Source organism: Tuber melanosporum (genome assembly GCF_000151645.1).
Source record: "Tuber melanosporum whole genome shotgun sequence assembly, scaffold_2, strain Mel28".
Taxonomy (NCBI): domain Eukaryota; kingdom Fungi; phylum Ascomycota; class Pezizomycetes; order Pezizales; family Tuberaceae; genus Tuber; species Tuber melanosporum.
This window is the reverse complement of record NW_003298863.1, coordinates 1850222-1919314: the sequence shown is the minus strand read 5'-3', so window position 1 is coordinate 1919314 and position 69093 is coordinate 1850222. Positions and strand designations below refer to the sequence as shown.

Below are 69093 nucleotides of genomic sequence, written 5' to 3'. Positions count from 1 at the left end.
GCGAACTGTATCTTTTTCTCGTAGATGGATGATAAAGCCAATATTTTCAGAAGTTTCAGTTCGTGTAGGATATGTGGTTGGACAATTAATATCCTGGCTGTGTCATGGCATAGGAGGAGGTAGGCAAATAGGTAGGGAGCCTTAGTATTGTATGTTGACAAAATTAACCACGATTCAACAATCGGTGGTAATCCACCCCTTTTTATCACTCTACACTCTTAATAGTACCTAAAAAAATTGCTCTAAGTCAACCAAGAAGAAACCATTCTGCTCAATTCTTTTTTTCAATAAACTATGCCTCCTATTCTTTGCAGTCATGCTAAAAAACCTATTCCCTTCACACATCTCTCTGGGTTCACCAGGGGGAGGATTCTCGAATTACACAAGCCTTAGATGAGATCTCTGCAAATTTCCCACTACCTTAATATTCTCTACACTACTGTCAGAGATACAAATGCAAAGGGAGATCAAGAGAACAAGGAGAATAAGGGTGGAGGAAGACATCCTAAACTACCAAGTCACAGGATAATACTCTAGTAGAGGAAGCTCTTAATAATCTCCATACTACCTATGCTGATATTGCTGAGCAAGTTGCTCCCAATGTTTCTAGTAGAACAGTAAGGAGAATACTTGAAAAAAAGGATCTTAGAAAATGAATGGCATAAGAGAGAGTTTATTTGGATAAGGATCTAGCTCAAGAGAGATTGGAATGAATATTAGCTTATAGGTATTGGATAAAGGAGATGTGGAGAAGGAAGGCAATGTGGGGGGAGGTGAGGTAGCTGTGGAAAAGGGAGGAGGAAAGAGAAGAAAATGGGTTTTCAGATACCCATATGAGAAATAAAATAAGGATTGTATTGAACTTAACGCTAGGAAAGGAGAGAGAGGGATTAGCCAGATGATCACTAGTTGTTTTTATAGTCAAACTCATGGTCTTTTTTTGCTTGTTTTTCCTGATCTTTCTTCTGCTAGGAGTGGAGTTACTGAGAAGTCAATTATTGATGTTTATGATCATTATGACTTTCTAGGAATATGGGAGAATATCAGAGAAAAGGCTAGAGAAGAAGAGGTATTTTTTATCATTGACAATGCTAAGACTCACTTGCCTTTTAGGAGATGGCTCAGAGGGCAGGGAATTACACTGATGGAAATTCCTGCCTATTTACCAAATCTCAATCTAATTGAAAATATTTAGTCTCTGGTGAAAGGTAAGTTTGCCAAGCACTACCCTGAGCTATATCTTATAAAGGATGATGTCAATATAGTTAAGAAGGCAATAGTAGAGGCCATCACTCATTGTTGGAAACTTCTTGATCCAAAGGTTTTTGATACTTTAGCTGAATCAATGGTGGATAGAATAGAGGTAATTATTAAGGCTGATGGATGGTATACCAAATATTAATTTCTACTATATATTTATATATTGTAATTTTTTTTGGTTTTCATGATAGTAGATTGGTGGGTGAGTGTAGTTGTCATTACCAAAAATGTTCCTCAGTTGAATCATAGTTAATTTTGTCCACATACAATAACGATGAGATCTAACAATATACTCTTAGGCAGAGACAACTTGATAGACTTCATAGTTATCTAGATCAATCAAGATTTGCTTTTATAGACGGAGATTGTCTAAGAAGCCTCAGATCACACTTGTTTTATTTATGACAACTGAGAGCAAAGTAAAGTAGGTAAAGTAGAGTAGAATCATAGAAACAATATTATATTGTTAAGGTCTCTCCTAGTTCTTAAGTCAAGCTGAGTTAGCCTCTATTGTCTTCATCGTTAATGAAATGATCAGTTTCATCTACAGGTTGTATCTGTGGAGGTAGTCGTCATTGTAACCTTCTTAAGTCAGCTAACTTCAAACCTCTATAACTCTATATTCAATGAATAGATTTCTTCCAGAGAACTTCCTACTAATTCGCAGGAAGCTATTCTACCGGATTGATAGATAATTCCTCATTCAGCAACCCTTAGTTGCTTTGGATATCAGGGTGTCAATTGGGTTCTAGTAATGGGAACTATTCCTACAACTACAATGTAAGCGTAAACCTAGTTGTAACACTCAGTAAAGTCCATTGACTTCTGTGGTAGTATTCGTCAGAGTTCTAGACTCTTCTAGTTATTATAGAATGGATGCGAATGTAATAGTTTCTTATTGAGATCCTTTATTATTCAATACTATATCTTTGTGCGAAAATGTCCCATTACCTATAGTTTATGCCCCTGATACCACATCCTTGAAGCCTAGTAACTCTCTTAGCTATTGACAGATTTACTCAGTTCTACTTCCCAGACCTAGTCAAAGGTTCCTTCTCATATATCCTGCGAACTAGACCCAGTGGGATAAACACCAGCGGCGTATACAGTATTATTCTGACACCTTCAACTCTGGGGCTATATAGTCACAGGACACAACCAAGATTGACATATGTGATGACATGTGGGCCAAATAAAGGGGCTAGAGGGGGGTGTTGAGAATCAGAGATTTCGATTCCAGGTGGGATTACTCTACTTAGGGTGGTTCCTAAGTATCTGATCCCAGTATTCCTAGCAATATCTCTAGATAGGAACTAATAAAGGGGCAGAGGGAAGAGTCGGTAGCCCACAATGGTTGACCAAGATGTTGTCAAACTATATGGGAGGAAAATAAGGGCAATACAGCGTGGCTTCTCAGAAGGTCCTTTTTTTTTCTTTTCTTTTTCATGAATTCATTGTTAATATACAAGAACTTGCATGCTAAACTAGCTATAGTGTAAACAAAACCTTAGTCTCTAAGTAAACTCAACAAAAAAAACCAAACTAATATCTCCTATTGTCGCGAACAACCCTTAACGCAAGATGCTTAAAGTAAAAATTAATTAAAATACTTAAACTAGTATGGAAAACATATACCAACTGAGTGTAGCCTTTCCAACAACTCAAAGAAACATCTTACACAAGAGAAGAGTTGGAGAGCAGAGCAGTGGTAACTAGGTGGGAGGAGGAATCACTGTCCCAGTATGCAGGCGTGTCAGTAGAGAAGCTTGTTGAAGTATCAGAGATGTTGGCAGACAAGCTGCGAAGCAAAACTGGTATTGACTAAAGTGGTTCATCTTTGCTGAGGCTCCTGACCCCCTGGAGATGGCAGTCTCTGGCCTCTTTGTAGAATGAGCATGTCACGATAGTATGGTGGAAAGCTTCTAACTCTAACTTGCAGTACGGGTAAAGAGTAGAGGTATTCAGATCTTGCTAGGAGGTATGGAACCCTGATATCTCTACCCTCTACCCATACTGTGAGTTTCCCAGACGGTACTTTTTTTTATTTTTTATTATAGTCATGTATTCATAGTTAAGGTACAAGGACTCCCATGTAGTACTAGCAATTGCATAAACAAAACCTCAATCCCAAAACAAAATTCAATAAAGGAAATCCAACTAGTACCTCCAATTATCAAGAGCAACTCATATCGCAAAGTACCTATTGTGAAAATATATAGAAACAATCAAACTAGCTAGAAAAAAAAAAATACAAACTGAGCACGACTCTTCCAAATCTAGGAACCTAAATCACATAGGGGGAGAGGCAGATAGAAAGGCAGTAGAGATCAAGTAGGAGGACAGGTCTGGTCCCAGTACATGAGAATACCAGAGGAGAACCCCTTAGAGGTAGCATAAATATAGGTGGTCAGGCTGTACAGCAGGGCCAGAAATGATCAAAGTGGCTAATCTTTGCCAAGACTCTTGACCTCCTGGAAGTGGCAGTCTCTGGCCCTTTCGCAGGACCGTTTCTCAGAAGGTCTCTGCACCTGATTTATATAAAGACACCTCATCCAATCCTAACCCTAATATGACTTATACCTCCTTCTTACTATATCCTATGACTTACAAGCATAAGTCATATGAGATCCTTCAGATGACTCCTATGAGTCAACTGCACAGCATACGTAAACCAATCATAAATATCATAACAAGTCATATGTACTATATATATCACATGCATGAAACTTGTAACTCATTCTCATGAGTCATATACAAAGATTATAACATTATTTGACTTACAAATGTGAGTCCTTCAAATAATAAATTACTGTGACTCATAGTGATGAGTCATGTGAAACCTTATTCCTCCACTCCAATCTGCCTTATCACAATCCAGTTTGTAACATAAAGATACAAACAAGCAAATAGGAAATTATAACTAATTAGGCAAGTTTAAGCATAAAAGAAACCTGTATACTACTAAATAAAGTCCTAAGTAGATGAGAACTAACATCAACCTAGTTATGATAATAGAAAATAATAGGATTCTATTATAATATTAAATTTTTACAAAAATTGATAAATGTAGGACTTGACAATTTTGAGAAGAGAAAGGAAAAGACTTATAGGAAAGGACTGAGAGTAGTGTCATGGTGGAGAAAACTGCCAAATACTTATTTAACAATTTCTGATTGAGGTATGAGAATGGTTTTATATGATACAATAAATAAGATGGTTATTGTTACTTCTTGTCAGAAAATTCAGCTTTCACTACCTGTTAATAACAAATGTGATGATAAAATCCAAATTAATGAATTTGAGAGGACATTAGTAAAAGTGGAGATTGAGGATACGGAAACAGTTGTATTGGTAGAAAAAAACAAAAGTTGGGGAGTTGCTGGGTGAAAACGTGGAAATTAAAGTAGCAATTGGCCTATCGGAGCAAGACAGTACTGAGCTTATAGACAATTTCTGTTGAAACACTATCTTTCACGCTCAAGACTTGATATTAATCCACGTGGCACAATACTCCTCACACCCAGACCTAGATTCCAAATTCTTAGCCTACAGGGGGAGGGGAGGGGGAGGGGTGCATCTACCGCGAAGTCTCTACCGGTATCATAGCAGCTCATCACGGTACTTGATTGGTGAATTCCCGATTTCAGAAGATTACACAGGCTCCGAAACTGCTACTATATCTCTCAAATCGTGTTACAATAGCTAGATGTCTCGTCGTGCAAAAAAATGGTAGGAATTTGATAAACTTGCGGTTGCGTCGTGGGTCTCATTTTTGGTGTGGAGTGTAAGACGAACAGTCAATGTCACTAAACTGTTCGGACGATATCATAGCGGTGAAGTTCTGGAGGTCTTGGGGGGTGTGGGGGTGTTTTCCGGTTTTTGCAGTGGAATGACTAAGAAGCTCAGACGTGTGTATGTGTGTGTAGATATGTGTATGTGGGATATAACGCCCAACTTGGCTTAGTATGGCGAGAATGGAAGAAGAGTACAAGTACCGTACCGGTATTGTTAGTTTGTTCGTGCCCGTGTTCATAGCACGCGCGGTTCACCAGCCGTAAAAATCAACTTAAACCCTTCAAATTTGTCATGGAAGCCATGGAAGCCACGGAAACTTGTGTATGTGGTTTGCCGGTGGGGATACATTTCAATGATGGAGTGAACAGGGATGGCGGGCTCGCGCTTCTCACCTTCTCGCCTTCTCTCCCACGAGAGCATCACCGTCTACACATGTGACAATGTCGGTACTGGTACCGTGCTGTGCTAGTAGAGTACCAGAGGCACCGAGCCCTGGGGTCGGGAGGGCGTGTGGATCTACAACTTGTGCGCTGAAAAGTCGTCATGCAAGACCATCAAAGTCGTTCAATACGAAAGACTTCCATATGTTTTTCGACCTTGGGGGCTAGAATGCCTTTAAGACCGTCGGAGGGTAATTTTCTTGAGATCTCTTTTCCTCCACTCCCTTTTTTCCCCCTCTCTTCATGATTATACTCAATCCCCCCCTCTCTATCAAACTATCCTTCGTGAGCACGGGCAATATAATGGGTACCGTATTTACTCGCTAAATCCACTATCGGGGAACGGAACTTGGCACTTGCGCAAAAGGAGTTGGCGCAATATGCCAAGACCCCAGGTGACAGGGAATGATGTCGAAATTAAAGATTTTGAACGTCAGAAGAAAAGGTATGAATCAGGCTTTATGGTATTGATAGGATGCTAATTATGTATATACAAGTTCAATATCATCATCATCATCATTGTCAACATTAGCTCCTTTGTCCAGTAAGTTTAATTCTTTCCTCCAATCTCTAATTTCTAAATTACTAAGGCCTTTGATATCAAATTTGTCATCAGAATGACCATCAATAGGTAAGGATAGTCCAACATTTCAGAAAGAGCAGCAGATAACATCTGCCTTTTCACGATAAAACTGACAGAAAATATTCCCAATGCACTCCGTAGTTAGGACTCAGCAATCTCTCACATTCCTGTTTTCAAACTCCTTTGCCGATTCCAATTAGAATATGCATTCATCAGTATAGTCCCATATAAGCTCTTTGAATAGTTTATTTACTGATATGTCAAGAAGTTAAACAAAACTAGTGTATCCAGTGGGGATGAAGGAGGGGGTTGTATTGTTTTGGCGAAGGAGATTGATGACTTTGGGGGTCTTGTAGGAGTCCATTAAGTTGAGAGCAAAGAGAGTTGGTTGGCCTTTAAGAATGGAAAGCAAAGGGTTAGTAATATACTTTTTGAATATCTTATTGTTCATATAAGCTGTATGATTGAATTCAACTAATAAGTCTTGATCATATTTTAGTCTTTCTTGCCCAAGTCGCTTGCCAGTACCATGAAATATAACCATAGGAGGTGTTTGAGAAACTCCATCTGCAAAGATACAGAGAACTCAAGTAGCTTGCCTTTTGTCCCACCCATTTCTTGATATTTTTACTCAAATTGTCTTTTCTCTCAATTTACTATATGTTTTACCTTCGTGATACTTAAAGGGAATTGGCATTTCTTCTAAGTTATATATATTCAATTATTTATATCAACTGACAGGCTACTCTACCACTATCTTCCAGAAAATTACTACCTGTAGTTGAGAGTTCCGCTAATTAAACTGAAGCCAATTGAGAATGACTATTTTATAATCCACAGAAATCTTCTGGGCCTTATTGGTGATACAGTAAAGACTAATCTTGTAACGAGACTCTACAGAGTACTATTACAGTTAAGCAAACCTATGTCCATACCAGTGTCAAGAGACTACCACGGTAGGATTGGTGGTAGACCAGAGTCTACTGAGAAGAGGTACTGTTGGTTAGGTACCTCAGGTGGATGTGCTATGCCATACTAAGAAGTACATAGGTACTAGTGAGGAGTGGTGGTTACCCTACTGGGTAGGGTAACTCAAGTAGTCAATTTGGGAGTTACTCTAAATTGCTGAATGGTGAGTCCAGGTAGAGTTATCCTAGTCTGTAGGGGAATTCAGAGTGCAGTTATCCTACCATCAGACCAGAGTTATCCTGCTATTGTCACGAATGTGGCTTAGCGAGAAAAGGGTTTTCACATGACGCATAGTTATGAGTCACAGGTATGTTATTGTTTCACACATATGACTCATTAGGGTTATATGATTTGTTATGTGTGGGATTTGTAATGCTTTCGCACATGGCTCAAGTATGAGTCATGGGACATGCGCCAGACAAGTATGTCCTGCGAGTATGTCTTGCGGGTAAGCCTTGCGCATATGATTTATGTTTTGCACATGACCTCATTATGAGGTCATGGGTTTCGTGCATATGACTCAGTCGAGTCATATGACTTGATTATTGCGTTATGATTGGTTTATGAGTTTTGTACATGACCTCGCTATAAGGTCATGGGTTTTGAGCATGTGATCACTTTGGTCACATGACTAGTTTGTTATGATTTGGTTTCGCACATGTGACCACTTTAGGTCACATGACTACAGGCGGGAAAAATACTATATAAGGAGGCCGATAAGGCCGAGAAAGATAGGTTCTTCACGCTTTGTTCTAAGTACTTTTCCTACTTATTACTTTAACAAATATAAAACACCTTTACGATCTTTATCTTTATTGCAACGTTATCCTTACGCCAAGAAGTGCTCATCACGAAGACGAGTTAGAGAAAGCTTACGATAGGCGTTTCCGATAGAAGACAAAGGTCTTGTATTATCGGTAACGTAGGCAGAGGCCTAGAGCTATCGTAAGACACAAAAAGAAGAAGACAGAAAAGATAAGTATCGTTCCCCATCGCCAAGAACTAACTATCTAAAAAGGGGATCGTTACAGCTATAAAGCCAAGATGTTCTACCTTGAAAGTAATTTATTATACAGGGCTTCAGGAAAAGTTACTAGATTGTTTGTCACCCAAGACTATATAGGATGTTTGAATCGCAGGTTGTACAAATCACTTCTGCACAACCTGTTGAGCTCCGAACAAGCTGTAACTTGGAGTTGTAGTGGCTAACACCCCCCTCTGGCCCCATTATAAGTCTCTAGCATCATGGGCTACAACCTGGAGAGTTGCTATAAGACTAGTAAAAGTCTACAAGTTGAGATGCTCCAGTAACATCGTATACACTCATGTCATCTGTCCAACTGAAAGTTGTCCGCAGGATATATGGATGAGTAGAGGTGAACCTAGAGAATGGTCTCCAGGTAGTTTCATGCAACACAGACCAGAACTGACAGAGTAATACCATCTTGAAGTAAGAAGTAGTATGTGAGGTTGCCGGAGGCCTATAGGGGAGGTAACCAAAGTCCATTACTCCAAAAGTGTAATAGTATTGGAGAATCATTAAAGGCTCTGACACACTAGTCTGAGGTCACCATGAGACCTACTTCTAAGAGTGTTCACTGTGGGTAGCGCCTATTGGTAGTCAACCTCCTAAGGGGTAAATAGGGGGAGCTACATGGCCATCATCTGGAATGATATGGAATAGAAGAGAACCAGATAGATGTTGAGGGACTGCGGATACTTGTAGAAGACTAAGTATATATACGTAGAAAGTTCCATAGTTGATATTGCATCCACTTGAGCATATCAGCTCGCTACTGATATGTCAATGATAAGAAGAGTTTTTACTCCTGCAGTTGCATTGTAGATGCAGTGGCTAAAACACTTCTGTCAGGTAGATGTTAGCAAACTACAGAGCAGTCTAGTTTGGTAAGAAAGATCTCTGGTCCGATCTATAGAGGTTGGCTTGACTGCACAAGGGAGTTTAGTGCTCACGAATGCAAAGTAGTGATGGAGAGCAACTGGCGGTATATGAAATCTACTTAAATATATGCAAGTTTTTCTCTACTCTAGCAATCAACTACCTCTCAAAATCAGGACTTAATTGAGTAAAGCTGTGGCTTAACAATATAAAGTTTTACTCTTTTGTTTCTTCGAACTCTACTGCTGAGACTTTGAAATTTATTATATTTGTTCGCATTCGCATCTCAGTGCAGTCACAACTTCAGGATCTATCTTCCCAGAGGGAGCCACTATTACAAATCTGAAGTCAACTTAGAAATCCTTGAAACCACCCATTGCTGAAATAAAACCTTGTAGGATTGGAATCTGGGTATAGTATATGGAATTGAAACTGTGACTGCTACAAAACCATCCTTGTCGTACTATTCTTCCTGCTTCACTTCTTTTTACAAATTCTTCATATAACCTATCTTCTAACTCTGCCCATAAGACTTATCTACTATACTCAACCAACTCCTCCTTCTTGATTGGTGAGTCCTTTCCCACTCTTTCTATCCTTTCCTTCTTTCGTACCCAATCACTAATAGTATACTGAGATATTCAATACATATATAAGACTTTTTATTGTGTCGGTCGCCAGTACTCTTTCTTTCTTAGAAGTGGAATATCTTGGCTCTTGAGAATAGTAAGAACATGAAGCTTTTGATTTTGACTATAGATTCTTTCAGGATAGATAATTGGCTTTAATTCTTCCTGACTTAATTGGCATTCACGAATAGGTTTCGGCTTAGGTTCTCAATGGATTTTTAATACTCAAATTGGGGCCATTTTTGCAAGTATGGATAACTTGATATACTATTCTTTCTTTTCATTCTTCTATACTCTTATACTACTTCCAAATTCCCCTCCACTTCTACCCACTTTATACTAACTTCTTTTATTCTATGCTTATAAAATAAATACGAAGTATTAAACTTTAAAACTGGAATTAGCTATCTGTGTATAGCTTGTACTTCTCTATAGTCTCCCATTCTTATATTCAGATACCTCTTTCTTGCTCTCTTTAACTTCAATGAATCATGCTTGCAATATCATAAGTATTATTTTACCTTACCTATGACTTATTAGTCATGAGAAGTATCGTCAAACATTTTTTAATTCTAACTAAATCAGCAAGTTTACGTTATTGTGGTGACTCTTTTGACTCTTGCTTGATATAGTCCATGCGATTTGTTTAATTTCAGCATCATATCCAATCACTCAATCTCTGAGCATATTACACAAATCCCCATCTTGTACAATCCAAAACCCAATTCCCAATAGTGGATTTAGTGAGTAAATACGGTACAGTCGTATCCAAAAAGTCATTACATCCCTGTCCTACAATGGCACTACCATGACACCAAACTACAAAAAATTTAAAAAACAAAGTAGAAAATTCAATTAAAGAAAAAATAATAGTATAGCTAGTAGATAAGAGAAAAACATTATCAACATTTTGTATGTCCTCTATCTGTATCTAGTACAGCCAATATTCTCTCAGACATTTTTTCTATCCATCTATCCAATTTCTCTTAAGGAATTAATCCCCACTCCTTCTTTGCTGCCTCAAACAATTCAGCATTACTGTGAGGCCTTCTCTCTAGTTTTGAGAATCACTTGGTATGGGCTCTTTTACATAGTATCCAGGTGTTCTTAGTATGGTTGAGATCCGGTGAGTTGGGTGGTCAAGAGAGTTTTTTGTAATCACACTCTGCCTCCAATTTTCAATTTTCCTCACTACAATACCAGGAGCCATTGTCTGCAACTAGGTAGATGTTATTAGGGAGCCTATCCAGTCCTTCTATAAAAGGGATAAGATATGCCTGGTAGATTTCAGTTGCATATTGGTAGGAATTGAGGCCAAGTTTGTCTCTTTTACTGGTTCTTTCCTCCTCTCTCCTCTTCCTCACAAGAATTAACTCAGTTCTATTATCCTTTATGATTGTACCATAGACCCCAATACTAGTCCTTCCATACTTAATGCTAGACTTCAAGTTTTTTTCTTCCAACTGTTCACTAGGTCTAACTCTGATCTTCTTGTCAATAAGATTTAAATTATAAACAATTATGACTTTATCTATAAAAACAACCCAATTCCATACCCTCTTCTAGTTCTTCCTTCCCTTAGAAAACTCCTTTCTCTTCTCCTTTTGTCCTTTTCTCTAAAAAGGCTTTTTTCTGGGTATCAGAAGCTTAAAACTAGCTTCCAAAATAATCTTTTCAATAGTGATATTGTTTAGACTAATATTCACTTTTTTGATAATGTCACATAACACTAAATGAGGCTTGATATCAATAACTGACTCCACTATCTTTCTTTTGACATCGGTAATCATAGTTGGTCTTCCACCTCTTTTTGCATCATGAGTGTTTCCACTCTTAGATTTTACTCTTTTGACTACATAATGAACAGTGGACTTGGAAATACCTAAAGACTTAGAAATTTTATTATATCCTATATTAGTATATTTATACAGGATATAAATTTCCTTATTCAAGTATTTTTTAACTCTAAGTGTATGTGGTAGGGTCATGGTTGAGGTAGTTGTTATGGTGATGAGGGGTTGTGTGGTTGCAATCCAGGAATGCGAAGACTTTTCAGACAGGACTGTACAAGGATGTGGAAGGAAGTAGTGCAATACCATTACAATGGTATCCTATATGATTGCATCTCCGCTTCTAACCCTTTTCTTATGATATCAACTCTATCCTTCACAGTCCTCCAAACCTTCTTCAAGAATTAATATGTTGGTAAAAAGAATTCACCGCAGTGAATGTAAGTAATTTAATTAAATAAATATATACAGATAGTTGAGATAATAAGAAGATAAAATACAATAGCGATCAATCCAGAAAACATTGAGCAACGGTGATCATTGACGAAGAAGAAGCAATGCTTCGAGCAAGAAACTACCTGAAATGACTGAGTCCAAATTATTGCTCTACAAGAAATAGCAGAATGGTCTTTCAGAAATATAGCTGCTAAATTAGAGGAAAAAACTGGCCTTAAAGTAGATCATAGTACTTGTACTCATATCTATTACAGCTACCAGGAAACAGGTAGTCCTTCCAACTACTAGTGAACAGGAAGACCTCCAATTTTCTAAGAGTCTGATCTAGATAATCTGAAGTCTTTTGTTAAAGAAAATAAAAGAAATAGAAGACTATCTTGAGAAGATATTAAAGAAGTAAAAGGATTGAAGGCCTCATCTAGGATAATCAGGAAGGCAGCTAAGAGTATTAATTTAAATAAAAGAAAACCTTGCAAGAAGTAAGTTTTCTAATAAAAATTTATGTTTTTACGAAGCTAAATTATTTTTTAGATAGGGTTTGCACCCTAAAAATATACCAATTAGATTTAGTTAGTGTATGAGAAAAAAAGCTTGGAAATTGAGAGAGTGGTCTAGAATCATATGGACAGATGAAACTTCTTTCTCTACAGCTGGATTTAGAGAGAGAGGATAGGTGATAAGAGAGCCTTCTGAGGAGTATAATCAGGATTGTCTGAATGAAGTCTGGGAGTCAGGAAGAGATACTTTTACGGTATGGAGAGCCTTTTGTGGAAATTTGAGGTCAAAGTTAGTAGTAGTGCCAGGAAAGGTTAAAGTAGATTCTTGTGAGTATACTAAGTGTATACTGGATCCAGTTTTAATTCCTTTCTGGCATGAGTGTTGTGAGAGATTTGGTTGGACAAAGGTTGTTAAAGATGGTGTACCAGGGTATCAAAAGTAAGTTCTATCTTCTTTCATATATCTTATAATTATTTTATTTTCTGTCTTATTATTATAGAAATACTTACTTAAGAATATAATCTAACTACTAATTTAATTACAGATTTTCTACAAAATGTAGAAAGAAAAATGAGGTAGATATATTGCCTTAGTCAACATAGTCTCCAGATCTGAACTTGATTGAAAATATCTGGGGAGATATGGAGACTTACTTGGGGAAAAGGTATGGAAGAGTTGCAAGTAGAGAAGAGCTAATCAGAGCTGTGGAGGAAGCTTCGGAAGCTATTCCTAATGGAAGGTTTATGGGTCTTGGTAGGAGTATGCCAAAAAGGATCAGAGAGGTTATCAGAAGAAAAGGGCACCAAACTCATTATTGATTTAGGGTTTTCTTTTTATTTTACTTCAAGGGAATACTGAAGACTATTTTATTTTATCTCCTTTACTTATTTTATTTATTAAATGTTGTTGTGGAATGAGGTAGTCTATACATTGTCGAGAATGTTGATGTACAGAGATTTGTGTTGTACGAGTGTCGCATTACTTTTTTCCACCCCCTGTACATCAACGACAGTGAAGTCCGATTTAGGTACGATCACGGCCTATAAGAGCAACGGAACCAAAAGCGGTACCGGGATTGACGCTCGAGGGCACCTCCCGGCTGACGGTGGGGCTCAAACGCCAATATCGGTCCCGGTAACGAGGCCGGCTCCCGGTCTAATCCCTTCGTTCATTACCTACTTGTCTTCCTTCCTTCCCTAGTCCTTCCTCCCTCTCCCCCATTCTCCCTCTCCCCCTCTCCCTCATACTTGCAACAACCCCTCCATCGCTACAGCACAGTACGTACTCAAAGCCCCAATGACAACCCATCCCGTGAGTCTATCGGCCTTGCGAAACAAGCGCACTGGCACCCCTTCATCCTCCGTCACCGTGCCTACCGGCACGACAGCGCGCAAGCGGCCATGGTGGCGCATTAGCCTCTTCCGTGGCATGGTAAACGACGTGCGTAGGCGATTGCCTTATTATAAGTCGGATTGGACGGATGCTTGGGATTATAGGATTGTGCCTAGTACTGGTTTGTCTTGTCTTCTTTCCTCCGTACAGTTTCGCCTGGTGCTTAATATGGCTGAGGGTTGGCATGTGAGTGAGTGGGTGGGTGACTGATTGATGAAATGGTAGTTTATATGTTTTTTGCGAAGTATTCTTGACCTTTTTCTTCGCTTTTCCCCGCCCCCGCCCCCTTTTCTGCTACTCCCATCAGTGGGTTTTGGAATGAGTGACTGATTTTTCGAGAAAGTGTGCTTCCGGCCTTGGCGTTTTCTTTAGATATGTAGGTTGCTCGTTCTTTTAGTGGGTGGGTTGCGATGTGGGAGGAGGTACTTAACAGGTTGGTGGTGTAGGTTTGAAAAAACAAAGATGTCTTATGGCGTCAATGAAGTTCTGCTCGCATCTGTACTCGGTGCGGTAGTCTTTAGTTTCCTGGCTGCGCAGCCGTTATGTATTGTTGGCGTTACAGGGCCTATCACTGTGTTTAATTAGTAAGTTTCCCCTAGCTCCATTCTACCCAAGAATTGACTGATGGGAGTCGGTGCGACCATTTCGCAGTACTGTATACGCTATCGTAGCACCTAGAGGGATTCCGTATTTCCAGTTCATGTGCTGGATTTGTCTATGGTCTATGCTCATGCATTTTGCACTAGCCATAACGAATGCTTGCAATGCTGTTAAATGGGTTACGAGGTTTTCCTGTGATATTTTTGGGTTCTATGTCGCTTTCATATACCTGCAGAAAGGCATTCAGGTCCTTGCTCTGCAATGGCGCGCAGGAGATGCAGCGGCGCATCTGTCGATTTCGATCTCATTGCTAGTCCTAATGTCTGGGTATGCTTGCTCCTGGCTCGGCAGTAGCAACCTCTTTAGGCAACCGGTCAGGGTCTTCCTAAAGGACTATGGAACCCCACTTTCAATCGTGTTCTTCACAGGTTACCAGTACTTCGGTAAAATTAAGCATATGGACCTCGAAAGATTGCCAGTTTCACAGGCCTTCTTCCCCACTACGGAGCGTGGGTGGCTGGTGCATTTCTGGGATATCAGTGTTGGGCAAGTGTTTTTGGCTATCCCGTTTGCGCTGCTATTGACGATTTTGTGAGTGATTGGATGTGTTTATGGGTGTATGGCTCGGCCGGGCTGATGGTGAGGGTACAGGTTCTATTTTGATCACAATGTCTCGAGCCTGATTTCCCAGGGCACGGAGTTTCCGTTGAAGAAGCCGGCGGGGTTTCATTGGGACATTTTCTTGCTCGGGATTACGACGGGGATTTCGGGGGTTCTGGGGATCCCAGCTCCTAAGTATGCTGTTTCTAATTCTGATATTAGTAAGCAAGAGCGTGCTAATAAGTAGTCAAGTGGTCTTATCCCTCAAGCTCCGTTCCATACGGCATCTCTGTGCGTCACTCGCCGGCGAACGGATGGGGCGGAGGAGAATAAAGGCAAGGTGGAGGTCGTTGTTGATCACGTTGTGGAACAGCGGGCTAGCAATCTTGCACAGGGCCTTTTGATCTTAGGAACCATGACGGGGCCCTTGCTTGTGGTGCTTGCGCTGATTCCACAGGGTGTAGGTTGAACTTATATAACATCTCTGTAAAACATCTGCTCATCGGTTGATATAGGTTCTTGCCGGACTCTTCTTCGTCATGGGCCTTCAAGCACTCGAAAGCAACGGGATCGTGTTGAAGCTTCTATTCCTGCTCAGCGATAGCTCCTTGGCTTTTGGCGAGGAGCCGCTGAAGAGATGTAGGAAGGGAGCTGTCTGGGCGTTTGTGGCACTTGAGCTCATAGGATTCGGAGCTACGTTTGCTATCACCCAAACTATTGCTGCTATTGGGTATGTTCATCTCCCAATAACCGCTTATGTTCAGAACTTCATGTTAACCGATTGATGTATGCAGCTTCCCGGTGTTCATTCTCCTGCTAATTCCTGCCCGCACCCTAATCTTGCCCAAGTATTTCACCCCCGAAGAACTTGGGGTTCTGGATGCACCCACAGCTTCTCCGTTTACCCTTGAGTCTGTTAGTGGTGGTAATTATGGTGGCGCACCTGAGCCTAGTGGCAATAGTACACCCGCTTAGGCTAGTAGTGATACACTCTCGGATAGTGACGAGAGCGTTCTTGAGAAGGGGCACTGCTGTCAAGTTGGGTAGGAGGTCACCCGAGGCTTGACATGATAATTTATCGATAACGATACCGTAGTAAAGACAGGATAGAGGAGGCGAGCCCTTCAAGGACACAAGGAAGTGGATTTTGATGTATTAAATTGATGGAGAAGGTTAAAAAATGATAAGCTGTGCTCGTTGAGGTCCATGATATATAATTTGGCGGATACCATCATGAATTGGTCGTTTGCTTCGGAATTAAAAAAAGCTGCGATTTATGCTGAAAACTTATTACAGATGGCTCTGTAAGGGGGGTAGAATGACAGGTTTTGTACTGTACTCGAGTACTCGTACGGGTACTCCCATCTCAATTAAGCAGACCCGACAGGTGCGGCTTTCGTCGTGGTGGGGTTCGCTCTACTGAGCAACCACCCATCGTCTTGGCGAGCGATAAACAACGTGAAATCAGTGGAGGGGGCAACACAAACGCAAGGTCTTTGCACAAGCTTTCTTTTTCAGTCCATCATCAACGAACCCCTCTTGCAGCTCTCACTTCGCAACACAACCATTGCCTTCTCCCGAACATTTTTCTGCGCTCGCTCTCGCTTCCTCACAGGACCATCGTTAAGAAAAATAATTCTTCCTCAATCTTCCCAACGAACACCTATACCTTACCTTTCCTCACTTCTTGACTTTTTTCTATACAACATGGGCGAATCAAGGTAAAGGATGCCCCCGGGAGTGAGGAGAAAGAAAAAAAATATCCATACTGACCAAACTTCCACCATTGCCTCAATCACTGTGCTAACGTCGATCTAGGCAAGAACTTCTCAACTGGTTAAACGGCCTCCTGCAGCTTAACATTACACGTATAGAGCAATGTGGAACCGGGTATGTCACCGACGAGCAACACCTGTTCCTTCACCTCCCCCCCTTTTCTGTGGAAAGGAAGCTTGTTCCTTGCTTCGGGAAACTGTTTCGACTGACAGCGATGATTCCTAAACAGTGCCGCGCTATGCCAGGTTTTTGACTCTATTTTTGGTCAGTAGCGAGTCCTATACTCCCCCCCTCCTCTGTTTGACGGGGAGAAGAGAGTGTGTGAAAAGCTTGGAACTCTAGCTTACTTCCTATATTCAGGCGATGTTCCCATGCAGAAAGTCAAGTTCAACGTCAATACCGAATACGCCTATCTTCAGAACTTTAAAATTCTTACCTGTACGGTTTCACTTAGTCTCTCCGTGTTCTTTTCTACTTATTTCTTACCGTTTAGTTTGGTGAAAAATTCGCTTACATTTGGGTTTGCTTCCCCGGGAATTTTCTTTTTCGGGGGTGCTGTATTGCTGTTCAGCCGTCTTTTCTTCAAAAGGAATTGATAGACCTATTCCCGTCGAGCGTCTAGTCAAATGCAAGTTCCAGGACAATCTTGAGTTTCTGCAATGGACGAAGAAGTATTGGGATCAGTACTATCCTGGCGGCGATTACGATGCGCTCTCCCGCAGAAAAGGTGCGGGCTCGGTCGGCGGCAATCATCCTCCCGCCGCCCGCGCCAATACCTCTTCTGCCGCAGCGAAACGTGGAACTACCCCGACGGTTGGCGGTGCCCGAACCAGAACTCCCCTCGGTGGTGCTAGCACTGCCGCGCTCCAGCAGGAAAATAGCATGTTGAAGGAGAATGTTACCGGGCTCGAGCGCGAGAGGGACTTCTACTTTAGCAAGTTGAGGGATATTGAATTGTTAATTCAGCAGGCTGTCGAGCAGGATCCCAAGATTGAAGAGGATGAGGACGGCCTGGTCAAGCATATCCAGGCGATCTTGTACTCCACAGAGGTGACAACCCCCGACGACCATGGAACGATTCAAGAGTACGCTGACATCGAGAAGGATGGATTCGAAATACCGGCTGAGGAGGGCGACGACCTGGAGACATTCTAGATGGGATGTTTACAATGTGGGCTTGGGCTTAAGCGATGGCTGAGGGGGGATAAAAAAAGATCCACGGCAGGCTTACCATTGCGTGGAGTAACATCGTTTTCAACGGATACATTCTTACTTTCACTTTTCTTTTTCTTCCCTTTTCCTAGTGATTCCTTTCTCCGACTATTCTATTCCTTGACTCTTACTTTCGCCGCCCAGGGGTTTCAATTAGTAAAATTGTATTTTCTCACAGATTCGCTTCGAACTAAGGTGATTTCGTTCTTTCTTAGTAGTGCTATAAGCGTGGCCTGGTATTTTGCCAGTGTTTGGTGGAGGATGCTTGTTTGTGAAATGGAGGGTAATTGGGGGAAGGGCATACTCTAGATGAGATGTTGGAAAGAAATAAGATAGTTGGTAAAGTTCGCGCTTTCTTGTAAGAGAAGACGGGATTGCAATGGAGCAATGGGGAAAAGCAGTATTCCGGTGCATGTTTCCCTTGTATGTTTCGAAGTTCTTAGTGATATTTAAGGAGGGGATTGCTTGCTGTCATGACTCTTGAAACAGGGAATAGAATATTGTGACCCTTAGAGCAGCCACCGCCGCAGCAACGACAACTGTACCAAACTTCATAATTTGAGACACGACAGCAACCTCCACGTCGAATAATTATAAACTCATCCCTACTAAACCACCGCCACCATCACCGTATCTAACTTTCCTCTCCCCCTTCCCCTGCGAAGCAAAACAACTCAAGGCAATCGATGTCCCGCATGCTAACATAACTTTCAATCCCACAAAAAGACAATTCACCACGACAATTGCCCCACTCACTCAATGTCACTCCTCGGCATCCTCCAAGCCCAAGCTCCCCCAAAGCAAGACGCCACATCGACCATCCAAACACTATGCCTGCGCTTGTCTACAAGCACGCTCCTCGAGGATCGGCGCGCCGCGATAATGGGCCTGAGGAGCTTCGCTCGGGAGTACAAGGAAACAGTAGCATCCGGGGGTTTACGGGGGCTCATTAGTACACTATCGAAAGATTCGGAGGATGTAGATACCATCAAGGTTGTGCTTGAGACGTTGTTGCTGTTATTTGTTAAGGATGAGTCGAATGTTTGTCCCCATCATATATCATACCTCCTGTGTGGGACTTGGGCTAATGTGTGGGGGGGGGTAGTCGGAATCGAGTGAGGATATTGCGCTATGGCTTACGGATGAGTTTACTCAGGTTGGCTTTTTTCCTCAGTTTTTTGGAGGAGGGTTAACCAGGGGGGGGTAGAAACAAGAGAACATCACGGTTCTTATTGAGCTGGTCCAGGATTCCGACTTTTACATCAGGCTTTATGCGCTGCAGTTGCTTGTTGCGATATTGAATAATCGGCCGTCCAGAACACAGGAGTGTATTCTCACTGCTCCCCTTGGGATCTCGAGATTAGTTTCTGCACTTGACGATAAGCGAGATGCTATTCGTAATGGTTGATACTCCCTCCAATACATTGATCTTGCAGGCCGCTAATTCCGTTCCAGAGGGCATACTCCTAATAATAAACCTCTCGAACGGCCACACGGACATACAGAAACTAATCGCTTTCGAAAACGCCTTTGAGCGGATGTTCTCGATAATAGAGCTGGAAGGCGGCGTCGACGGAGGCATCATAGTCCAGGATTGCCTTCAATTACTAAACAATCTACTATCGTTCAACGTTTCGAACCAGAGCTACTTTAGAGAAACGGGATGCGTTCCCCGGTTAGCGAAGCTCTTCCAGTTCGCGCAGGAGCCGGTGCCGTCCTACGCCAAGGGACAGAGTGATACGAATATTGAGTATGCAATGAGAGTGTGTAGGTTGTTTGTGGTGCCGGGCGGATTGGGCGCCGCGGCGAATCAGAATGCGTTTTTCGGCGCGGGAATATTGCATCTTATGCTAGTTATTGCATTTTCTGGGTTTAGTGATTTCCCGGTTCGCGCGGAGGTATGTTTTTCTCCCCACTTGTCTCATTGGTTTTGGGGCGTACTGATGGGGCAACAGGCGTTGAGGACAGTCGCGGACCTCATTCATGAGAACTCACTGCTTCAGGAGAACTTTGCTCAGATGAAGGTCCAGTACCTAGACCCTACGATATTACCGGAGGTGCAGGCGCAACAGAATAATCCCGATGATTTGTGTTACGTCATTGAGGGGTTGTTGGACCTTGCATTGTTGAATTCTTCGATTCATGCTTTTGATGCTAGGTTGGCGGCGTGTCGGTGCTTGGAGTCGTACTTCGCTGGGAATCAACCCGTTCGATTGCACTTCCTCAACCATGCTATTAATCTGCACGCACAAGGGGATGAGTCTGCGAATGTGCTTACCTGCTTGATTAACCTTGACCAAGACTCCCGGGGCGATCCGTATAGGGTATGGCTGGCGAGTGTGATATTCTTGCACCTGATATATAGCGATGAGGAGGCGAAGAACCTGGCGACATCTTTCAAAGAGGGAGACGCGGATGCTGGCGAAGAGGTTGTCACAGTGATTCAGAGTATATCCGCGAATCTCGTCGCTGCGTTGGAACATAACTATGATCCACGGATTATCATTGGGTATTTGATGTTGCTATGCACGTGGCTGTTCGAAGATTCGCCGGCCGTGGATGACTTCTTGAATGAAGCTTCAAGTGTGCAGTCACTTGTGTCTACTGTCAAGCAGTCTAGTAACTCGAATGTACTGATCCAGGGGCTCTGCGCGTTTTTCTTGGGGATACTATATGAGTTTAGTCACAAGGATTCGCCGCTCCCTAGGTATGTTCTATATAAGCCCACCATTTGGCGAGTATATCTGATGCTAATTGTGCCTAGGGCTACTCTACACCCAATCTTGGCGAGTCGAATGGGGCGCGATCACTACGTAAATAAAGTCACCAAGCTCCGAGAGAATCCACAAGTTCGGGACTTTGAAGTATTCCGGGAAACCAACCGCCGGAAGAGAAAAATAGGCTTGCCGGAAGTGTATTTTGACCACACATTCATTGACTTTTTGAAGGACAATTACAGCCGAGTATTAAGAGCTATTGACAAAGATCCTGGACTGGAGACGCACAATACTATCAGTAAGTAACCCCGCACTATAAGTATGTGCAGGTTCTGACCGAATAGACGGCATCCCCCACGCCCTCAATGGAATCTCTGTCGAACTCGTGGACTCCTTAAAAGCCCAACTCGAAGATAAAGACGAAGAACTACAAAAACTACAGACAACATGCTTAACGCTGGAGCAGAAAATAACCCAAGAACAGCACGAATCCCAACGTACAAAAGAAGCCGCAGCAGCGGAGGTGCAAAAAGCAAACGCGGCAACTGAAGCCCTCCGCCTACAGTACGACGTAGAATTACGGGCCACCGCACAGAAGGCGAGATCAGAAATAAACGGGTTGGAGGGTCAGATTCAGAGGACCCGCTGGGAAGCTAGTGAAGCTGCAAGGAAAGCCAAAGAATATGGAGATAGTGAGGTTGCAGGCTTGCGCAGGAGGGTGGCAGAATCGGAAGCCGCGACTGAGAAAGAGAAGGCAGAGCGGGCAGGCGAAGTACAAAGGGCGAAGGCAGAGGGCGAGAAGGCCATCGAAGAAGTAACCTCAAGACTACACTCCGCAGAGAAAGAAGCACTATTCGCCCACGAGAGCCTACGCAAATCCGAAGAACACGCCAGAGAATCCGACCAACGCCTAAAAACATCCGAAGAAGCCCTCAAAGCAGCAAACGAGCGCATAGCCAGCCTAGAAGAAGGCTCCCGCCGCCAAAAATCCGAAGCCACCATCCTCCAAGAAGCCCTAACAGCTGCACAATCCCGTCTCGAAGAATGCACGAAGCAACAAGCCGCCTCCGAAGCACAGATCAAAGACCTAGAAACAACTCTCAGAGCCCTCGAAGCATCACTAATAAAGGAACAATCCACGCACGTGCGCATCCTCCATGAAGCCCAGGAATCCGCCGCCGCCCTAGAAGTCCGCGTCAAGGAGCTTGATGCGCGGCTCAGCGATGCGGAGCATGCGCGCAAGGAAGCGGACGAGGCGGCAAAGCAGAGCGCCGCCGAGCTGGATGACTTGTTTATCGTGCTGGGAGATTTGGAGGAGAAGAGGGAGGGGGATAAGGTATTTTTTCCATTCGCCGTTTGTGAGATATATAGCGGCTAATGATTGGGCTTCCCGCATAGAAACGGTTGAAAGAGTTGGGTGTTGAAATAAGCGATGATGAGGATGATGGGGATGACGATGACGGCGATGGAGAGGAAGAGGGAGAGGAGTAGGTGGATAGGGGTGTAGTATAAAATGTAAATACGGCGGCTCCTATTCAGTGCAAGAATTGGGCGTTTGGAGTTTTTCTCTTTTTTATCGCTGGTTTTGATTTTCCGAGTGAGGGGCTATGATGTGTTCACGGTATATCACTCACTGGCTAGTTTGATGGCGGTGAAACGAAGGTGAGGGGCCGGGAGAGCCGAATCCACCACTATTTCACCAATGAATCTTATACCAGGGTTATAGCGCAATGCTATTCGGGATATATATCGTGCGGTGAAAGAGCGGGGGGATGTAAAGGGGACGGTAAAAAAAAAAAAAAAAAAAGAATTACCAGTACAAGGATGGCATCTGAAATCCTGCTACTCCTAGTGAATCCAAGTGACAGAAGAAACTATATTACATGACGAGAGGGAATAGGCAGTAGGAAGGCAAGAACCACCTATTTCTTCTTCTCAAACCCCGATGCCCCAGTAAGCGCCCCCAAACCGGGCACAAACTTATTGACCATCTTCTGATACTCCTTATATTCCCTATACTTCCCCGCAGTAATCTCCTCCGTCAGCCGAACGCTCGCCTGGAACAATGCCATATACGCCACCGCGCCCAAGCCAGTCCAATTCCAGAGCTCATCGCAAACAAGGCACGACCACTGGTACACGAGCGCCCAGATAATCTGCTCAGCGGTGTAATTGGGGTGGCGACAGAATGACCATAGACCAGTAATTACGAAGCCACGGTCGAGGTCGGCTTTGGTGTAGCCGCGCGGTACAATGCCGGTGGCGAGGTAGGCCGTCTTAGCACTCTGGTAGACCCACTGTTGTTGGTCTGCAAAGGCCTCTACGAATAGGATCAGGAGGAGGCTACGGGAGAGTAAGACGTCGGTGAAGGACCAGGCGGGGGCGGTGGGGAGGGTGGAGGCTAGGAGGTGGATGTAGGCCGGAGCAGTGATCATAGCTAGGAGGACGTTCTGGATGAAGGAGATGAAGACTATGTTCAGGAGGATGAAGCCCCAACGGGGGATAGATTTTTGGACAATCTCCCTACGACACAAGAGCTTGTTAGCCTTAAAAGTTTGGTGGGGGGGGGGGGTAGTGGTATAGGAGGAGAGTGTACCAGCGGTAGTCTTCCGAACCAATATTGTACCCACCCCTACGCCAGTAATTGTAGGTTAGCCTAATCTGCATCCACAATCATGATTAGCACCATTCCACTCTCAGGTCGTTCCTATCGCTGCCACAGCTTGACACTCACACTCCAAAGCAACGAAAAAGCACTCAGCGTGTTAAGCCTCCGTGTATCCAATCCGTTCATGTGAGCAAAGAGCGTGTAATGCCCAATGTAAATTGTCGGCAACAAACTCCACAAACGATCAACCTGGGAGTAATTCCTATTGATCTCACTAGTGACGAGCACAATCAAGGTCATCGCAAGGGCAAAGTGCGCGGCGGTTATTAGTGGGTTGGTCGATAGGTACCATTCTTTAACGGGCACTTGGCCAGTGAGGAGTGGTTGAATGTGGGAAATCGAGAGTTGGTGAAGGAAGGGGGTCACAGTTTTACTGAAATCTGTTGTGTCTGAGAGGGAAGATACTTCTGGTAGGGGGAGGGAGATGGCCATATTCTGCGGTAACAGTGGCTGGGAGGTGAGGATGAGGATGAAGATGAGATGGAGGTGAGATTGGAGCGAGAGGATGATGAGGAATACCGGTACTTGTGGGAGGATGGGCTATTATACCGGTATTGCCGGTAATAGTATGATATGAAGAACTACGTCGTCTGTCTTGCGTGTGCCACTGGAGCGCTCGGGTGGCGAGGGCCCAAGGGAGGCTTTCTTGGATGAGATCACCTCCCTAGAATTATGATGTGACCGGGGATGCCCAGACAGACAGGGGGTCGGGCACCATAATGGGGAAGGGTTGCAGTGAACGGCGCTGGATTTGCGAACCTGCAGAAGAGTACAGTACCGGTATGATATGATATGGGCGAGCCCTTCTATTGCTATGATCCAACGGGCAGCAGACAGGTACTCAGTTCCGTTTCCCCATCGCCGGTGATACTCTCGCACTGTCGACGATGGCTTCCCCTAGGGGACAAGTGCCCCCTTCGGTTCATTGTGCTGGGAATATGCATCTCACGGGATCTCACTCCCGTTTCGGAAAATCCCTACCACTGTACATCATACAGCTGTGATACCGTACTCGTACGATGCCCTCTGCAATTTGCCCCTCCCCCTCTGTTAAGCCTCCCGACAACACGAACCCCGGATCTAAGCACTAACCTAATCAAAAACATCCAGGCATGGCATCCGAGTTATGTTCGCGAACCCGTGGAACGAGATACAAGTTTAAGCCCCCCAAAGGCCTCTAATAAGGATCTCCCGCGGAGCCTCAACCCAAGCTCGCGTCTTCCCCAGATCTCGGCCAAATACCTCCTATCTGCGCCCGTGCACGCTCATCCCCTCCGCAGAACACGCGATACCCACTAGAGCTCTAGCTATGAAAAAGGTCCTCTGTGTGGCGGAAAAACCCTCGATCGCAAAGGCTGTTGCCGGGCATTTGAGCGGGGGTGTCATCCGGAATGTTCGTCTCCCTCTCCTCACCCCGAAGACGCCAATAATGTGTTACAATACTCATGAAGATACGATAGACCCGAAATACCGGCAACAAGTATATTAAAAATTATGACTTTAATTACCGGTTCCCCCCACCGTGGGGGGAATGTAGCGTTACTATGACATCCGTAGTGGGGCATACGGTATCCTGGGACTTTGCCGATGAGTTCAGGAGGTGGAAGGACTGTCAACCGTCGGCATTGTTCGATGCTGCTACTAAGCAGTTTGTTTCTGTAGGTACCCCTCCCTAATAGCTGCTGCTAAGAGAATGGGGCACTAATGATAAAGCTTAGCCGGAAAACAAAGAGGTAGCCGCAAATATCTCTTCCGAAGCACGGAATGCCCAAATTCTATATATCTGGACAGATTGTGATCGCGAGGGGGAGTACATTGGCACTGAAGTGATGGATCTGGCAATGAAGAGTAATCCCAGGGTTGAAGTTAAACGAGCAAAATTTTCAAATATCGAACGAGCACATATCCTGCATGCTGCTCAGCACCCAGGGGTTCTTGATGAGCGCCAGGCGGCAGCGGTTCGTGCTAGGATTGAATTGGACCTCAGGATCGGGGCGGCTTTTACTAGGTGGCAAACGATGCTCTTACAAACTGTGAGGGGGTTGGATGAGCAGGTTGTTAGTTATGGTTTGTGTTGTCTGTGAATACATGGGTGCATTTCTGATATTATCCATCACAGGCTCCTGCCAGTTCCCGACGTTAGGATTTGTGGTCGATAGGTATAAAAGAGTCAAGAACTTCGTTCCAGAGCCTTTCTGGTCGATTAGAGTGATACACAAGAGGGACGATATAAATGTTGGTTTCAGTTGGGACCGGGGTTCACTATTTGACAGAATGGCCGTAATGGTCATGTATGAGAAATGCTTGGCTGCGAAGGTTGCAAAGGTGGTTTCTGTCGTTAAGAAACCAACCAGTAAATGGTAAAAATGACCTTACATACTTACTAGCTTGTGCTGACAATCCTCAGGAAACCACTACCGCTAACCACAGTAGAGCTACAGAAACAAGGGAGTAGATTCCTCGGGCTTTCGTCTCAGTTGGTCATGAATGTAAGTATTTTCTAACTGCAATTTTTTCGGACGTGCTGATGGGTGCAGATTGCGGAAAAACTATACACTCAGGGCTTCATAAGCTATCCCAGAACTGAAACCGATCAATTCGATAGAGGCATGGATCTCCGGGCCCTTGTAGGAAAGCAGACTCAAAGCCACGCCTGGGGCCAATTCGCTCAAGGGTAATTATATATCGTACCCACCATTTCGCTCTGACTGACATGTATTAGCCTTATGGAGGGCGGCTTCTCCCAGCCCAAAAACGGCACGCACAACGATAAAGCCCACCCTCCGATCCATCCAGTAGCCTATGTAGCCCCGGATAAGCTGAATGCAGACGAAAAGCGAGTATATGAATTCGTCGTTCGACGCTTCCTAGCTTGTTGTTCCAAGGACGCCCGTGGAGAAACCACAACGATAAAACTCCAATACGGCGAGGAAGGTTTCCACACCACGGGCCTGGTAGTGCTCGAAAGGAACTACCTAGAAGTCTACGTCTACGACAAATGGACATCATCCCAAGAACTACCCGTCTTCACCCCCGGGGAAATCTTCAACCCCACGGAAGCCACGATGACAGAGGGCAAGACATGCCCCCCCGGATTCCTGACCGAGCCGGAATTAATCGCTCTCATGGACGCGAACGGCATCGGGACCGACGCTACGATGGCAGAACACATTGCCAAAATCATTGAGCGAAAGTACGTTTTTGCCCGTCCAATGGGCAGGAGTGGCGGCGGTGAAGAGGAGGAAGAGGGTGCAGGCCAAGGTAGGGGTAGGGGTCGAGGATCACGGGGAGGCCGTGGCAGGGGACGCGGTGGAAGGGGTGGGGGAGGAGGAAGAGGAGGAATGCAAGAATTCTCCCCGAGTAACCTGGGCATCGCACTAGTCGAGGGTTACGATAATATTGGGTTTGACATGTCACTGAGCAAACCGTTTTTGAGGAAGGAGGTAACTATCTCTCCCTGTTACCTATCTATCCACCATTCATACCTTATCGCTTCACCTCTTTCCGAGATAACGATCGACTGACCAATTGATCTGAAAACAAAAAAAAAAAATAGATGGAAGAAAAAATGAAAAAAATCTGCGAGGGAGTAATGACTCGTCTGGACGTGGTGAACTCTAGCATCGAGCAATACAGAGAAATGTTCATGAAAGCTAGTCAACATAGCGATGTTCTTAAGGCCGTAAGTTACAACCACTTTTTTTTTAACCCCCTCCCTCAATACGCACAAGTATATAAATCAAATGCCGGTAAAACGGAACCAACTGAGAGGTGTCTATAGTGCGCACAACGCTACCTAACGCCACCATAGGCTCTCTTCCGCCATACCGCACTTAAGGACTCTAACGGTTCCATGGTCTACGAGTACTGGCTGGGTGGGGGGAGGGGGGAGGGGAGGGGTAGGCGCTTACTGTACGGTACCGTACCGGTACAAGCAAAACAATGGCAATCACTCCGTAAAGTCATTCGCAGAACCGTTTGTGGCTGTCTCCTCGGCTCTGGATGTATAGTACTAGTACGAGGTAGATTTAATTCAGATGATGCGTAGATTACATACATTACATACCCGCACCGCGCTCGACTAGAGAGCAAAAGTACCATACTCGTAAGATACTGTACTGGTATCATAGCACCAGGCAGCCTACCCAGCCTGACGCACAATAAAAAATCGTACGCAAAAAGTAAATAATTCTCTCACACATCTCAACCCCGGACCACGGTCGGTACCCAAGTACGAGTACAGTACAGCACGGTAGACTGCGGTACCGTAGGCGCGCGTGCAAACACGATACTATGTCCACAACAATTCCCCAGATCTCATATCATACACACTAACATTGAATTCGTACAGTATTTGTACCAAGGGTTAGGGCTTTGCCTAGCTCATACTTTTCCCGAACCCATTAAAATAGCACACACTCGAGTAACTTATCATAATACACATCCAGACCAGGCAGACAGGTAAAAATCGAGCAGTCTGTGAGTACCCTGTATGATACCGATACCAAAAGTCCAATCCGGCGTAAAGTTCCATTACACGTGGGTATGGCGAGAGCCGAGTACCCTATTTGTATCGCGGGTAGGAGAGCACGGGTAAAATTTATTTGTATGATAGGTAATTAGGTGCTGGGAATGGGGTAGGTGGACTACGGTTATTGCAGTGTGGACTTAGTCTACTTCACCGCGGTTGGCGAATTGTTCTGTCGATTGGTATTGCACTGTACTGTACTGTGCGTATGATAGAATACTATACGAGCAGTCGAATAACAGATGGAGAAGGTCATCGTGGTCCGCTCCCGCTGTCCTTTCATCGTAAGTGTTAGCGAGTACGATGGGTTATAATTCCCGAGTCCCGGATATAGATCGAGAAGAGTACATACAGTACTCGTACAGTATCATACAAAATAAAATTAAATAGAACAAGGAAGCGGGGGAGGAGGGGAATAAAACGTGTCTGATTATTCACATATTTATTGGTTTGTCCTAACTATGCGTGCTTGAGCACGTTCGTGACTGATAGGTGGCAATCTGCTTGCCTCTTCCACTCTTTGATGAAGAAATATCGTAAACAAAAAAAATGAAAAAAACGAAAAGAAAGGAAGGAAGAAATCCTGCCCTGCCCTGATCAACGCTAGGCTGAGTAAAAAAATAATACCCCGGCGTATCATACATACACGTCATATCATACATGGCCATTCTCAGTCAAGAGATGTCCATGAACGGGTAAGTAAAAGTAGATGGATAGATGGAACTCGAGTATCAGTTAAGACCTGAGTTCATCTAAGGGGGGGGGGTATGATATGTAGATGATCAAATGAATGAGTCCACAGTTTTTGTTTTTGTTTTTCTCCTTTTTTTTCTCTTCTTGGCCATGTTTTGTTGTTTTGTTGTTTTTTTTGTTTCTTCGTTTCGTTTGCTCTTTGTGAGGATAGGGTAGAGTTGGAATGGGATGGAATGGAAGAAGGGGAGGGAATGGGAGTGGAAAAGGAACATGGAAAAGAAATGTAATGCGACAATGATTAAACAGAGACCAACCAAAAACGGTGGAAGAAGGGAAAGGGTAGTTAAACGTTTATGCAGATGATGAGAATGATGATGAGGAGAGGAGAGATATAAGAAAAACGCCCAAAACAGTTCCCCTCCCGCCAAAAAGAGGAAATAATAAAAATACCCAATCCCCACAGCCGTGTATTTAATTTCTCCGAACAGAACAGAAACCCGTACGCCGAATAGATAGTATAAAAAAGGAAAAGAAAGGGAGGAAACAAAGGAAAGGAAACAAACTACGTCGAACCAAAACGAGTCAGACAGAACTGAGTTTAACAAGAGCTTCTACAGCCTCCCGTTCCTCCCTAGCCCTGACCGAAGCTCCCCATGCCGTTGAAAGGTTATCGAACCCGCCACCAGTGGGAGAAATCGGCGACCCAACTTGATTCCTGAGCATGGCCGCGCCCATTTGAGCCCAGTCTTCCTCATCCGTGACGTCTCCATCGTCCTCGTCCTCCTCGTCTTCAGAAGACGAGGATTCATCCAATGACATTCTATCAACCCCGTCCTCCTCCTCCTCTTCTCCCTCCACACCCTCTGAATCCATAGACTCATCCCCCTCCTCCTCCGATTGCACGAAAATGCCCGACTCGCCAGTGTAACTCCTGCCCACAATTCCGGCCTTCGTCTTCACGAAGCTGGAGTGATCAGAAGTTGCTGGTGATATCCCCCGATGAGACCTCGGTGGATCGGACTTTACGCGCGCATCCCAGCGTCCCCAGCCTACTTTGTCAAACACGACGTCACCATTGACACCGCCGGCCTCGCCCTCGCTCCCGCTCACTCCACCACGCCCTTCCAATGCACCAACCACCAGTCGTCGCTGCTTTGCCGGCGGAATACTAGAGAAACCCGGTATCGCGGAGATCAGATGTGCTGTTAAGTGCCGGATGGCCAGTGGGCCGTGCTTGAGCAGGATCTCCGGGAGGTGGTATTTTGCTAGAAGAGACGAAGTGATTGCTCCCGTTGTTTCAGCAAGCAACGAGGTTCCAGGTGCTGCCTTGAGCTGGTGGTGAACAGGAGTGGTGCTAGTCGTGGTAATAATGTCGGGAACGTCAATGTCCGAGTCCGCGGATGCAGTCACGGGATTCGGCACCGGTGGCAGGGACGGTGAAATGGAGTTCGGCGGCGTGGGAAAGTGGGAGTAGGGCTCAGGGAGCGTGAACGCGTTGTTGTCCGACACCGTTGCTTTGCCGCCGCGGTGGGGGCGGGAGGTCGGGATTGCGACGGACATGGAGGTTGCAGTGGTGGTGGTGATGGTGGCCATGCTGGGTGGTAGAGTTTCTTGGAGAAGAAGAAAGGATTTGGGAGTTCTGGTGAATGGGTAAGTCAGCTAGATTCTCTCCCCATTTTATCAAGTGATCTGTGGCATGGTGAAATTTCTTTCGGTTTCCCCCATCTCTTTCTCTTCTTCCAGCTCTTTCTTTGGGTTCCTTTACTTTGCTCTGCTCTTCGTGAGTCACATGGTAGGGAGGAGAGGTAGAGATGGCAGGTGTAGGTAATTTTAGGTAGCGTAGCTCACACGCGCTGCTACCATCATACCCATGGTAAACCAGACTGGCACCAAATAAAACAGATCAAGCAGAGCTAAGCAGGGCAAGAAAATCAAACGGCTAAAGAAAGGTTCCTGATTTTTCTTCTCTCTAACCCTCAAAGCGAAGCTTCGAAGAATAGAGAGAACCACCGACAACCGACCGACAACGCCCAAAAACATCAACCGTAACAAGGGGACAAAGGAACACAAGTGCTCACCTTAATAAAGGATAATGGCTAGAGTGATAGAAAAAGTTCCAACGTTGTTATGCTCAAGAAAAAACAAAGTGACAAGGAAAGGAAAGGGAAAGGAAAGGAAGAAGAAGAGAAAAGGACAGAAAGAAGGGGACCAAGAAAAGGAAAATGAGAAGGGTGAAACCAAAAAGAGCTACCCGTACCAAATGATAGGGAATGAAGAGGTTATTGGGGGGGGGGGGTATGATACAGTAAGTTATAGAAGGGGGCAGGGCAGGGCGGGCAATGGGACTCTACGTACACACTTCCTGATGAATGAATGAAATGAAAAGGAAGAGTTATGACATCCCAATATTGTATGATAGGCACGAGTTAACAGGTTTGTTGGGCTGGGCCTGTTTCTTTTCTCTTCTGCCAGATACTGTACGAGTAATCTCACGTTGCCAGCCGGTGCGAGAACAGGACAGGCAGGACACACGCACTCACATTGTCTACACCCACCCACCCACACACAGCTCTTGTTGGAAGACTGACCTGTCGTAGCTTATGCCAGTGGACATGGGCCATGCTAATCTAGAATCAACAACAGCCTCCCCCTATGCATGCGTCACCCTTTCGTGACCAAAGTCCATGGCTCTCTGGCTGCTCTCTCTATCCTTCTCCCGCTTTATGGTGAATGTGTTGGTTAATTCATTGGTTGGTTGGCTGTAAGCTAGGGTACGGGTGCCGTATCATGCTCTAACTCCTCACTCTTGCCAAACGCAGGGCATAGATACCGGTATCATGCTTTGCTTTGCCTTCATTATTTAATAATATAAATGATTGACTTTCCCCTCTGACTCTCACTTTTGCGGCCTTTTCGTTTGGTACCATACCAAAAGCATAGCATAGCTACCGGCAGCAGAGCCTACTCGTACCGGTAGCATACTTTGCACCATGCATAGCACATTCGATTACTTGAACAAAACATAGCATTACGAGTACTCGTAGCATGCATAACACGGGCTCGTTCTTCTCGCATCAGCACTACCAGTCAACCAACCGGGGCAAAATCACGCTTTTGTACGTACTCGCGCGACTTGGGTTGAAGTCGGACGCCTAGGGGTGGCGATTTCCCACACAAAGTGTTCCAAACTCTCTGCTCGACAGCACTGATAATACCGGTACCGGGATTAGTTTTAAATTTTGTTTCGCGTTTGTCGGGGAGACAACAAAGAAAAAACAAAAACAAAAACGATGGGATGAACGTGAGCGAGTGAGTGGATGAGTGAGTGAGTTCGGGAAGGGTAGGGGATTGTTTCCCTGTAATTCCCGGGCTTGGCCGGGAATTTCCTTATCGTTTTTTTCTCTTGTATGAGAAATCGATGCCCCCCACCGTACCGTGACTGAGAGTGTATAGTACTGTACCGCACTGCATCGGCGCCTCGGAAAGCGAAACGAAACAAATCGAAACAAAACGAGCGCTTTTTTGGGGATCGTTGATTCGTTGACGGGCTGCGCATGGTTTATGTCATGATGCGTTTGGATAATTTTGCCAGAGTACTCGTTCGTACAGTACTGTACCCGTACGGTATCGTACCGGTATTGCACATTACCTCACCGGTAGGCATCGAGGAAGAATTGGGGATAAAGCTTGATTGAAGTACTACTCGTATTCTATCGTACTGGCAAGCTAATGTTCGGGGGAACCTCAGTTACAACGAGAATCTACTCATTCCCCCTGTCCCAACAACCTTCTCTAACCCTGCCTCTGCTCTCTCTCTCTACCTATCACTGACATCACCAACAACAGCAACCCACCCCCTTGCCAACCAAACCGAACCCAAAACAAAAGAAAAACCCCGGGTGAGCTCACCACCCACCCCGGGACCGGCGACAATCAATCACGGTAACCAAGACAACAACTAAATTATTTACCCGCAAATTCCACATGCGATCGCCTCCGGGATCTACTTTGCCGGTATTGTACTCGAGTATTGTATTTTCCTCCCTTCCCCCTCTCTCTCTTCCTATTACCCTCATTCCCGTCCATTTTCGCTCGGGATTGGATGTAAGGTTAGAAAGGGTATATATATACATATTTTTTTTTACATATAATATATACCGGGGGTTTCGCATCGTATGGAGGTTTCTAATTCACTAGCGATGGGATAATAACCTACCCATGCTACTCACCCGGATGGGCAATTCTACCGTAACTTACGCTAGCGTGCCGTGCAAACCGCAATGTCGCAGAGTTCAGTAACTTACAGCGAGAATACAATACAGGTACAGTATGATACGGTGTGGCGCTATGCCCATCAAGCTTCCGATGACTCCCCCGGCTTCTACCACCTACATACAAGTACTGTACAATACCTACGTGCAGGAAAATTGCTTCGCGGGCCGACAGGGTACAGCTGTAACATAACGTTGTGTGATAATTGTACCTACTTCACCTACTTGTCCATCTATCTCCTCTCTACCCAATCACTTATACACATATATTCTACCGACTAGCTCGCGATATAAAGTCTTCGCTATAGTGTGAGATGCAGGATGAGCTTAGTGGAGCTCTGTGACTACCTTGACATGGTATGGAGGTTAATTCTGACCTGATCGTCTTTACGGATATCATACTTTCCTATAACCATTGTAGATTTTTTATTCTTCTTTTCCTTTCTCCATTTGAAGCCTTTATCGATGTAATCATTTGAGTGATATAAAGTTCTTCTATCATAGCTGTTAAACTACTAAAGGTAAAATGTCCACATCTAGCAGTTAAAAGGTTTATTTGTAGGTTTCATATAATCCACTAGCTCCATTCCTCATAGTATAGTTCACTCTCTATTGACATCTTTTGGACTTGGTTTTCTTTATATATGTTTTGAATTATTCACAGACTAAAGACTGGAGTCCCTGCAGAGTACAAATACTTTCAATATCTAAGTATCATAGGTCTCATCTGGGTTCCCAACCATTACTATCTCTATACCTATTAGATTTACAAGCATAAGATACCGTATATGATCTTGACATATATATAAAGATTGATAAAGAAACAGCCTATATCTGATTGCCTGGTTTATGTACTATTCTCAATTTCTCATTCATTCAATTTACAGTTTTAATACCCGTTATTTAATATAATATTAGTAATAAACTGGAGAAAATACTAAAATTTAGTGTCTAACATGTTAGATAATTCATTTTGAACTTCCAAGTCCCATCTACTTACTCACCAATATCATGATCTACTTTACGTGCTCAAGTATGTTCAACTCAACCATGTATGATATTCCTCCTACCTATAAGGTGATATCTTTATACATTCTTTCTGAGTATGATAATCTATACAAGCTTTCTCTCAACCCATCAGCTACAAGTAACAACTTTCCTTAAACCTCAAAAAACAATTTCCTCTCTCTCAAGAATAAGTAAGTTAATCATAGTAATGCATATCTTTTTATACATGCCTTCCCTTCCTTACCAACAGATTTTTTTTTCCTTTTTTTTCTTCTTCTCTTCCTGATTATTATTACCTGCTAGACTACACTGTAATACAATCTCAGATATTTGTACCCTACTCTACCCCAATTCACACTTAACCTCTAAGCCTTATTGTTATAATAACCATATACTAAACTTGTATAAATAACATTTTAGAGGAAAATTTTTTTTTTTATTGAAAACCTCATACTACAATATCTGATTAGTTTTTTTTTCTTTCCCTTTTTTTCATGATATGCTACAGCGCAGTATGGAAATGGGTGTATTCACTCTTTATATACCAGTACTCTTAAAAAAAAAAAAAAAAACTACATACAAATCTATACATAAGGCCCTATTTGGCACGTCACTTTTATAGAATAAATTTTGTCATATTAAAGTTTTTATATAGGGGTATGTTTAGTAAGTGACATTAAACGATAATATATTTTTATTGCTTGTATAAATTTTTATTGTATATATTTCCTGTAGGGCTAGGTCTGAATCATGAAATATGATACATGTTATGATAAATAATATGAAAAGTAATATTACATTATTTGTAGCAAAGAGCTGATAGTTTATACAGCTTTCCTATCAACATCATTTAACTATTAACCACTTTTGATTGTGAACGAACACTAATTGAAAAAAAAAACATTCAGACTCAGAGTAACCATGATGTCACTATCTTTAACTCAGATGAGAACTGCTCAGACTCTGATTCCGATAGTACGAGCAAATATGTCAGTAGCTCTGACTTCAAGGAACAAGCTAGCTAGCTGGTCATATAAAGGAAAGCCTTTATATCTGTACTTTGTAGTTTCTTTGTGACGCTGTCAAATAATTTAGTACAATTAGTTTATAAGACTAGCATGCAAATATAAAGGGAAGAACTTATATTAAGATAAACTCTCCACACTTCAGCTGATGCAGTTGGCAAACCTCTGGCATCATCCCATACAAAACCAGAATTTTGGTAGATCATATGAACAATATCAAACTCTTTCTTAAGCTATATTGTTATCAACTTATATATTCTCTATAATAAAATTCAACACACTGAGTAGAAGTGATATTTACTTGCTCTAACTTCCTTTCTTTTAGCTTGAGCAACTGTGAAAGGTTTAGTACTAACATCCTTATAGGTTGCATTGAGTTCTGAAACAACACTGAGCCAAACAGACTTCTTGAACCCATTTTCTCCACGTGCACCATTGTCAACATGTCTCAGAAGTACATCAACCAAGAACCTTTCACTATTTTCAACCCAAACACTGTTTCCTATTTTTGTACAGTCTATTTCTCCTAAGATCATCTGTTAGCTGATATAAAGTCAAGTATTGCAGAGTAATGGCATGGGAATAAATGACTTACCACTGGAAAAGGGCTGAATTAACACAATAGGGAGCTGCTAGCAGCAGGATAAAGAGGTGAATGAATTGAAGTGGAATGAGAGATGTGGTTTGATGTGTAGTTGGATGTGTGGTTTGATATGTAGTATTGTTGACTAGAACATCTAGGAAGTAAACTTTCAATTTTTTGCATTTGTATTTGCATTTGCCCTAATGTTTATTTTATGACAACTTTTTCAGGGCTCCCAATAGTTGTAAATTGTTGCCAAACACCTATATATTTTTCAACACTGAATTTTTTTATTAGCATATATGCCATTTTCAACTTTTATTGCGATATATTTTTATTGGTACATGCCGAACAGGGCCTAATACTTTTTTTTTTTTTTACCAGTATGATATATACCGACTGATGGGTAGATGAATGTATGGATGGGACGGATGGGTACGCAAAAAGTATTTAGACTATTTGTTTATTCACCTACTTAAGCGATGCTAGAGCTACTGTACAGTACGAGTACATAAGACGGTATAATGCGGTTATGAATGCGGTGAGTGGTTTTTGCCGCTTCATCTTATTACCCTATATATCAATATTCCTACCGGTATTTTATGATAACATGCACGCACAGTACAGTACAGTATCATACGGTACCAGCTAGCTCAAGGGGCATCGTGGCCGATCATGGCATGTCACTCGAAGCGCGGATAACGAGTTGTTGATGGGACCAGGATTTCTTTATGACTCTCAAATGCTTCTTTGTGTTTTTTTATTTTATACTTTTTTCCATACAGAGTCCTTGTTCCGACTGGCTGGTTGGCTGCTATTCCCTCCTTTTGTTCCTGTTATCCCTTTATTCTTCTTGGGTGCCGTTCTTTTGATCTTCGTTTATTAGCGGTTTGGGGTGGGGGGGTGTTCCGAAAAGTAATGCTCATAAATAGCTGGACTACCGCTTCATACCTACTTTCTTATTGTCAACGATGTACCGTGTCAAACTGAGCTATCTGTCAATCAAGATATTGCAGAAGCTTTTACCGAAATACCTATTCACCTACTGCACATTGCCACGAGTTGTCGCTGTGAGGGAGTTGGAAGGGTGGAGTATAGAGAGTCAAATTTTGCCCGTTGGCTCCAAGTTTATTGCACCAACTTTGGCTTTTTATTATTACTATCCCTTTCCTGTAGGTGCAACTCGGTGAGGAAGGTAAGAGAGTGGAGTTGGAGTAAGAAAGGAAGAAGGGAAAAAAAAAAGAAAGAAAAAAAAGATACATGATAGAATGAGACGGTTGTAAAACAAAAACAGGCAACTACTTCAGCTTAAATGATAATGGGAGAATTTGGAAAGAGAGAAGAAAAATAGGTGGAAATCGCAACAAAACAAAGTTTCAGGAAACTGCCTTGCAGTCAATCCCAACCATCGCCGCTCATGCTCAGACCCACTTCCCTCGCTGCTACTACCTGCTTCTGCGACATATTTAGCTATCGGTTTCTTAGGCGGCAAGATATTTGCTGGTCTATTGTCGTCCTCATCAGCGAATCCAATCTGAATATTCTCGGCTTTCTGCCAGATTGGGCGGTAGAGGTTTGGTGCGGGTTTTACGTTGTCGCCGTTCCCCCCTTCGATTGGAAGCCCGATTTCTGCCATTTTGACAAGAGCTTGGAGAGTATATGCTGCATCGTTTCCTGTTTATTTGTGAATTGTTAACTGTCTGCCACGGGTTGAAGTAGATATATGAGGGGAGAAGAAGAATACTCACCAGCATTGTGCAAATGCCTGAAATCAATACTGAGATCATGCAACATTGACCCCAAGCCTTTGCTCTGGAAATCACCCATAACTGCCTTCCACATGCAAGTGGTATCGATTACCTCCAAACCAGAAATGTTACCAACATTGTAGCCAACCGCCATCAAAAAATCAACGTCGGTCTTAACATCGTGCCCAACAAGTACAATCCCCCTTTTTTCACCATGGCTATCAAAGTGGCGAAAGCACTCGCCGATTCTCTTAGGCAGTTCTGTCAACGAAACAAACTCAGAATCCCCAAACATGAAATAATCCGCAGCGTCCGTGACAAACTGCCCATTACGCATGTTCCTGTTCTCGCTAACACGGAAGTGGTAGCTCTTAATAAGATCGATTACAGCGTCACTCCTGCGGAGGGGAGCATTGGATAGACCGAAGCTATCCTGAATAGCTTTCAAGACTGTTTCGCGGGTCATGGCATTCTCTTGAGTGGGAGGAAGTTCCGCCGTGTCAAGAGTGGAGATGCCAATCTCAGTTATTATGTTGTGATTGTGTTCGAAGGCCTCAACGTCAATGCTCACAAATACGGGAAAGGCTATTTTGACCCCGTTTTCAAGATCCTGTTGATCGTATTTGAGATGATTCCTTGCGGAACTGACCTGAGACTTCCAAGTCTCCATTGCCTGAAGCCTCCTCGCGGCATTTCGTCTGGACTTGGGCGTGCTATTCTTCTTGATAGGTCCCTTTCCCGACGAGGTACCGAATTGTTGCAAAAGTTCGTCCAATTCTTCCTTACTCTTGAAATCACCCATAAGGGCAGGAGCATCTTCGTTGGAGTCTAATTTGTAAGAAATCTTCTTGGCGGGGAAATTCTGGAAGAGGTGTATGCCGGTTTCAGCTGCAATCTCTTTAAAGAACCGATCTATCTGATCCCAAGGGATCAAAATAGTTTCGCTGACAGCAGTTTCGTAGATGTATCTAGGAGCCTAACGTTAGACGACGATTCTCTATCCGAATAGGGAAAGATAAATGGTGATGTAACAAACATTCTCCAGCCATAGGCATGAAAGGGATTAGAATCAAAGAAACGGCTGACAACATGTTGATCAGCTTTGGTGAGAAATTTGTAAGGAAAGCTTTTCAAGGTTTTGTATTCCACAAAGCTATTCATCTTGATTTTAGTTTTAGCGGCCTTGGGAAGGATGGGTCTAGGCTTTGGCTTGTGAAGCTTTAGGCTTGATGGACGCTTGTGTTTATCAGGCTTTAAGGCGCCAGTCGAATGACTAAAACCCCAATGAGCTGTTAGTGGTCGTGGTTGTGGTGTTGGACGCAAGGCTTGGTGTGGTATAAGTGGTCGCAGCTGTCGTGGCACTGGTTCTTGAGGGCGGCTCTGTGTGGAGAAATATGTGCCCCGTGATTTACCGCACGACCGCAAAAAATGAAGGCAAACTCCTCGTCGTAGAAGGGTCGAGCCAACTGACATGCTTCGAGAACAACAAATAAACCTCCCGACACTATAACCAGTAGAGTGATATCATAGGTATAGAACTTTTTGTATGGTCAGCTAATAATGGGTGAGGTTTGATGTAGATACTCAAGGTGTTTTACAAGTCATATCGAACAGAGCTCTCAATCGGACGCTAGAAGAAGATTGTGTTGTAGGAGTGATTGTGGGGGTGACAAGAGAAAGATGCCTCAGCTTGGACCCTGAGTTGGCGAGATATGGTTTTGACACCGGCAGTCTGCCGATATCGCACTGGCAGGGTATTTTCTATTGCGGTTAGAATGGCATGGTGAGGAAAGGCCTTTTACTCGAGTTGTAGTTAGATGATGATTTTTTAGGGAGTGAGGCGTTGTCAGATCACTCAAGCCATTTTACGGGAGCGAGCCGTACCCTCTCCTTTACTACTGTAGAGGAAACTGGGAGTACTTGCTCATTAAATTATTTTTTTATCTTTTACTTTTTCAGTTCCCTCCCCTTCTTATCGACCGCTTCGTCCTCTATCTCGATTGAGAGGTGACTCGCCGGGAGAACTCAGGAATTGTTTAGGAGTGAAGGATGTAAACAACACGGTACCCTGCGAACGCTGACCTGTAGAATGTATACCGGTACAGGTACCTTCCAAAGGTAAGTTATCATGGTTGAAGAAATTTGAATAAGGTACCGTAGCGTACGAGTACTCTTCTAATCGTCTCTACTTCTCAGAACAGGTATCATGCTGTATTATACAGGGAAAGGGGAATCTTGCATGGACCGACAGAAGCACGCAACCCCACCCCGTTCCCGTGGCTGACCGATGACAACCTTGTCGAGATCTCTTCCAAAACAAGTGTCATCATATGATACCAGTATCATACCGATATGAGAGGAAAGGGTTGCTGTCAGGTGTCATTGTGTGTGTTCGGTAGGTACCCGCTTACGCCACATCGAACTCAACAACAACAACCACCTCCACACTTCGCCAACCTTTCCAACTCGCACACACACCTCCCCCTCCTTACACCACCCCACAACCCCCCCCCCGCACTACCAGCATTACTTCTACAACCGAAGCTTCTGGTCTAGTAATATTTTCATCTTCCGCCATTTTGTTTTTCAGTCACAACTATGGAGGAAGCGGTCGCGTCGCCTAAGTCCCTAGTGGATCTAGACGCCGTGAACATTACTCGCGAGTTCATTGACTGTTAGCCTTTCCCAACCGCAAATACCCACCACTTTTGATGACTACTCTACTGACATGAGATTACCGCAGTTACCGAATTCCTCCCAGCGGATATGTATCGCTCGCTACAACTTGTTCGTCAACTTAAGAAGAAGGCCGCCGATCACAGCAGGAACGTCGATCTACTTTGCAAGGAATTTGCAAGCCTACCTGAACAGAGCCGCGTCTTGCCTCCCAGCCTCCATGTTCCGATTACGGATTATGTTTGCCCTGCAATGAGTGAGAGGGAAACCGAGTTAAGGATCAGAATATCCAATGCGATCAAGGGCGCCCAGTTCGCTCATCGAGAAGCGAAGGCCGAAGCTGAGAGAGCTTCGCAGAATGTACAGAGAAAACAATATATCCTACCACCACCTGCGTTATTTTGCTGACTGGGCCTAGATCAACCGTCATCATGCTCGTATCGTCGCCATCTATGGCGGTCTCTGCAAGGTTACAATACCACCGGACGAACCTGAAAATAAGCCGGCCGAAGGGCAACAGACCGATGTTCGGAAAATAAAGATCCGCATTTCCTCCCAAAAGTCAACTCCTACAGGTCGTCACCCCCGTCTTCGTGGTTCCGCTTCGATTGCGCAAACGTCTCGCTCACGCTACAAACAGCGGGAGAGAAACAATAGGGACGATGATGCTGACGATAATGAGTGGGAAGATATACCATCGACTCCATATAACTACGAAAAAATAAAGAAGAAAAAGAAATTGCTTGGTGGAATGTCCAGACGTGGGCCAAAAAACAATAGCGAGTCTCCATTTGTTGGTGGGGCTAGGGCAACAAACGAAGATGGGTCTTTGATACCTAATAGTTTGCTTCCATGGAACAGGCTTACAAATGAAGAGTTGGCAAGGTTGCGGAAACGAATGAAGAAAAATTCTGGCTGGACACCATCTGTTACTATGATAATTCGAGAGCTTGAAACGTTGGGTCGAGGGCCTAAGCATAAGGAGAAGTATGAAGATCAGTGGGGAGGTAGTAGGGGCGATGAGTTTCTTAAAATATACGGACCGGAAGATGGCGGGATTGGTGACCCAGAGAAGATTGCGCCAGATGATGGAGCAGGCGTTCGTGAGAACAAGGGCATGAAACTCAACCGTGCCAAAAAACGGAAGCGGGAGGAGGAGAAAAAGGAGAAAGCGAAAGAACTGGAGCGCGAGAAACTGGAGGCAAAAATTGAGGAAGAGGAGAAGCTCCGCTTAAAGCTAGAATATGAAGAGGCCAAAATAAAGAGGGAAGCTCAAGAGGAAAAGGAACGTGTAGAGCTTGCAAATCGTGAAAGGGAAAGGGCAAAAGCTGAAGAGGAAGCGGCCACCGCTGCAGCCGCAGCTCTTGAGAAGGAGAGGAGGGAAAAGGAAGAAGCTGCTATGGAAGAAAAGGCTAAAGCAAGTGCTGCTCTCAGGGAGCAAGAAGAAGCTGCTGCCGCCGAAGCACGAGTACCCCAACCCATAACTCGATCATCCTCAATCAGCAGTGCGGCTTCATCCTCTACCCCTTCAGAATCGCCTACCAGCAGAGAAGACGAAGATTCTGAAATGCCTGACGCGGTCTCAGAAGAGCGCCCAGTATCGCCTCCAATCCCCGTTCCGCCCCCACCCCCACCAAAACCCCGTCTTGGCCGACCTCCGAAAAACCCCAAACCTCTAAAGCCCTCCAGCTCTGATTCCCCGCCTAGTTCCGGCGAAAAACGCAAGCGTGCCCCATCGACAGTGACGACCATTCTACCGACTCCTTCTCTCGCCGAATCCCGCGCGAAACGCGGGACATCGGTCGCCGCACCCCCGACCGGAACTGTGTCACTCGCTGTTGGCCGCAAGCGCTCGAACGTCGCTGGGCCCAAACCAAACAAACCGATGAAACCGAGCGTTGGCAAGAAGAAGGGCCTCGTTGCAGGTAACAACAACCGCAAACGCGTGGATGTTCAGGATACGGATGGGACCGGGGAGTGGGTCGATGAGGAGGATGAAGATTTGAAAACTTATTGCCTTTGTGATGAGGTCTCGCATGGATTTATGGTTCAGTGCGATAATGAGCAGGTTTGCTCTCCACTACTGGTTTGTATATATGGGTGGGAATGATGGGTTGCTAATTCTTGCGCGTTTCATCTAGTGTTCCAAGAAGTGGTTCCATATCGACTGTGTTAAGCTCACCGAGCGGGAAGCAAAGGACAGTGACTTGGAGTGGTTCTGCCCGGATTGTCAAGAGAAGAGAGGGAAAAGGAGGAAGAAGACTTGATGTTTTTTTTTCTTACTTTTTTTTCTTGATCCCACTTTCTTTTCCCCGTATCACTTCTTACTACTCCTACCCATATAATTATCATATCTATTACCTACTAGATATCTATACCGCTACCCTTACCTCCCTAATTATCCATCCATCATACCACTCCCACCTCCCCATCTATATTAGGCAATACTTTTCCCCTCCCTTTCATCTCTTATCGTTATCAACACTATTATCATCATCTCTACATCTGTTCCCGTTCCTCTCTCCCCCACTCTTTCCTTTTTTCTTTCATATTTCCATCCCTTTCAGTACTGCATTATCTTACCTTACCTATTTTTCACCCCAACGAAAGCAATTCATTGGGATTTGGCGCATGTGCGGTGTATCATAGCGGACTATTCATTTCTTTTTTCCCTTCTCATTTTCCTCCTTGATACTCTTCGGTGTGAATAGCTTGGTTCCCTTTTTCGTCTTTTTATATTTTACTTGTGAGAATTGAGTGTGTTCGTGCGGTACGGTACGGCTTGGGTCGGGTTAGGGGTCTTTTCTGGGTTTTTCCTTCTTTTTTTTTTTTTTTTTTTGGCTTGGTTTGATGTGGTTAGTGGGTGGAGGGGTGTAGTTGTAGTTGTAGTTGTAGCTGTAGCTGTAGCTGTAGCTGTTGGGGGGGGGGGTAATAATGGTGTAAGATTGAGCAAAAACCGCATTTTCTAGGAGGGGTGTTGGGGAGTGGGATGTGCGATTACGAGCTTGGGGATAGCATAGCATAGTGCGAGAGCGAGTATTGGGTAAACACGTATATGCACTCTGACGCTCTGTGGGGGGACCTTAATGGCCGTGCTTACTTACTCGTACGGCACATACTGTATTATAGTTAATCTACCTCTCATCGTGGTATGATAATATTATATGCTACGATATTATAATATTATCCCTTTACTACTTGGATGGTTTCTTACCCATTACAATAATATGATAGATACTCTAACGGCTACCCGTCCGGGGGCTAAATCCAAAGACGTATGATGGATCGAACCTAGAAAAGTTTGCGAGTGGTGGTGGAGGGGTAATGTCAAGAACAAGCTGTTGACAGACATGGTCTAACTTTACCCCCCAACGCCCATACCTATCATACCTATGATAACTATGATACCCACTTACACAAGACCCTCTCGCGACCGGCAAGCACCCTGTCCGAATGCACGAAATGACTGAATATGAATACTGGAAGAAAACGAACCTTCATGAGTCCACCCCCGATCCTCCCGGATTGATGGATGGATGGATGAACACCCTACTAGTGATATCTCCCGAGTATTCTCTTGGAAGAAGAAGAATAATAAGAACTGCTCCTCAGCGGTGTACGCGGGCCGAAGGGAGGGATAAAGCTCTCAGTCGCGAAACAATGCAGGTCGCACCACACAGCGGCGGGATGGTTCAGTCGACTCGCCCACTCACTCACTCACTCACTCAATCGTGAACACGATGTCGGACAGGACTATTAAATTGTCCGACCAACTTACTTTGAACCCGAACTGGTCGCAGAGGAAGAAAGTATAGAGACAATGAGAATCAAACAACGGAGCAAACCCTCACTCACTCAATATTGAACCGAGGTGAAGGTCTTCACCGGCACGCTCGATTAGATATGTGGTCTGACCGGCACTGGATTTATCATCGGTGGTGTGGTGTATTATCGTAGCCCCCAGTGCTCGCTGGAATATAGAATCGTGGCTTTTGTCTTCTGCTATCCTATAGTACCACTATACTAGTATCTCCTCGATCTACGCTCGAGTTGTATATGGTCAGTATTAAAAGTGGTGTTAAAGTTAATAACGCTGCAGTTGTCACTTAGCTCATCATGTTAGGTGGGTAGTACTTCAAAAGTGAGCTTTGAAGTTGTGTAGATTATAATATCACCAAAAATCCGGACATTCTTCACAGATTAGATCTTATTTTGAGATAAACTGCAAAGTACATAATAGATAGATAGATTCTTCTACAGCGGGAACGGGTTCTCCTGCGAGTGAGAATTTGTGACTACGATGTTTGTGGTGTGGTATGGGGGGTTAATTCCCAGAGGCTTTGTGTGAGGAGGGTACATAGGTGGTATTAGGTATGATACATGTAGTCGTGAGGGTGTTGTTCGTCATGTTCTGTTTGTACTTTTAACGGCTTTCGATTAAGAGGTAGGTCTGCGTAGTGATAGCATAGAGAGCTAGAGGGGTATAAATTGACCATCATGTACGAGGCTGGCGACAAAAATCACCGGTAGCAACCAACAATTTCGTGAATGAATGATAAACTATTTCAAAGGAACAACAATAGCTCAACAAGCAAAGTAGTAGGAAAATTAAGAAAAATCAAGCATAGTAGAGAAGATGAATAAGAATAACGAAAATGCATTAAAACTGTGTTTGCATCCCTTTCTGTTCCTTGACTTGCATGAGCCTTACAGGCATACTATCTATATACTGGTTCTAAGCGGATGGCTGTAGACTATCCCACTCTTCCTGAACCACCTTTCTCAAATCATGGATGTTTTGAGGAAAGGTATCCTGTGCTTTGATGCTTTGCTTGAGGATTCACCATACATTCTCAATGAGACTGAAGTCAGGTGAAAAAGGTGGTCGATCGAGAAGCAGAATACCTAGCATATTTTTGGTCTCTCTCAATATCCAACCTGTTCTATGAATCGGGACTTGGTCTTCGATATACTGAGCCTCTGGTGAAGTATTGTACTCAAGGAGGTTCATAAAAGCTGGAGCAACAACAGGTTCAAGGACCTGATCCAAATAGTCTTGAGCAATTACTCCCGATAAACCTGTACCTTGGAGGAAGACGAGAAGAGACTTCCAATTATAACTGATCGCCCCCCATACCATAAAGGATGCTCGCTCACTATGGAAACTGTACTGCATGCAATGGTCATGATAGCGCTCAGTTGAAAGTCGAGTTACCCAAATGCTTCCTCTCTGGGAGGTGTTAAAAATGCACTCATCCAAAAACATATGCTTTCACCACCACTCAATTGGCTTATCCATATAATCATCAGCATAAGCTTTATGCTTCTGCTGGATCTTCCAATTGATGAAAGGCTTTTTACAAGCCTTGCGGCAAGAGTAACCCTCTCTTTATAAAGCTTGCTTAATGGTGGTTATGGAGGCACTTAATCCTACTTCTTGTTCTAACTTGTGCCAGCAGAGCCATCGCCCCTCCCAGCCAGTTCGGAGACAAAAGATTAGGCATCGGATATTATGATCAGAAAGGCACTGGGGGCGCCCAGGACAGTGGTGTTGACAATGGGGCTGCATAGACTTCTTCCAATCACTTATGGTTTGTTGTGGAACTCCAGTCTCTCAGGAAATTTCAGGCTGGGACAATCCAGTGTCCAGTAATGTGAGAACTCTGGTTTGCATAGGGGTATGCCATTCACCCCAAGGATCATTTTGTGGTGGAGTAGTGGTCATTTTTGCCTGAGGAGGAGTGACATTCTCGTGGTTGCGATATGAGATATCTACCGGTGATTTTTGTCGCCAGCCTCGTACAAAAGGCTCCTCCCTGTCCCCTCTCATTCTCTGTAGAATTCAAGGTTTGTTTTTTTTTTTGCATTCTTCTGAGAAAGTTTACTGTTACGTCAAAGTGATCGGAAGTGGTTGTTTCCTCCGGAGGCGTTGCAGTAGACGGTTAATCCCCCGGGGTTTGCTCCTCCTTTGTGAAACTGTAGCTACCTGAAGTTTTTTCCAAGTAGACGCTGTATCCGATTGGATCGAGTCATCTCAACAATGGATTTCCCGAACATTGTGTGGGCACCATACTCAAGTTATCCCACCCACCCACCAAACGACAATTCCCACCAACAACACTGGTACTTGTACTCGAGTAATAATCGCAGTGCATACCCGCTCCAAGCTCGGAAGCAGAGCACGCTTACAAGTATCGCATTGGTGGGTTTAACCACCCGTTTTTATTTTAAATCTGCTTTCCCACACCTTCATGGGATATGAGGATCCATGCTCATAAAAGTTACCGTTATATCAGCCCCGGATACAACTGCGTCGCTATGCATGCTCCAACACATCCCAACACCCACAGCACGGGACTCCGAGCGGGAAGAGAAGTGATAGGCATCACCCTTCTTCGAACTGTCAACTCAAAATTACATTGCGGGTTCGTTCCGCGCTAGGTTATCATACCTCCGCTGGACCGCGCCCGCACAAACGCAATAGGGCCTTTTACATACACGATACATTTGCAATTCCAGCTCGCTATCAGCCGGCCAACCCGTGATCCACCATCTGCTGTTCTCAGTCTGTTCGGGTCAACGGATAAAACATGAATGGTCCGTTCCCCTTGCTAGTATGCACGAGTTCAGTACCGGACTAGAGGGGATGGGCAGAGCAATTGTTTGTGTCGGAATTGGCTAATATTAGTCCCGACCTGTTAGCAGTTTAACGGTTTTCCGGAGGCTTAAGCTATTATAAAAGCAACGGCCTTATACCCAAAGATGGAGCTTGCATCCGATTAACCGGGATCCACCGCAGTCTCCACCAATCTTCTCCGAATGGCGTGAGCTCGTTTGCCTAGCTCGTCGGACTAGAGCGAATTAGCACACGATGCGTGCGAAACAATTGATCGTGAAATCTCATTCATTCATTAACTATTATTTTGTGTTGAGGCGCAGGAACAATCATCCTTCGTACCCGATCCAGTGAATCTGGTGGTGGGTTCGGAAGAATGACTTCTAATTGCCCTCGAAGACCACGGCTCTGGTTACAAGCCGCTCTCTTTGTGTTTGTGCGCCCTGGTATTTGGAGGTTTCATTGTTCTCTATCGTATAGCTCCTCAATTTGCCATCTCTTCAGTTATCAGTCAAGTCACTCTGTTATCGTTCCTCCATGTCGTGACGATATAGGATTCCGTTTTTTTATATTCCGGGTAAATATATATTGGCAAAGAGCCACAAACTACTTTATGCGTGTCCGCTAGTGATCCGCTCGTCATATTCTCTTTTTCAACATACGGATATCCCAATAATTTGTAATTTTCTCATGACATTTTTCGTTGCTTGTTATTGCACCCGGGCACCAGTATCGCTACTGGTCACGTGGGTCCTGGAAACCTGCAGACTGTGCCCACCCAGTGTCGGGCCATGACCAGCCCGAGTGCAACAGAGGAGCTAAATGACCGTCTTACCAAAACTCCAGCCGGCGGCGCACTGCATCACCCCACCGAGGTGTGAGTAGAGGAAGTTATCAGAGGGGGGGAGGAGCAGGCAGAAGCCCACCGTTACAGTGCGGCGCAGAAACAACTCTCAAAAAGCGCCCAATTCCCTAATCGCATGATGCAGACCATGGAATCAGGAACGCTCAGCTCACGTAGTCCTCTCGTAACCATATACCCCACAGAGGGAAAGGAAGGGCGGGGGTGGGGATTCCCCCATCATATAAAGGGCCCAAATCGTCAACCCTCCTCACAGCAGTAGGCAGCAGAAATATCATATCATCTCTCGACCTCCGCACCCTATTTCACATCTCCATAAGCAATAGCACCAAGCCTCATAACCACCAAGGTGGGGTGGCAGAACCAATCCCATAGTGGGTCCAGAAAGTCTCACGACCCCACTGAAAATTTATTAGTCTTGATGCTGACGACCAGATAAGGAATGAGGACGGCCCCTTCCAAAAAAATTGAAACGACCCTACTTTTTTTCCCTTCCCAAGACGGGCTTCACAGTGATTATTCGTCAACACTCAACAAGAAGGGGTCGTTGCATCCGTGATCGATGTCCTCCCCACCCCCATCCCAATACTCGGGGAGATTCTGAAGATTTCGATTGTATCTCTTCGTCAAACCAATTGAAAGATAAATTGAGCGATGTCCCGGGGTCAGGAAGTGTGTTGTACGCTCATGCGCAGCACTCACTGCGATGCATACGCAACTAGTATGAGTAGTTCTCACCGGGTATTCCCCCACTGCTGATACCCGAAACTACAGACAAATTGTGGAATCTAGTATCCTGCCGTGCTACAGGGAGGGAGGGATCACAGGCCTACATTCCCTCACCGACTGCCGGTACCGGGGGGCGTTGCCGGGAGGTGTGACGATCAGTTCAAGGTCCTCTTTGAAAGCGGCTCTGATGGCGCCTTGTTCCGGCTCAGAGGGCGGGACAGGAAGCCCGCAAGGCGGGGGGTATACAGTGGAAGTCTGTCTGTCCCTTCAAGACTATCTGTCTGGTAGTGTTCTAGATGCATCATCCGGGGGAGGCGTAAATGCGCAAGAACATAATACAGTAGCTACCTGTGATTGTTGGAAATAGGAAATTATCAGCCCGGATGTTGCGCCGAGTCAAGAGAAGAAATTTTTAAAGAATGAAGGAGTAATGATATGAGGAGAGGAGAAGTTTGTTAATTGTTCGATAAAGCGAAAGGGGATTAGAGACAAATAACAGGAAAAGAGGAAAATATATAGAAAGAAAATTTTCAGTGCTAGTGCATTGAGCTAACGTGTGCTGGTACGTACGTACGTGTGCGGATATCTCCAACAATGATGAAGTGGTAGTGTTGCGAGTGAGAGGTTGTGACTGCGATGTCCGCGACCGCGTTAGCGGTGGGTAAGTTTGGCGGTTCTTAGCAACTTTGGGAGAGAAATATAGCTTAGTGTATACTAGTGGCCTCCTTTGGCCCTAGTTAGCAAGGTAAGTGACCATTCGTTTGTTCATGTTATCCTAGCTGGTTGTTTCTGAGAGAGGAGTGCTCCAGGCGTGGTGGTAGTTTAGGGATGTGGATATGATGGAATTTGTCCTCTTCCTCCTTCTTCTCCCTCCAGTCTCTCTACTGACTGTTTTGGTCTACGTTACATGTAGGGCGGTTTGTGGCACTCGAGGATTGTTTTTTTGCGTCGTCTAAGAGCGGTGCTTGCGCATGTAGGCCAGTGTGATATTGCCCGCTTTGCTTGTCCCTCTTGAAGATTGGGGTGTCTTGGAGCATTCTAGCATTTCCTTCTGGCGCTTGGCACCACAGTCCCGTTTCTACTTCACTCATTTACGCATACTCGAGTATCATACAGTGGTCTAATGTTAGAAGTATTCCACGTGCCCAGGAAATAAACCCTATTTACATCCGCTACCGGTCAACACAGTATGCTCAACTTGCATCTCTAGAACTCCTCCCCATCCAACCCCCCCGGACCGCGAATGACTCCATTCACTTCCAAAGCGTTTGTGTGGGCGCCAAGGCTACTACGTATGATGTGCTCTCAAGAACACATTGCTCTCTCGTAGCCAGGGGGGTTTTCCGAGCGTTATATCGGTACTGTACTTATATACTCAAACATCCATTAGGTCACAACGGCCAATAACCCATACCGGGGTTCATCACAAAGCTCAATGTGCAGGCGCACTGCAAGATTCCCCATCAGATCGGCGAGCCAAGTCTTTGTTTTTTCCCACATCCACAGAACACGACACCCACGCACGTAAACGGTAACACCATACCGCCTCGGACACCACTGCGCCCCCTGCGGCGCGTCACGCATGCTCCAATACAGCACAGCACACAACACCGAACTACATATAAGCAGAGGATTGGCACTATCTACAGTATCACCTTAGGCAGGCACGGTAATAAACCCACCCCTTCCTAAATCCATGCCATGTCTGCACAGTAGCGCACAAGTCAACTCAAAATGGCCGCACGGATTCGGTCTGGTCGTTACCACACCTCCGCTGGAGCCCGCACAGTACCGGTACGAACGACAGCACAGAGCCTCAACGCATAGAAGGTACTTGTACGAGTATCCGCAATTCCGGTTCTCCATCGATCGATCAAAGCGTGGGAGTCTGCATGCCGTTTTCGGCGATTTCGCATGGTCTATTTATTGGCACCGGAAATTGTTAGAATCAACTTGGCTAATACCGGACCTTCACGTGTTGGTGTTTTTTCCATCAGAGTAATTCCGGGAAACTTCATAATAGTAGCGATGGATTCCTTGCGCGGAGCTGAGCATGGGGTTTACTGTATGGTACTGTACTCGAGTACCGGTACGTGTACGAGTACATTACCTGGGCGGATCAATAAACCCGGCTGGGCGAGATTCCATCGTAATCTCCACACTGCTGTCACCTTCCTGGAATCGAACAGCGCAGGTGAGCTCGGGATTTGGTTCGTTTGTTGGGGTACGGGTATGGCAGATTGCGATGACGCGCCCTGTGTAAACGAAAGGAAATGCTATTATTGTATTATAAGTTAATTGGTTGTGAGAGTTTGCTGTTATTTTGTTCCGATATCCTGCCGGTACACAAACTACGCAGATCAACCCGTCGAATCTTCTCTTTTTAAAAATGAAAAAAAGGGGTTGGGGGGAATTACGGTAATAAATAGTCAGTTGTAGTAACTACCGTTATTGTACCCATGCATGGTCGTACCGGTACTCAAACTGTACTCGTACGGCACAGCACCCATACCGGTACTCGTACAGCACTGGTACAGTAGTGCCGGACACCAAAAACCGACCCTTTTGTTACTCCTTTGCTTAGTAATACACACAAAAAGAGGGGCAGGTGGCCGTTTGTCATATTTGTATGCATAATATGCGTGTTCACTTTTTTTTCCTTTCCAAATACCCCTCTTTCCGCTGTCTACCGGTGCTTGCTCTGCCGAAAAGTTGAGTATAGAATTAAGGAGAAACCAATTTTAAGAAGTTCTATACAGCTTTGCTGCTGGTCCGTCTTTGGGTTTGGTTGTGATGAGGGTCGATTTCAGAAGCCCGGCACCGCGGCAGAAAAATTGCCCACGCCGGAAGGGAGGTTTTCCCAACACCATACCGCACAATTCCGTAAAACAGGGTATGATATTTCAATTGGGATACTCGAGTACCGGTACCAGTGCTTGTGCCCGTACTTCACTGCACTGCTGCACATTCATTCGTGCGCGTACGGTGGGAGAGGTGAGCGTGGGTGTTGGCATCATGTCCAACGTTCAATGCCGAATGACCTTTCTCTCATTCCCCGGGAATTGGACGAATCCGCAACCATTCACTAGAGCCGCTTGGCCCCGCCGATAAATCACAATTTTCATTGAAAATTCTCGGTTTACCAAAAGGGAAGCAAGCGGCTTCGGGACCAGTCCTCAGTAGGAGAGCATCATTTACCCAGAAGCCAAGGAGAGCTTGGACCAAAACAGCTAAGTACTGCCACTATCTACTCGTATTCAGGCACTTTTCGAAAGGAAGAAGAAAAAAGTTGGCCCCACAGGAGCCAAACGCCCCCAATCTACCCTGGGTGCAGAGAGAAAAAGGGAAGATTACCGATATCGCATGGCGAGTGCATATGTGATCACTCGAAGGTATTGCGATATCTGACATCCATCTGGAAGGAAGTAACCGAAGATGAAGCAGCTTGCGTTAAGTTACTACTTGTAGGTGAGAGAGATTGTGCACAATTTGGAATACCGGTAAATCGCCTCAGGGTTGTTGGGGGCTGGAGGTGAAAGGGTTGGGTGGGTCGGTACGGTACAGTACGGTACTCGAGTGCTCGAGTAGGTGTGTTTGATTATGCTAGCCAGGGTTGGAAATTTTGTTGTTGACTTATCGGTTAGGCTACCGGTATTCCTCGAGATCAACCGTGCAAAGGTGAGTGATGGAGTAATTGGAAAAGAGAAAAAGTATAGTCTACCGGTAATTTAGCTATGATAACATGTGGTAAAAGAAGGAATATCGACAGTCGAGATAAATAGAACGTCATTAGGTTTTTGGAGATTTTCATACGGTCTTCGCAATTCGTTTGGTCCGTCTCGCGGACCGTCGGTTGCTCCGGGGAACTCAACCCCTTGCATACCCGCGGTTAAATTTAGAATCCAATTTCTCCCAGCACTTCTCCATGGGAGAAAGTGATGGGGCATTTGGAATTCAGAGGGGAAATGGATAGAAGGTGGCTCCAGTGAAATTATTTCCTTCACACTTTCTGCACTGTTGATCCCCCAATTGTCTGCCGGGCGGACTTGATTGGGGGGGGCGGGAATAGCGTGTGCGCATTATTTTCCAGTGCCCACACCCATCATCCACCCCACCATTTTTTTGCTTCTTGCACACGCTGGATGGATGAAGGGAAGAGAGTAATTTTTTTCGTTGGTTGATGCTAGGAGATGATAAAGTCCGTCCGTCCCGGCCAACCATTTGCTTGGAAAAAGAAAGGTTGGAAGATGATTGAATACCAATTGGATCGCCATCAGCTGGACAGATACAGTATGACGATGAACCATGAGATTTCTCCACCGGTACCACCCACTCTAGCTCTCATGGGTTTACTGTACTCGAGTAACCCGTCACCGTAAGCTAAAGGAGCGGGAAGGAAGGAAGGGGAAGATCTTTCCAAAAGCCGTTGTGCCATACCCATTGTTCGTTTCTCGAGATCCCAACCCCAACGAGAAATCTTCGTGCCCAGCGTTCCAGAAAGGGAAGCACTGGCAATCTGTACTCGTATTGTACTCGTACAGTACAGTACTGAAGAGTATTCTCCACCATGTAATTAGAGTACAAGTACCGGTATCTGGTTGTGGCAAGGGGCTCTGTGTGGGGCATTCGATCTGGCGAGCAACCGGCTAGTATTCGAGTAAATAGAAACTTCCCCCCTAGAAAAAGACCTATTGAAGCGACATGCGACCGTGGATGAAGCGAGGATTCGTTTATTTTTTCTCTTAGCGGCGTGCGACACTGAGTTTAATGAACCGCCCTCAACCTCAACGGGAGAGTACTGTACCAGTACCGGTACCTGTACGAGTACTAGTATCATACTCGTAGCGTGGTGGTGTAAAAATCTTCGTTGCCCTGGGTTGGAGCCTCCCCCTGCCTAAGATACTTTCAATGCCGGTAGCACTCGTAGAAGCCCGAGACTAGAAGTGAGGAATTGGGGGGGGGAAGTTGTGGTAACGTTTTGGCAGGGGTTCGGGTTGCGCTGTAAGTACTTTTTTTTCTCCCACTGAAATTATCTATCATCGCACAAGTTGGCGCATTTGCACATAGCGCCCTGTTCCGTGATCCTGCTCGGTGCGCGAGGGGAGATTACGGTTTGGCCGCAGACATCCAGATGGTGCCTGAGTGGAAATGCTGTTTCGCAGTGGGCCATCAAGTCCATTGGCGGTGTTCGAAATGATTCTAGCGTAAGATGACTTTGCTGGCCATTTCCGGATCTCTGATTCCTGTCGACAACGATGATGACCTCTGTTGCTGTGGTTGAGTTTAAAAAAAGTACGCGAACCAGCGTCTTCGGGCCTGTCATACCCACATGATAATATATATTCAGAATCTTCATTCTTCACCCGTGGAGTCGCGATGCGTCCGGCTAGAAGTCTACGGTAGGTGCAAGTCCCGTACCTAGATGTATGCTCGATAGGTTAAATGTCTGCCAGCTGGCGATGGCAAAGTTAGGAATGAGAAATAAGAAAGGAGCCTTACCGTTACCGGCATATGAGATCTTAATTTGTGTAGGCTTTTGTACCCAAATGTAGTTCTTTCTTGTGCACCGGTAATGTCTCCTTTCGTGATATACATCCTATATACTTGGAAAAACAAAGAGGTACCTAGCCGTCGAGTAGAAGCAATTGAGCCGCGGGAGTTTGCATCGGGCGAGCAGTGGCTTCCTGATCGAGGTGTCGATGACCTGATATCCGTATTGTTGATGTTTTTCCTTACTGTAATATATATTTTTTTATATTTATTGATTCCCACACAAATTTAGCTTGCGAAGTGGATCGTGACGGAGTATCTATACGGTAGTCATAAGTAGATGTATGATAACCTCAAGGAGAAATCTGTAACTTTTCTTTAGCGCCAGTAGACAAACCTCTCTTGTTTTAACTTCTCTCTCTGTTGGGTCGAGAGTTGTGAGAGCGAGAATAACAAAAATCTTGTCCCGAACGTTCTTCCCGTCGTGCCAATTTGCCCCTGTCCATTCCCCATTTCATATTTTTTCGTCCCATCTCCCTTTTTCTCTCTTCTTTCATCATACTTCATCGTCTCCTCCGCCCCCCCTTCCCCTTCCCCTTCCCCCTTCCCTCCCCCCCCTCTCTTTCCCTCTCTTCCCCCCCCCTTCCTCTTTTGTTCCTGCCACCACCTGGGTCAAACTTCTTTCCGGCACGGGGTGTAAGGTCCACAGGATCATCGGTAAAAGAACTCCAGAAAAGGACTCCTAGCTAAGCTGTGGATAGCCTCTCAAGTCACTCCTTTAAAGTTCTGCAACTTGATACATACGCCATTCTTTCTTTCTTTCTTTCTTTGGCTGCATTATCATATGCGTCAACATTTCATACGGTTCGTACCACCATTTTGGACGTTGCGTCTAATGGAATTATGCAACCCTCTCTTTTCTCTCTCTCCTCCGTCTCTCCACTAACACGGTACTCAATCAAAACAGCTAGATCCAGCATCCAAACGGATCCAACCAAAACACACTCACTCTTTTCATAACCAAGTTTCTTCGACCTCGTGCCGGTGTTCACATTCGAATTATCACAGCGACAGCGTGCCCGCTCCTTGGCCGTGCAAAAATATTCTACGAAAAGAAAAGAAGTCTCTTAAAATAGAATTCCATTCTATCGTCGACCCCAATTGTTATTGCAGGGGAAAAAGTAACCTTTCGGCTTTTCTTGTCCATTTTCACTATCCCTCAAGCCCTCAGATTGGTGCCATCTTTTTTACGTCCTGCAACGCCATCTTTTCTTAGGACGCGCGACTGGACTCGCTTGGTTTGAAGGTTTTAGTTTTCGTTGATAGACTCTGGATAGGGGAATTTTAGTGCCCTTTTTATTATTACTATTGACGGCTCAATTACGATTCACAAACGAACCCATAAGAAATTATTGCTGTCGATTGGCTGTCTATCTGTCTATTTCCTTGTGTGCTGAGTAGATTTGGGTATGGAGAAATCGGGAAAGCCTGGTAGCCACGACGGCGTAAGCGCCGGAGGGACTAACAAGAATACGGGAACAGACGACGATGAGGATTTGGACAGAAGTGGAGTGGATCGGGGGGGGGGCAATTTTGGGTTGGGCGCCCCGCAGACAATTGAAAGAATCCGGATCGAACCGGTTAGGCGCAAGACGACCCACCGCAGACACCAGCAATTACATGCCCGGCAGAATGGTGTTGTGAGCGGGATCACAGACTTAGTTGGGGATGCGCACAGTGTCTTGCCAAGTATTGTGAAGACAGGGGGGGACATTGCTACAACTCCCCCCACACCTACTTCGTCCATTCTTTCTCCCATCCCAGAGTTGTCGAGCCTCAGTATTCCGTCCAGCTCACCTGGGACCGTGGTCCCTTCAACCTCACCTTCGGATTCTACGAGCTATCCAGATGTACCGGTCGGGAGCACCCAACAAACGGTACTCAGTTCTACCCCCCCTCCGTCCCCAGCGGAGACATCTCCTGGGATGGTAATACCGCCCATCACAAATTCAGACATTATTTCTACTTCTCTATTGACAGCCGAGTTGTCGTCGCCGAGTTCTACTTCCTCGTCGTCGTCCACCATAGTATCTCCATCAACTACCGTGACATCCTACTGGCCTTCCATCATTACGAAGAACGGAACCACAACTAGTAAGTTCTCCGGCCCTTCTCCGCAAAACATACAATCTCGATGGCTGCCATTGACCCACTTTGCGCAGGCGACACGCCGTCGGCCTCTAGTATTACAATTGATGGTACTGTTATTGTGTTTACATCAGCTCCATTTCCAACAGGAATTAATAACAGCACGTTGAGCCATAATACTACCACTTCGTCGACTTCGCTTTCGTTTACCTCGGGTTGGTCGCTTAATAGTACAACGACAACAGCATCGTCGACAACAACAACAACAACGTCATCGCACTCGTCAGAATCCCTGTGGCCTACCACTGCAGATGCTGGAGATGGAGGAGGGGGAGGGGGTGGTGTAGCGCCGACAAACACAGCGCCATCGGTATCGCCGATCCCAACCGAGGGTTCTGAAGGAGGAGGAGGAGCACCAGTTAGTCCCAGGCTTCTTGGTGGCGTGCTTGGAGGAGTCGCCGGCATCGCATTGATCCTGCTGGCTGTTCTCTATTTCGTGAAGCGCCATAAACGTGAGCTTGTGTTACAGGCGAGAGATGATGCTGGGTATGGTGGCCCGGTCGAACCAGCTGGGGACCAGCCTGTGGCTGTGGTACCGGGGGAGAGGGGCTTTTACAAGGTCTCGGGGCGCAAGTTACCTCCTGTGATCGGAGGCCCAAGACCGGGGGAGCTTGCTTCCCCAAGGTCTGCAGCAGGGTCTTCATACTATCATGATGATGAAATCAGTTGGATTGGAGGACCAGGAACCCCGGTTTCTTCTGCGGGCGCGGGGCCCTCAAGGTATTCTGGAGTTTCTGGGGGCGCCCCGTCTTCGCCTACAATTCCTACCGCTCCTGGAAGCACCACCGCTCCTGTTGGACCTGCACCTATCCTACCGCCCATTGGTACGGCTATGCCAGCAGGCCCTTCGAGGATCCCAGAGGAGCACGAGAGCGATCCTGAACTTGCCTCTCCTGGCGAGTCCATGCCACCACCACTTCCACTACCAATTGCCAAAACACCGAGCGCCCCGGGCAGTCAGACTGATCTTAGTCTAACGTCTCCTACACGACCTCCGTTTTCTGGGGGGATGAGTTCTGTAAGTGTGGGGAGTGCGGGGAGTGGGAAAGAGGGACGTTCTACAGGAGGGGTACCCGTATCTGCTGGGCCATCCGTACCCCCGGCCTCTGCAAGGCAAAGGAGTGCTGAGCGGGCAGGAAGCGCGGGAAAGGATGGGGTGGGCAGATCGTTACCATCACACGATGGCTCTCGGGCTTCACGGTTTACCGAGGACATTGTATGATTGGACTTTTGCCTTTTTTTTTCTTAAGGTGAGGAATTGGGAGTTGGGAAACCAACTTTGAATCGAGATGCTTTTTTTATTTTATTTCTGGTGATTGCGAAGGGTTGGCTTAATATGTCCTTTTCTGCTTCTTGAGACGCCTACTTTCATGCTTGCTACTATTATCAAACGTAACCTTTAATGCTTTCTTTTTTTTTATTACTATTTTCTGGCGTTTCATTCTTACCCCCCCACCTTTCGTACTTGGATACCCATTTTTTTTGCTTCTACCCCTGTAAAATTTTTGCAAACATATCTCTTGTGGAGTTTGAGATTTTTTTCTTCTTTTTCTCTTTCCTCTCCAATTCATCTGGGGTTGCTTTTTTCAGCCATACCGCCCACCTCTTTCACTTAGGTTTTATATTCATGTCTATTACTGACTCTTTTTCCCCCAGAGGGAAGAGAAGTTCCCCTATTCGCCTCCCCTTCTATCCCGGCCGTAGGTGCCGTACCGCGCCATACCTTGCTCATGGTCCGGACATACCTTTTTTTCTCTTCACCTTCCGACGCATGTATTAGTAGTACTTACTAACTCGCTTGCACCGTACCTGTCTACCTATTGTACCCGCCGTCGGCCATGCCCACCGCACTGGAGTGGAGCATGGGGAGAGGGAAGGAGGAAGAATGGTACTGGTGTAAACGTGCATACCGCTCGTCGTACTGTACCTTTACCGATCACTCTGCATCCTCGCACCCGCCTCCCCATATTAATATTGTTTTATAAAGTATAAAGTAAACAGCCCCTCAACCCAACCCAACCTATGATACGATATTAATTTATCTATTCATTACTCTACCTACCGCGACATGTGATTGCGCAAAAGCCCCCCCCTCCCCCCAATCTACCAATGAACGGGAAGGAGAGGAAGCGAGCGGCCCACGCACTGCGCATGGCTGGTGGTGAAATAAAACGGTTTTTGCGGATTGCATATTTGCTTTTTTTTTTTTCCTTTTCTCTCTTCATAATACCATTTACCTGCCTGTATCGGCGAGTGAGAGGGTGTGAAATGTGCACTGTGCTGCACGGTATCATACCGGACTGTACAGTGCATGATTGATCACTCGTTGGATGAGGGGTCTCGTGTCGTGTTGCATTCGTTTGGGTGGCCAGCTGAGCTTTGGAGGGTGGGGGAAGGGGGGGTATCGTGTGTAGGGAACAGCGTGTTAATATCTCATAGCGTGGGATTCTGTGAGGAGGGGGAAGTTGCTCCTATGCGTGTATGTACGAAGAGGTACAGGTACTTGTACCCGAGTACAGCGCCCTACATGCGGGGCGAGGACCGGGGGGGTGCGCTGTATCTTATCGTGTCGGTGGTTTTTTCGCCGTGCGGATTTTTATAAGGTCAAGTGGGTCAAGTTTTCTGGTTATTGTATCATACAGTACTCACACTGTATGAGTATACAATGTGAACCGGACCGAACAGACCGGACGAGCGGAACTACCGGTATCATACTGAACCACAATATTACAACTTTTTTTTTTTTTCTTTTACCTTTTCGTTCCGCCAATCGCGCGGTACTGTACAAGGTACCATACGTATGATACCTACCAAGCTATCCGTAGACTACCGGTATCACAATCCCAGACACGACCACGATGGACAAGCCAACCTTGGCTAGCCTCACGCCCTTTTCACGCTTGATCCGCGGCTGAGGATTTCAAGAGTTGTATCATACCTGTAATTGTGCCAAATGAGTACAGTATTTGTACTTTTCTGCATTGTACTAGTACAGTACTGCTACTACTACAACTTACGGTACCGTACTTGTACTTTAGACTATCGACCGAATTTTCAAGTCATGACGTACAGTATCATACGTCGCACCGATGGGGGACCCCGCGCAGCATTCCCCACTAACCGACCAACAACCAAGTAACTTAACCGGCAAAAAAAAAAAAAAAAAAAAAAGACCGAAGCCGAACTGTGGGGAACAAGTGAACTTTCATGGCGATTATCTAGTCTATTTTGCAAAAAAGTCATAAGTTGACTAATCCCGGGGGGGCAACTTTGAAAAAAACGTTCTGGTAAACTTAGACCTACTGTACTGGTACCCTGCCTACCACAATTCGTACTAGTACTAGTACAGTAAGAGTCTACTAAATTACATCTTTCAACAATTCCACCTCAACATGCCGACGTACAGTACTAGTACAAGTATCGTATGCAATCAACCCGCTTCAAGTTACGGTACTTTTCAACTCACTCACTCACTCACTGTACTAAGTACCTGCGGTACTGTACTCGACGCGGGGGTGCGGGGGTGCGGGGATTGCGGATTATATACTATTATTAGCGCTACATTTCCCGACCGCCTTGTTGACTTGACCCGACTTGACTTGAGTAAGATACCTACCGGTCGTCCGTACGGATCGTCATACTTCTGAGATATGTAGCGTAAAATACCTGTGTGGCGTTCTTGATTCGTGTGTTGGGTTCCGACCGGTTCGGTTCGGAGGTGGGGAGGTTTTTTTTGTCTTTTGTCTCGTCTTGCGATGTTTAGACTAAGACATCACCGCTTTACCTGCGCGAGTGAGTGAGTGGGTGAGTGAGTGAGTGAGTAAGGTGGGGTCGGGGTCGGGTCGGGTTAATGGATTTTTTTTCTTCTTTCTTTGTTTCTCGGGATTGTGTGCGTGTAAACCTTTTATTCTTCCACTATCTCACCTACTAACTAAAGTAATCGGAGTACGGCATGGGATACTGCCCCCAGCCCTGGGCCCCCCTCAATGTAACCTTTCGCTACACCCCCCTGTAGGCCATACAAAGAAAACTCCTGCTCCCCCCTTCCCCTTTCCCCTCAACAAATTTGGTCCGTCATAAAGGAAACCCACTCCTGCCCCCAGACCCCGTGGTCGTAAACAAATAAAATCCACCAACAAAGGAAACCCATTACTGCCCCTTGGCCCCATGGTCGTAAACAAAGGAAATCCAATCAAAACAAAAGAAACCCATGCCTGCCCCTGGGCCCCATGGTCGTGTACGTTATGTAACCACATAATGAAATCCATCAGACAAAGGAAACCCACACCTGCCCCCTAGGCCCTGCGGTCGTGTATGTTATGAAATAACCAGTGGACCAGCATTGCTCCCCTGGTCCACTGGGCGCCTCCTCCGTGTCCTTCCACTGTTTGTAGCCTATCGGCCCTTTCTCGCCGGGTCATGCTTCCTGGCATACGCCGTTTCGTGTTGTATGTCCCTCAGCACTGCTGCTCCGCATATCGCGCACGGTCGTCGCGGTCTGGGTTTTACCGGTCTCGGTGTTGGTTGGCTCATGGGTAGATTAATGTTGGCTCTGACCACCTGAGCGGAGTCTGGCCATTGGGTATCGTCCCCATCTTTGGTCATTTCCGGTTTTCCTTTCAATTCTGGTGGCCAACTGTCCATCCACTGGAGTAGCTCGCTTTGCCTCTTATTGTCGTGGAGTCCAATTGTCATGGCGGTCGTTACCCCACACCTGTTCGCTAGGTGGTCGATGGTAACTATGTCTTGGCTACATGGCCATTGTCTTCTGGCACCGGTTATTTCCTGGTATGGCCAACCCGCCGTTGCCCTTAACCCTAGCAGCCTTTTGAAATCTTGCCTGGTGAGGGAGTGTAGGTGTTTGTACGATTTACCGGGCCTTCCTTGGTACCTGGTCCCTTCGTTGGCGACCTTTTCTATCCAGCTTTGTTGCAATTAGTCTTTGAGCGCGTCTTTACCCAGCTGGTAATTACCGGTGGTGGCGATGATGTCTTCCGCCCCGTGTTTGGACATCCATTCCTTTGTCCAAATGTTGTGGCGGTCCTTGGTGTTAGCCCGTAGCGCCAGCAAGTTTTGTCTGAATTGCATCATGAGGTCCAACAGCGGGATTCCGAGTTCGGTAAGGAAGGCCGAGGTTGGTGTTTTCTTTTCCAGTCTGAAGGCGGTCCGGATTATCTTGTTAAGGGCCGCCTGCGCTTCTCTTATCAGGCCTTTGTTTCCCCATGTCTCTATTCCGTAGGTCAGCTGTGGGATTATTAGTCCCTTGATTAGTCGCAGTGTTGTCCCTGCGTTCATACCACCTTTGCTGTATCTGGACATTACTGCCCTTATGCGGTACCGGGAGCTAGTGGCTTTATTAATCTAGTGCCTGACATGGTGGTCCCATTTCTATTTGTCTGTTAGGAAGTATCCGAGCCATCTTAGATGGCCTTGGCTGGGTATTTCCTGGCCCTGTAGGCGGACTTCAAATTTGCTCTGTGGCGGTGTCTGCATGAAGATCGTTTGGGCTTTGCTGGGTGCGAATTCGTATCCGTCGTCTGCCGCGGTTTCATCCAGTCATCTAACGGTTTCCTGGTGCATTCTTTTTCCTTCTCCCGCATCCCGGTATGTCATTGCTATTAAGATGTCGTCCACGTACATCAGGACCTTGGTTTCCGCTTTTTGGGATGGCATGGCCTGCACTTTTACTGTTTCTAGCATGCTGATCAGGAAAAGTATTGGTGACAGAGTGAAGCCCTGTGGTGTGCCTTTATCAGTAGCATATCCTCTGGATATTCTGCCATTGAACCGGTAGCTAGTCGTCCTATTGGTGGCCCAGTGCCGGACCCATTATGCCAGGTGACCTGAGCGCTTTCGGAGCCTGTCGCATACCTTTCCCATCTGTAAGTGGTCGAACCCCCCTTGGACATCGAGGGTGGTGATACATTTGCCGGCCTTCCCCGTGGTGTCCATTACGTTGTTTAGGGCCTGTATAGCATCCATCGTGCCGTATCTTTTCCTCCCTCCGAACATGTTGTCTTCTAGGATTTTGAGTCCTGCTATCCGTATGACCGCCGCTCTTTCTAGGGTCTTTGCCAATATGGATTGCAGTTGTATCGGCCGCCAGCTTTTTGCCACTGTATATGAAGGTTTGTTTAGTTTGGGTATCAGTATAGTGGTACTGACCTTCCAGCCTTCTGGGATCCCTTCTCTCCACGCCCGGTTCATCATCCTTAGGAAAAGGAGTTCTCGCATTTTTCTGAAGCATTTCACGAGCCTGGTAGTGATATTGTCCGGTCCGCTTGCCGCTCCATTCGGTGACTGCTTAGTGGCCGCATCTAGAGTTCCTATTTGCAGTGGTTCCAGTTCCTCATTTATTTGCCCTCTGGTCCGTCTCCTCTCACCTCCGTATAGGGCCGCATGGATTTCTTGGACGATGTCCCTGTGTTCCGCTACCACCTCACTGCTTGCCTTATGGAGCGCCGGTATGGGGTGTTTGGTGGTCCTTGGTCGGACCGTCCTGAAGCATTTGGCATCTGTTTCTTCCTGAAGGGCTTTCCCATCAGATTCGAGCTTGGCTTCCGCTATGGCTTTCTGCAGGTTCTTCTTTTTCTCTTTTAGTTCCGGGTGCTGGGGGTATTTATGTACGAGGCTAAGGACCTCCTTTCGTTCTTGTTGCAGGGACTTGTTTCAGAAGTCCTTGCTTCCTGGTTTCCTGAGGGGGGTGTGCCTTCTGGCTATGCGTGTGAGCTCTTTTTGTACTTTGGCTGGGTGGTCCTTGCGGTCGTCCATGAGGCTGATCTTGGCTCTGATGGCTTCCCAATCCACTTTGTTGTACCTTAGCGGCTTTTCCCCGTCGTCGCTCCATGTAAAGTTGGTTTTAATTATCAGTGCCTTGTGGTTCGCTGTTGCCAGGTCCAGTGCCCGTACTTCAATTTTTTGATCTCTGTTGGTAGCAACAAGGTCCAGCGTTGTTCTGTTTGGGCTGGTTACGTTAGGCGGGTGGGTGATTACGTGGGGGTTTCTCACTGCCATGTCTGCCGTCCATCCACCTGGCTAGTCTTACTCCGACCGTGTTCTGGTGTCCCGGTGACCATGTGGGGTGGTGTGCATTCATGTTCCCTATTAGGATGTTGCTTTCCCCGTGTGTGTGCCATTGGTCTGTTGGGTTAAAGTCCCTCGCCGAAGGCATCTGGTAACCAAAAGTAATTTAGGTGCCTCCGGTGCATAGTGTGATGTATTGTGACGTTATCCGTTCAACCACAAACATGTGCACGTATTTATCTAAAATATATATGGCACATCCGTATTTCATCGCCTTTGTGCTAGCGTAGCATGTGAATCCTTCCAGATGTATCCAATCATGATTTTCAAGAGGGCATTCTGCAATTGCTATTATCTTCGGTTTCCGTTTTTGTGAGAGTCTCAGTAACTCGGTGACAACGTTCATAGACCCGCCAACATTGTGATATATTATGTCTGTTGTTGCCATATTTATATGGGCGTCGGGGGGGGGCCAGCGCTGCTGGTGCTTTTCCTTTGTCGGCTGTCGTAGCGGGTAGTGCCGGGGACTTCGCCCTAGTTCTGGTTGGGCAGTGGCTATCTCCGGCGAAGTGAGAGGTTTCCTCACAGTTGACACATCTTGTCAGGGTGTGGGAGCACATCTTTCCCTTTCCTGCCGTACAGTATGTCTGTGCGCAAAGGTAGTCCTTGGTGTGGTGTCTTTCTCCGCAGTATTTGCATATGGCCTCCATCCTGCAGTGGACGGCGTGGTGTCTGAATTGCAGGCACCTCGCGCAGCAGGTTGACGAGTCTATCTTCACATATTTTCGGAAGGTGCACCACATGCCAAAGATGGCCAGGCTCGGGAGGGGTTTTCTTGTTTCCGCCATCATCCAATTGTTTGCCTCTACCACTACGATTGGCGAGGACTTGACCTTTCCCACTGCCTTAAGTACTGTCGGGGATCTGAGCCACTTAGGTCTGTCTAATAGCTGAACCTGCGGGTTCTATTCGGAGATTTCCTTCTCCAAGTCCTCCCACCTATTCGAGTCTGTGTCCCATTCCTCTGGTGTCCAATATTCGTCGCCTAGTGGTATACTGTTGATGAGGATGTTGATGGACGGTGTGTCTGTAGTGATGTTGAAACCGAAAACGTCGATCCCATTCAGGGCCTTGGTGATTGCTGATAGATTGTCAAGGGCTGGTTCGGCCGGTAGGTCTCCCATGGTGGTGAGCACTAGGTCATCGTTCCTATTAAATTCTGCGTACGCAAATTTAACCCTAGATGGGGAGTTGACTGTGTCTCTGACTCTGGCCGGTGATAGTCCTGCTGCTCCTATTCTGCGACCTCTTTCCACTGATCGGATCAGGAGTCGCCTTTGCCTGGCATGTGGGGTTGAGGGAGCTGATGGTGCTGTTTCTCGTATGCCTGGGGCTGGCTCTTGTCTCTTCTTCTTTGTTAGGACTAGCCGGAAGCCGTCAACGTCAATTCTGGAGGACGTAATGGCTGTCCAAGTTTGCCTGAGGGCTGCTTTCTGTGGTGCGGCCTCTGCTCACTTGGTACTCGCTTCTGCCTGTGGTGCTGGTGCCGGTGCGTCCCCTTTGGGTTTCTTCAGGATTTGATTAGGGGGGGGGGGGCTGTGGTACGGTGTTTCGGGTTGGGGGGGGTTCTGGTTAGGTACTGGGATTGAGACTCTGGGCTGTCTGGGGCAGTGCAGGGGGAGGGGGTGGGGGTGGGGGTGCTAGTGTTGGACTGTCTGGTCCTTAGCCTTATTTCTCCTGTGAGTCATGCTTCCATGGCTTGCATCTGCTCCTGGAATTTTTTTTCCAATTGGTGGATGAAACTGACCATGATGCCGATGGTGACTGGGTGTTCCAGTTCTTTCTTTTCTTTTAGTGTGAGTTCGGTTTTGACCGAATCGTAAATGGAGGAGGGGGAGGAGGAGGAGGGATTGTTGGTTTGCGAGGGGTCCGGGTTGTTTGTCATGTTGCTGGTCAGGGTTCCCGGGATCTCTCTTGTTGTGGCCAGGAGGGAGGAGAAGTGTACCTGTCTTGGCACATTCTGGGGGGCTGAGCTCTCCGGCAATTCGCTTGTGCCATGGGCGTGTTGACTGTCTCCCAACCCGGTTTGGTCTGTGTTTTTCCCATTTTCCTGGGACATTGCTATATCTTGCGTAACCTGTGTTTCGGTTATTCCGATGTCTTGGGACTGATCCATGGGTTCAGCCGCTCTGTCTAGTGGTGGGGAGCAGGCTAGGACCTGCAGTATCTGGGATACTGGCACAGGGCTTTCTTGTGACCGGTGGTAGGTGGAAGCTGCTGCTGCCAGGAAGGCCAGGGTGTCGGTGCTGGCTGCATCTACCACCTCGTTGCCGAAAGTCTTTCGTAGCGTGGTCCTGAAACCAGGTAGTTCTGACTGGGGTGCGGCTATTGTCAGGGCCTTGGTGTTTCCCGTGAGGAGCACGTAGCATGCGTCCGTGCACCCTAGCTCGTGTTTGACCTCTGGGAAGGTACTCCCCCTGGCCACAATTCTGTTTCCCATATTGATCAAGCCGTTGGGACATCCTCTTTGGTGCCTGATGGTGGCAAACATAGGGAGGGTCGAGTTGAGGGATACTCCTTGGGGGGAGCCAGGTGGGAGGAGGCTGGGGGAGTTGACCCTTGGGCTTTTGGTAGGGCTTCTGGGTCCTCCCAGGGGAGAGGGAGAGTGGGGGAGGTGCGGCAGGGCCGGAGACGAGAGTTGAGAGGTCATGATGAGTGAGTAGGATGGTCTTATGGCCAGCGTCCTAAACTCACGGAGGAAATGAAGCCTTAGGATGGAGGGCTGTGTTTGGCCACACCACCTAAGAGAGGAGTATCGTGAGTAAGGGGGTGGAGTAGTTCTTTGAGTGAAAATTCTGGTTGTACCGGATAAAAAGATGATGTGTACGCAAACAAAAATAAACTTGGTGTGGTTGCAGGAATGCCCCGCTAACTGTACCAGAATTTCCGAAATTTTTCTCACTTCATGTGTGTGTGTGTGTGTGTGTGTAAACCTTTTATTCTTCCACTATCTCACCTACTAACTTAAGTAATCGGAGTACGGCATGGGATACTGCCCCCAGCCCAGGGCCCCCCTCAACGTAACCTTTCGCTACACCCCCTGTAGGCCATACAAAGAAAACTTCCACTTCCCCCTTTCCCTTTCCCTTAACAAATTTGGTCCATCACAAAAGAAACCCACTCCTGCCCCCAGGCCCCGTGATTGTAAACAAAATAAAATCCATCAACAAAGGAAACCAATTCCTGCCCCTTAGCCCCATGGTGGTATTTAAAGGAAATCCAATCAAACAAAACAAACTCACACCTGCCTCCTAGGCCCTGTGGTGGTATACAAAGGAAATCCAATCAACAAAAGAAACCCACACCTGCCACCTAGGCCCTGTAGTCGTGTACGTTATGAAATAACAAGCTGACCAGCATTGCTCCCCTGCTCCACCGGGCGCCTCCTCCGCGTCCTTCCCCCGTTGTAGCCTATCGGCTCTTCCTCGCTGGGTCGTGCTTCCTGGTATGCGCCGTTTCGTGTTGCACGTCCTGCAGTACTGCTTCTCCGCATATCACGCATAGTCGTCATGGTCTGGGTTTTACCAGTCTCTGTGTCGGTTGGCTTGTGGGTTGATTGATGTTGGCTCCGACCACCTGGGCGGAGTCTGGCCGCTGGGTACCGTCCTCATCTCTGGTCATTTCCGGTTTTCCTTTCAATTCCGGTGGCCAGTTGTCCATCTACTGGAACAGTTCGCCTTGCCTCTTATTGTGGTGGAGTCCAATTGTCGTGGCGGTTGTTACTCCGCATCTGTCCACTAGGTGGTCAAAGGTAACTATGTCTTGGCTGTATGGGCATTGCCTCCTGGCACCAGTTATCACCTGGTATGGCCATCCTGCCATTGTCCTGAGTCCTAATAGCCTCTTGAAGCTTTGCCTGGTGAGGGTGTGTAGGTGTTTGTGTGCTTTACCAGGTCTCCCTTCGTACCTGGTCCCCTCGTTGGCGACATTTTCCGCCCAGTTTTGTTGCAATCGGTCCTTGAGTGCGTCTTTGTCCAATTGGTAATTTCTGGCAGTGACGATGATGTCTTCCGCCCCGTGTTGAGCCATCCACTTCTTTGTCCAGGTGTTGTGATGGTCTTTAACGTTGGCTCTGAGTGCTAGTAGGTTCTGCCTGAACTGCGTCATGAGGTCTAGTGGCGGGATTCCGAGTTCGGTGAGGAAGGCCAAAACTGGTGTTTTCTTCTCCAAACCGAACGCTGTCCGGATTATCTTGTTGAGGGCTGCCTGTACTTCTCTTATCAAGCTTTTGTTTCCCCATGTCTCTATTCTGTATTTTAGCTGTGGGATTATTAGGCCTTTGATTAGCCGCAGTGTTGTTCCCGTGTTCAGTCCTCCTTTATCGTATCTGGACGTCACTGCCCTTATGCGGTACCCGGAGCTGGTGGCTTTGTTGATCTAGTGCATGATATGGTGGTCCCATTTCCACTTATCTGTCAGAAAGTATCCGAGCAATCTCAGGTGGCCTTGGCCGAGCACTTCTTGGCCCTGCAGGTGGACCTCAAATCTGTTCTGCGGCGCTGTCTGCACGAAGATTGTTTCAGCCTTGCTGTGCGCGAATTCGTAAGCGTCCTCGGCCGCGGTCTCCTCTAGCCGTTTAATGGTTTCCTGGTGCAACCTTTTCCCTTCTCCCAAATCCCGGTATGTTGTTGCTATCAAGATGTCGTCCACGTACATTAAGACCTTGGTTTCCGCTTTTTGGGAAGTCGCAGCCTGTACTTTTGCTGTTTCTAGCATGCTGATCAGGAAAGGTATTGGCGATAGGGGGGAACCCTGTGGTGTGCCTTTATCGGTGGCATATCCTCTGGATGTCCTGCCATTGAACCGGTAGCTAGTCGTCCTGTCAGTAGCCCAGTGTCGTACCCATTGTGCCAGGTGTCTTGAATGTTTTTCGAGCTTGTCGCAAACCTTTCCCATATGCAGATGGTCGAAGCCTCCTTGGACATCGCGGGTGGTGATACATTTGCCGGCCTTCCCCGTGGTATCCATTACATTGTTTAGGGCTTGTATAGCATCCGTCGTGCCATATCTTTTCCTCCCTCCGAACATGTTGTCTTCTAGGATTTCGAGTCCTGCTATCCTTATGACCACCGCTCTTTCCAGGGTCTTTGCTAGTATGGACTAGTTATATTGGCCTCCAGCCTTTTGCCGCTGTATATGAAGATTTATTTAGCTTGGGTATCAGTATAGTAGTACTGACCTTCCAGCCCTCTGGGATTCCCTCTCTCCACGCCTGATTCATCATCCTTAGGAAAAGAGGTTCGCGCATTTTTCTGAAGTATTTCACTAGCCTGGTAGTGATGTTATCTGGTCCGCTTGCCGCTCTGTTTGGTGACTGTTTAATGGCCGCGTCTGGGGTTTCTATTTGCAGTGGTTCTAGTTCCTTGTTTATCTGTTGTTTGGCCCATCTCTTCTCTCCTCCATACAAAGCAGTATGAATTTCCTGGGCGATATCTCCGTGCACTGCTACGACCTCGCAGTTTTCTTTGGAGAGCACCGGTATGGGATGTTTGGTAGTCCTTGGTCGGACCATCCTAAAGCATTCGGGATCAGTTTCTTCCTGGAGGTCTTTCCCGTTGGCTTCGAGCTTTGCTTCCGCTATGGCTTTTCGCAGGTTCTTCTTTTTCTCCTTTAGTTCCGGGTGGCGTGGGTATTTATGTGCAAGGTGAAGGACCTCCTTTCCCTCTTGCTGCAGGGATTTGTTCCAGAAAGCTTTGCTTCCTGTTTTTTTGAGGGGGGTGTGTTTTCTGGCTATGCGTGTGAGCTCCTTTTGCACTTCAGTTGGGTGGTCCTTGTGGTCGTCCATGAGGCTGATCTCAGCTCTGATGGCTTCCCAGTCCGCTTTGTCGTGCCTCAGTGACTTTTCCCCATCATCGTTCCAAGTAAAATTAGTTTTAATTATCAGTACCCTGTGGCTTGCTGTTGCCAGGTCCAGTGTCTGTGCTTCGATTCTTTGGGCCTTGTTGGCGACAACAAGGTCTAGGGTTGTTCCATTTGGGTTGGTCGCATTGGATGGATGTGTGATTACGTGGGGGTTCCTCACTGTCATGTCCCTGCTGCCCATCCATTTGGCCAATTTCAATCCGGCCGTATTCTGGCACCCCTGTGACCATGTGGGGTAGTGTGGGTTCATATCTCGTATTAGGATGTTACTTCCCCCATGTGTGTGCCATTGGTCTGTTGGGTCAAAGTCCCTCACAGAAGGTCTCTGGTATTCAAAAGTAATTTCGGTGCCTCCAGTCCACAGTGTAATATACTGCGACGTTATCCGTTCCACCACGAATATGTGCACAGATTTATCTAAAATAT

General features: G+C 46.0%; 10 protein-coding genes; 6 read left to right on the top strand and 4 right to left on the bottom strand.

Moving 5' to 3' along the window:
* Window positions 1-13748: 13748 nt before the first annotated feature.
* GSTUM_00005678001 (uncharacterized protein) lies at window positions 13749-16115 on the top strand (the record flags this gene model as incomplete). XM_002837775.2 has 7 exons in its annotated part: window positions 13749-13861; window positions 14135-14296; window positions 14364-14903; window positions 14964-15107; window positions 15165-15372; window positions 15428-15642; window positions 15707-16115. 7 exons carry the CDS (start codon window positions 13749-13751, stop codon window positions 15885-15887), a joined length of 1563 nt encoding a protein of 520 aa, XP_002837821.1. The 3' UTR covers window positions 15888-16115.
* Window positions 16116-16453: 338 nt separating this feature from the next.
* On the top strand, window positions 16454-18110 carry GSTUM_00005677001 (uncharacterized protein). XM_002837774.2 has 6 exons: window positions 16454-16633; window positions 16731-16802; window positions 16918-16952; window positions 17049-17126; window positions 17260-17738; window positions 17793-18110. The coding sequence occupies exons 1-6, from the start codon at window positions 16620-16622 to the stop codon at window positions 17841-17843; spliced, it is 729 nt and encodes a 242-aa protein (XP_002837820.1). The 5' UTR covers window positions 16454-16619; the 3' UTR covers window positions 17844-18110.
* Window positions 18111-18474: 364 nt separating this feature from the next.
* On the top strand, window positions 18475-21995 carry GSTUM_00005675001 (uncharacterized protein; the record flags this gene model as incomplete). XM_002837773.2 has 7 exons in its annotated part: window positions 18475-18941; window positions 19006-19056; window positions 19108-19303; window positions 19356-19798; window positions 19856-20607; window positions 20665-20915; window positions 20962-21995. Exons 1-7 carry the CDS (start codon window positions 18660-18662, stop codon window positions 21993-21995), a joined length of 3009 nt encoding a protein of 1002 aa, XP_002837819.1. The 5' UTR covers window positions 18475-18659.
* Window positions 21996-22442: 447 nt separating this feature from the next.
* On the bottom strand, window positions 22443-23772 carry GSTUM_00005674001 (uncharacterized protein). XM_002837772.2 has 3 exons: window positions 23352-23772; window positions 23214-23278; window positions 22443-23140 (listed from the first exon to the last, which is right to left on the bottom strand). Exons 1-3 carry the CDS (start codon window positions 23715-23717, stop codon window positions 22540-22542), a joined length of 1032 nt encoding a protein of 343 aa, XP_002837818.1. The 5' UTR covers window positions 23718-23772; the 3' UTR covers window positions 22443-22539.
* Window positions 23773-24594: 822 nt separating this feature from the next.
* GSTUM_00005673001 (uncharacterized protein) lies at window positions 24595-27318 on the top strand (the record flags this gene model as incomplete). XM_002837771.2 has 10 exons in its annotated part: window positions 24595-24678; window positions 24746-24943; window positions 25004-25352; window positions 25405-25645; window positions 25693-25774; window positions 25823-25959; window positions 26008-26516; window positions 26634-26728; window positions 26842-26967; window positions 27067-27318. 10 exons carry the CDS (start codon window positions 24595-24597, stop codon window positions 27094-27096), a joined length of 1851 nt encoding a protein of 616 aa, XP_002837817.1. The 3' UTR covers window positions 27097-27318.
* An 860-nt stretch (window positions 27319-28178) lies between these two features.
* On the bottom strand, window positions 28179-28788 carry GSTUM_00005672001 (uncharacterized protein). XM_002837770.2 has 1 exon: window positions 28179-28788. The coding sequence occupies exon 1, from the start codon at window positions 28479-28481 to the stop codon at window positions 28269-28271; it is 213 nt and encodes a 70-aa protein (XP_002837816.1). The 5' UTR covers window positions 28482-28788; the 3' UTR covers window positions 28179-28268.
* On the bottom strand, window positions 28789-30828 carry GSTUM_00005671001 (uncharacterized protein). XM_002837769.2 has 2 exons: window positions 30585-30828; window positions 28789-30145 (listed from the first exon to the last, which is right to left on the bottom strand). The coding sequence occupies exon 2, from the start codon at window positions 30097-30099 to the stop codon at window positions 29089-29091; it is 1011 nt and encodes a 336-aa protein (XP_002837815.1). The 5' UTR covers window positions 30100-30145; window positions 30585-30828; the 3' UTR covers window positions 28789-29088.
* A 5652-nt stretch (window positions 30829-36480) lies between these two features.
* GSTUM_00005669001 (uncharacterized protein) lies at window positions 36481-38979 on the bottom strand. XM_002837768.2 has 4 exons: window positions 38740-38979; window positions 38178-38679; window positions 37142-38109; window positions 36481-37067 (listed from the first exon to the last, which is right to left on the bottom strand). The coding sequence occupies exons 2-4, from the start codon at window positions 38300-38302 to the stop codon at window positions 36697-36699; spliced, it is 1464 nt and encodes a 487-aa protein (XP_002837814.1). The 5' UTR covers window positions 38303-38679; window positions 38740-38979; the 3' UTR covers window positions 36481-36696.
* A 625-nt stretch (window positions 38980-39604) lies between these two features.
* Window positions 39605-42456, top strand: GSTUM_00005668001 (uncharacterized protein). XM_002837767.2 has 4 exons: window positions 39605-39815; window positions 39885-40177; window positions 40236-41885; window positions 41959-42456. Exons 1-4 carry the CDS (start codon window positions 39740-39742, stop codon window positions 42082-42084), a joined length of 2145 nt encoding a protein of 714 aa, XP_002837813.1. The 5' UTR covers window positions 39605-39739; the 3' UTR covers window positions 42085-42456.
* An 11710-nt stretch (window positions 42457-54166) lies between these two features.
* Window positions 54167-56944, top strand: GSTUM_00005665001 (uncharacterized protein; the record flags this gene model as incomplete). XM_002837766.2 has 3 exons in its annotated part: window positions 54167-54378; window positions 54482-55668; window positions 55737-56944. Exons 2-3 carry the CDS (start codon window positions 54984-54986, stop codon window positions 56942-56944), a joined length of 1893 nt encoding a protein of 630 aa, XP_002837812.1. The 5' UTR covers window positions 54167-54378; window positions 54482-54983.
* Between the last annotated feature and the right edge of the window lie 12149 nt (window positions 56945-69093).

Bases quoted from the DNA above. Each gene is read 5' to 3' on its own strand.
- GSTUM_00005668001 (XM_002837767.2), top strand. From the start codon at position 39,740: ATGGAGGAAGCGGTCGCGTCGCCTAAGTCCCTAGTGGATCTAGACGCC. The intron at 39,816-39,884 runs GTTAGCCTTTCC...AGATTACCGCAG, and splicing joins TACTCGCGAGTTCATTGACT to TTACCGAATTCCTCCCAGCG. The intron at 40,178-40,235 runs GTACAGAGAAAA...GACTGGGCCTAG, and splicing joins CTGAGAGAGCTTCGCAGAAT to ATCAACCGTCATCATGCTCG.
- GSTUM_00005672001 (XM_002837770.2), bottom strand. From the start codon at position 28,481: ATGGCCATGTATGATATGACGTGTATGTATGATACGCCGGGGTATTAT.
- GSTUM_00005677001 (XM_002837774.2), top strand. The intron at 16,953-17,048 runs GTCAGTAGCGAG...TCCTATATTCAG, and splicing joins GGTTTTTGACTCTATTTTTG to GCGATGTTCCCATGCAGAAA. The intron at 17,127-17,259 runs GTACGGTTTCAC...ATTGCTGTTCAG, and splicing joins GAACTTTAAAATTCTTACCT to CCGTCTTTTCTTCAAAAGGA.
- GSTUM_00005671001 (XM_002837769.2), bottom strand. From the start codon at position 30,099: ATGGCCACCATCACCACCACCACTGCAACCTCCATGTCCGTCGCAATC.
- GSTUM_00005669001 (XM_002837768.2), bottom strand. From the start codon at position 38,302: ATGAATAGCTTTGTGGAATACAAAACCTTGAAAAGCTTTCCTTACAAA. The intron at 38,110-38,177 runs GTTTGTTACATC...TTAGGCTCCTAG, and splicing joins CATGCCTATGGCTGGAGAAT to ATACATCTACGAAACTGCTG. The intron at 37,068-37,141 runs GTGAGTATTCTT...ACAAATAAACAG, and splicing joins CAGGCATTTGCACAATGCTG to GAAACGATGCAGCATATACT.
- GSTUM_00005674001 (XM_002837772.2), bottom strand. From the start codon at position 23,717: ATGGCCATCTCCCTCCCCCTACCAGAAGTATCTTCCCTCTCAGACACA. The intron at 23,279-23,351 runs GTGAGTGTCAAG...TTGTGGATGCAG, and splicing joins CTTTTTCGTTGCTTTGGAGT to ATTAGGCTAACCTACAATTA. The intron at 23,141-23,213 runs GTACACTCTCCT...CTTGTGTCGTAG, and splicing joins GGTTCGGAAGACTACCGCTG to GGAGATTGTCCAAAAATCTA.